This window comes from Phoenix dactylifera, unplaced genomic scaffold (assembly GCF_009389715.1).
Source record: "Phoenix dactylifera cultivar Barhee BC4 unplaced genomic scaffold, palm_55x_up_171113_PBpolish2nd_filt_p 000113F, whole genome shotgun sequence".
Lineage (NCBI taxonomy): Eukaryota > Viridiplantae > Streptophyta > Magnoliopsida > Arecales > Arecaceae > Phoenix > Phoenix dactylifera.
The window spans coordinates 1,156,492-1,228,580 of NW_024067685.1; the positions used below are offsets into that span (position 1 = coordinate 1,156,492).

The following is a 72,089-nucleotide window of genomic DNA, read 5'->3' on the forward strand; positions in this document are numbered from 1 at the left end:
TTTATGGAAGATATGAAAAAACTATTTCCCTGCCGGTTGAAAATTGAGGTCATTTTGTTTTTCAAAAAGTATCTTTAAGCCATCAAAATCAATGAATAAAGTCTTTTTCTTTATTATAAGTACATTTGTTTAACTTTCTTAAAAAATGTAGATGCTCACCCAAATATTAGCCACTTTGAAATATAATATTTTAATAATTAATTAAATATATTAAAATTAGTTTTTAAATATTAAATTTTTTTAAAAATATTTTGACGAGGAAAATTTTTTGACGCGAAGCAAAGGAATTTTGGATGATAATATTTTCGATCCACGGCCGAGGGCGTTAGGTTCGTGTCGGATACGACTGGAGCGACAGCCCTATTTTATCCTTGACATATCTCCAACCGGTTCAGGATAGAGAGGTCATTTGCTGTCAGTCCAGGTACGAACGACGCCGAACTCGACTCCGCCGCTTCTCTTTCTCCAGATCCTGCAATCCCCACCCTCTCCGCCGGCTTCCGGCGGCGGCGACGGCGTTTCTGCAGCGTCGCGCAATCAGGAACTCGTTACAGTCCTTGTTGTCGGTAATCGTTCGGTTTCTTCCATTTTTTTCAAAATCGTTGGTTATTCTTTTATGAATTTTAGCGTGTTTTATCGTTTCGTCGGACCTTAGCAATGAAGCACCGGGTCAGTCGAAAGCAGCTATTTTTCTTGAAGAGGAATTTTTGGGCTCTCCTTCGTATACTGTTTTCAAATTTTACTATATAAACAGTTGTCACTTTCGTTTGAAATTTTCAGTTCTCCTAGTTTATTTCTGATTTTTTCCCCTTTACTTTCTTTTGCTCCTTTACATTTTATCAAGTTATATCAGTATTTTTCTGAACTTTAAATGGAATTCGTGTTGTTTTTGCGTCTTTTTTGGCTTTTGTAAGAAATTCGCTATTTTTTTAGTGCAGCACGAAAAGTTGCGATTTTGCTTGATATTTTCAGTGCTCCATGTCTATTTCTTGATTTTTTTTTTTTTTGTTTCACTGCATTGTGTTAGGATGTCTAAAAGAGTTATAAAGTATTGTTTTTGTGATTCTTCTCTTGAAGCATAACCGAAGGTGCCTTTGTTCTCTGGTGCAGGAATTCTTTCGAATGCTTCTATTATGGAGGAGCAATCCGATGATGATCTCACGATAGTTTCGGTAAATGGATTAAGAGAAGGGCAGGAGCTTGCCATGGTAAATGCGCAGGAGACTGATGTGAGGAAAGAGTCCGAAGCCACTCAGGAAATGAATGGAGGTGATGAGGATGTACCGAAGTTGGGGATGACGTTCCAAACCCCAGAAGAAGCTTTCAGATTTTATGACAAATATGCTTGTCGCACTGGATTTGGCATAAAGGTGCTAAATTCAACATACTATGAAGATGGAAGATGTAGGTATCTCTGGCTTTCGTGTAACAAGGATGGTAAGGTGAAATATAAAACGGATTTCCATTCATCAAAACCAACCAAAAAAACAAACTGCATGGCGAGAATCCAACTTCGGCACAGGGCTGATGGATTGCTCCACATCAAGCAAGTAATACTTGATCACAATCATCCACTTAGTCCTGGGACAGCTAAATCCTATCATACAAGGAAGCGGAAACGATTTCTTGAGAATGATGATGGAGTGATGACGCCACTGGACTGGTCATACCCAGAAGGAGGGTTTGGGAGGGTACGGAAGCGAGGAACTGGAGAAAAGAAGTGTGAGTTGAGGCTTGAAAAAGGAGATGGTGAGGCTATACATCAATTCTTTATAGGCATGCAAACCAAGGACTCTTTCTTCTTCCACTCGATGGATCTGGATGAAGAAGGTCGTTTAAGGAATGTATTTTGGGCTGACGGCAGGTCTAGGACACAATATCAGTACTTTGGTGAAGTTATTTTATTCGATACTACCTATTTGATAGATAAATATGATGTGCCTCTGGTTTCTTTTGTTGGGGTAAACCATCATGGCCAGAAGGTGTTACTTGGATGTGGTTTGCTTTCAGATGAAAGCAATGAAACATATATTTGGCTATTCAAAACCTGGCTATCTTGTATGTTTGAATGTCCTCCAATTGCAATAATCACTGATAGATGCAATGCCTTGCAAGAAGCTGTTGCTGAGGTATTTCCAAAAGCTCACCATCGTCAATGCCTATGGCATATAATGAAAAGGATTCCAGAAAATTTACAAGGGCGTGTGGACTATAAAGAAATTAAGAAGACTTTGAAGAAAGTAACATATGACAGTTTAAGAACTGATGAATTTGAGGAAGACTGGAGAAAAATGGTTGAGAAATATAAACTTGAAAATAATGAATGGCTCGAGTTATTGTATGAAGATCGACGTTATTGGGCCCCAGTCTATGTCAAAGAAACATTTTGGGCAGGAATGTCTGTTACTAGACGTGGTGAGAGCATGAAGTCTTTCTTTGATGAGTATGTTCATTACAAGATTACTTTAAGACAATTTCTTAGAAAGTATGAGATGGTTGTGCAGAATAAATATGAAAAGGAAGTTCAAGCTGATATTGAATTGTTCCATAAGAGCCCTCAATTGATAACACAACTCTACATGGAGGAGCAGCTTGGCAAAGCCTACACATTTGATGTGTTTAAAAAATTCCAAGCTGAGATTAGGGCCTTGATATACTGTGTCTCTTCTCTAGTTAAGGTTGATGGTCAAGTATATACCTTCAAAGTAAAAGAACGTATAAGAGTGAAAAATAGTAAACATATGGAGAATAAGTTCTATGAAGTTCTTTACAATGAAAAGGAATTAGAGGTGAGCTGCATTTGTTGCTCTTTCCAATTCAGAGGTATTTTATGTAGACATGCATTATCTGTGCTTAACTTTCAAAATGTGGTTGAGATTCCATCTAAATACATTCTTGAACGTTGGAGAAAGGACTTCAAGCGCATGCATGCTTTGGCTTGTTTTCCTAATGAGGTTGTAGCTGATGGGCCATTGGATCATCATGGAAACTTTTACAAGCATTGCCTTAAACTTTCTGAGATAGGGCTGATGTCCGATGAAAAATATGAGTTTGCATTGAAAGTAGTAAATGAGGCAATACAAAAACTTCTTGCAAATGACAGCATATGTGATGTCAAACAAACAGAGAATGTTTCTCATGAAGCTCTGTCAAACTGTAATATGGTTAATGTCAATGTGAATGGAGATAGAAATAGGGGAATTGAAAGTAATGGGTTTCACAATCCTGTGCAAGTGAGGGAGACAGTGAACCATCCACATTTTGAATTTTTTCAAAATAGGGTAGGTACATGTAGTTTATAGACTTGTTTTTCTTATATATATTTGTCTATTTAATCCAAATAATTCTTATTAAGCAAATTACTTGTCATAGGGTCGCAATGATCAACAGTCAGCTGGCTATCGGTCAGGGATGGATTGGGGCTTTCAACAGTATTTTCGGGTACATAATCAAGTTTTATCTTCAGTTTATGTGTCTCCTATCAGCATCTGGTTTCTCACCTAATGGGATTTTATATTTCAATGAACATTTGCCCTGATCTATTTGTGAGAATCTTAAAAGGGGGAGATATGTCTTTGTACATCAATTCTAATTCAAAAAGCTATAACAAAAGTAAGAAGTATACAGATTCTATGTGATATCTCTTTAACAGAATACCAGACAGAAAAAGGTTCTAGTTTACCATACATGACAAAGAAACAACTGCAAATATAAAATTCATGAAGAAAATATCCAAAGTAAAGAAGATTGGAGTTGAAAATAAAAAGAAAGCGTGAGCTATCCTAGTATCCTTAAAGACATTTTCAAAGCATATGCCTATCTTCATCTCCTTCCTATTTTAGTCATGGTCATATGATACTCACAAAAAATTTGGCAAGCTTTGATTATTTTTTGTTTAACTATAAATGACTCCAACCCTTCTTCAAAATTTTATTTGCCCAAGTTCTTTCTTTTTTAGTTAGTTCACGGATTCAACATTTTCCATTGTAAGCACTGAAAAACAGAGAAGAAAAAAACTGTACAAGAGATAAATAGACAGGAATTGATATGTTCGATGCGGAAATAAATATCAAAAGTTCTAAAAAAAGATAAATGTTAATGTATTTTGAAAAAGTAAAAACATGACACTAATGACCTTCAATAGATAAGTCAAAATGGAATAGAATAGAAATGTGCATCCTTTGCAAATATGATGTCTCAGGGCCGTGCTGTAACTGTCCCTAGGACCACTATTATGGGCTTTAACTCTCAGCGTAGTGGAAGGAGTGCATTTCCACGGAAGGCAGGAGAGCCACTATCCGAGGTAAGAGGGCTCAAGTCGGCCTAGAATGGCAATCGGGTTGAATGGTTGTTTGCCCAAGCTACAGGACTTTATTTGGCACGTTGGGCAATGCGTGACCTCGGAGGTCAGCTACACAACTCGAAGATCGGTTACTTCTGTTCTTCTCAACCTAGCTTTTAGATTAGTCGGAGTTGACCTAGGCCAATTATATCAAGGGGATGCTGAGTGTACCTCAGTTACCATGTCAATTGTGAGCTGGGCTAATCCGGCCGTGCCGCATCATTAGGCTTATTTTATGCCACATCAATGACATTAATAGGAGTCAAAGAAAGCAATACTTTAAATTCAGGAAGCAAATAAAATTACTATTTTATCACTAACTACATGGTCTCGGTTTCATTACTTGGTTTTCTAGAGGTTTCTCAATGTAATATGAAGAAAAAAAAATAGTGGAAAGAGTGGTTCGCTGTACCGATCCGAACCAAGTGGTATGGGCCTTACTGTACTGTACTGGTTTGGTACTAGTACATGGTACGAAAGTGTACTGACACTCAATATGCTGAAAAGATCCGTTAGCATACCGTACCGACACAGTGCTAGTTTAGCACCAGTATAAGGTCTGGTACTGAGACGACGAACCTTGGTTGAAAGCAAAGTATGCTGAACCAGCCCATATCGGCCGGTTCAGCCCATACCGAACTGATCCGGTCTCTGACCGGTTCGGTTCGGCCTAAAAAACGGTTTCGGCCCATATGGGGCCGGAACCAAGTGGCATCGAGCTGGAACTGGCCGGTGCTAGACGCGTACTGGACGAAACCATCTCTGGTACGGCTAGAAATCGGTGCAAACCAACCGGTTCGCATTGGTTCGCTACAGTGTACGCTGTGGGCAGCGCGCTGCCCGCGCATGCTGTGCGCTGCTCGTGCTCGCTGTGGGCAGCGCTCTGGTTCCGTCCGGTACGGCTAAGAATCGGTGCAAACCGGTTGGTTCGCACCGGTTCGCCACAGCGTGCGCTGTGGGCAGCGCGCTGCCCGCGCATGCTGTGCGCTGTGGGCAGCGCGCTGCCCGCGCATGCTGTGCGCTGTGGGCAGCGCGCTGCCCGCGCATGCTGTGCGCTGTGGGCAGCGCGCTGCCCGCGCATGCTGTGCGCTGCCCACGCTCGCTGTGGGCAACGCGCCCGTGCATGCTGGGGGCAACGCGTGCGATGCACTGTGTTATGACCGGTTCGGCACCGGTCTGAATCGGTCCTGAACCGGTCCGATAGGCGACCGGTAGCGGTTCGGCATACTTTGGTTGAAAGTTTTAAGGACCATGCTTCCAGCACTCCATACTAGGACGATCACAAAAATGACCTCCCATTCTTATACAAAAACTATCAACAACTTCCGTGAAAGGTGAATGAGGGGGGAAATAAAGGGATTAGATAAAGATTTATGTACATATATGCTAAAATAGGCAAGCTGCATAATCTAATCGTCCAAAGTTTGAGCTTTGAGAGCACATTTTGATCAGAGCATTTCTGATGGGAGCCTTGCATAGGACCCTTTTAACGGCCCTCGGACGCGCATAGGATGGTAAAACATTCTCCCATCAAACAAGCAGAAATTACACTAGTCATTCTCAAATCAACGTATTAATTCCCCATATTTCTCACCAACTTTCTCCCATTTTCCATTCTGACCGTACCCAAAATCAAAGTACTCCTTGAAACAATGTCTTTCTAATACGTTCCATCAAATGCCTTTGAAGCCTTGATGCCAAAGAACCAAACCTCACATCCATGTTACTCAGAATTCTCAGTATTTGGATCTGATCCAAAAAGCATTTCTAAAACATGCCTGTGGATTCTCTGACCCATCCCATGTAACCTAAATCAGCAAGAACTCCAGTAAAGTTCAATATATCAAGGACCAATCTCATCCTTCTTGTTTGCTATAATAGTCCAAAGCTTTTGAGAACTTGCCATTACAGGTGTGACATTGTTATTCAAATGGGAGGTTGACAGAAACACCGACTGAGAAGCAGCTGGATTCCTGGGATCTAAATACTTATGAGAGAAGAAGGTGGATTGAACAAGGCTGAAGGTGAGGAAGAGAGTGGATATGATGTTGTAAGGGGTTTTGAGAAGGGGGATGGCTTCCGCCACCAACTGACAAGGCATTAGATGAAAAGGAAACGGTATACTAAGTAAAACTTTAAATTTCTTCCACTGCTGCCTGTTGGGAACCCGCCCATGCCGCTGATATTTCAAAAAATTTCAGATGGCAGCGGAATCGGCATGCACGGGTTCGACGTTCATCGCATGAACGCTTGTTTCGAGACCTTTCGTAATTAGGTAAGAATTAAAACTTTTAGAACTAATAGGAAGATCAAATCTTCACCTTGCGCGGGTAGATGATCACCGCGAATCTGAATTCGTGGTTTTGGAAGAGGGTTCGTTTGAAGCCGTTCAAACGTCCGGCCTCTACGGGTATCCACACGAAGTAGAGAACCGATCAGAGCTTTCTTGTCTTCCCGGGGTGCTAGCTCCCTTGCAAAGACTCCTTTGATGGCTGATCTCTTCTCTTTCTTTCAACTCTTGAAAGTGCTTGAGAGGAGGAAGAAGAAGAAGGAACTCAAGGAAGAAGAACACAGCTTCTGCAGCCTTCTTTCTTTTCCCTGCGTTGGAAGAAGGATTGGAGGAAGAGGAAGACGCCAACGCTTGGACCTTGCTCTTCCTTTGCTTGCGGCTGAACTAAGAGAGGAGAGGGGAGGGTGGCGGCAGCAAGAGGAGGATGGCTCCAATATCTAGGGCGCCGGCCTCATGGTGCTTCTTATAGCCATCAAGGGCTCCTCCAAAGTAGGAGCCCTAGATGGTTTTCCAAAGAAAGAAAGGGGGGGTGCGCCGGCCCCTCTCTCTCCTTCAATCCGCACCATCCAAGATGAGAGGGGCTGATGCCCCTCTTACTTGGTTAACCTAATCCTCTTCCAAAGAGGATTAGGTGCCTCTCTCATGGTTTAATCCTAATCTAATTAGGATTGGCCAAATTGGGTTCAATCTATACTAGTCCTAATCCAATTAGGACTTGAATGAACCATGACTCAATTGAACTCTTCAATCCTAATCCAATTAGGAGTCATGTTGATTCATTAGATTAATAATTAATTTGGACTTAAGGAATCCTAATCCAATTAGGATTTGTTTAATTTTAGTCCTGATCCAATTAGGACTCTACTTGAATCCGAAGTCCTAATCCAATTAGGATTTCTAGGAATCCTACTCCAAGTAGGAATCCAATTTTTAATTCAAAACTCCTAATCTCATTAGGATTGAGGAATCCTATTCCAAGTAGGAATCCCAGTCCTAATCCAATTAGAACTCTAGTTATCCTACCCAAAGTAGGATTCTTGTTTCAAGTCCAATTAATTAATTCCTTTTTCCTTCTTCAACTTCTTATCAATCAAATTGATTTCTTGTGATTCCTAATCACGATTTCAACCATCGGATCGGTCAATACTTCTAGTGTGTGTGACCCCATAGGTTCTATTCTGACTGGTAGTGAGATATATTGTGATCTCTATCACTATATCATTGAAAACTCCTTTCAATGGGTTGGAACGATTCCAACTCAACTCATTAGGGTTTATCGATCATCAAGATAATCCCTATGAGTCCCACCATCCACCAGTGACACCTAGCAGCATGTAGTGGCTACCCAGCAGAATGGAATGATGAACCTCTAGGTGCAGTTAACATGTGATACTGTCCTACTATCGTGGATCCCTACAGGACGGAGGTCATGGACAACTCGTCAAACCCCATCGTCTGTCATATGTCAAGATTTATTCGACTCGAGTTCGATAGTGAAAAACTCTTTCTCCACTGTGCATACTGCCCCGGCCGAGGTCTTACGAACTCAGTCTTATAAATCACATAGGATCTCTCCTTATCTATCAAGGTCGATAGATTCCATATAGGTGCATACCCTACTCCTACAGTGAACTTACTGCAGCCAATCTACACTGCATGGACCCATATGGCTAGAGACCATGTATGTGTGCAGTCAAACTACAATAACCTCACTGTGAGTAGCCGAAGCGCCGCAGGTCAAAGGACCAGTCACACTACTGCAACATCAAGCAAGTCACTGACGAGTGGATAGACATCCAAGTGACTTCTTGTATTGGTCACGCTCAGTACCCTTGTTCTCTAACAAGCACCTGCACTATCACTTCAGTGTCCCTACACTGTGGACTCAAGTCTCGTCCATCCAGAAGGAGAGTGATCTGTGCACTGATCGGATCGATCACCGTCCTCGTGATGATCCTTTGATCAGGAGCATTTAGAAATTAATCACCAATGATACATGGCTCAAATTCTCAACTCTTGAGAATATGTATCATCATCTTATTAATTTCTTGGACGATTCATAGACACATAAACAATATGAATGAAAAAGATGCCTTTTATTTATTCAATAATAAATAGTCAAGTACAAAATTATGTCCCTAGAATCAACAATGTGTCAGCCAAATTGGCTTCTAGGGCATACATCTAACAATCTCCCACTTGCACTAAAGCCAATTGGTCATATATCTTAGGCCCATCTTCTCAAGGTGGGCTTCAGTCTTTTGCTGACTCAGCTGCTTAGTGAAAGGGTCTGCCACGTTATCTGCGGAGTCTACTCTCTGCACCTCTACATATTTCTTCTCCACATAGTCGCGTATGAGGTGAAAGCGCCGCTCTATATGCTTAGACTTCTGATGAGACCTTGGCTCCTTAGCAAGGGCTATGGCGCCATTATTATCGCAGTAGAGTGTTATGGCATCTGATGTCATCACATCCAACTCTGCAATGAATTTCTTGAACCAGAAGCCTTCCTTAGCAGCTTCAGAGGCGGCGATGTATTCGGCTTCCATAGTCGAATCAGCAATGATCGGTTGTTTAGAACTCTTCCAATTCACCGTACCACCATTGCACAAGAACACGTATCCAGATGTTGACTTCCTGTCATCGACATCAGTCATGAAGTCTGAATCTGTGTACCCTTCTACCTTTAACTCTGATGATCCTCCAAAAACCAAGAATAAATCTTTAGTTCTTCTCAAGTACTTAAGAATATTCTTCACAGCTGTCCAGTGTTCTTCACCTGGATTCGACTGATATCTGCTTGTGACACTCACAGCAAGAGCTATATCAGGTCGTGTACATAGCATGGCATACATGAGGCTTCCTATTGCCGATGCATAAGGAATCTTGCTCATGCGTTGAATCTCCTCAGATGTGTTGGGGCACATCTTCTTGGAGAGATGAATTCCATGCCTTAGGGGTAAGAGACCCCTCTTGGAGTTTTCCATGCTGAACCTCTTCAGCACCTCCTCTATGTACATTTTCTGTGACAGGCCAAGCATCCTTTTAGATCTATCTCTATAGACCTTTATTCCCAAAATATAGGATGCTTCCCCAAGGTCTTTCATGGAGAATTCTTTTGACAACCAGACCTTGACCGAGGTTAGCATGGGAATATCATTCCCAATCAGGAGAATGTCATCTACGTACAGTACGAGAAAAACGACAGCACTCCCACTAACCTTTTTATAAACACATGGTTCCTCCTCGTTTTTGATGAAATCAAACGTTTTGATTGCATCATCGAAACGAGTGTTCCAACTCCGAGAGGCTTGCTTTAGTCCATAGATGGATCTTTGCAGCTTGCAGACCTTGTGATCTCCATCACTGGAAGTGAAACCCAAAGGCTGTTCCATATAGATATCTTCATCAAGATATCCATTCAGGAAAGCAGTTTTCACATCCATCTGCCAGATTTCATAATCATGAAATGCTGCAATGGCAAGCAATGTTCGGATGGATTTTAGCATGGCTACAGGTGAAAAGGTCTCCTGATAGTCAATGCCTTCGCGCTGACTATACCCTTTCGCCACAAGCCTTGCCTTATAGGTCTCTACCTTTCCATCCGAACCTATCTTTCTTTTGTAGATCCATTTGCATCCAATAGGTACAATACCTTCTGGTGGATCTACTAAGGTCCAGACTTGGTTGGAATGCATGGAGTCTATCTCTGACTTCATAGCTTCCAGCCATTTCTCGGAATCGATATCAGATATCGCCTCGTTGTATGTTTTGGAATCCTGTATGTGATCCCTATCTCCCACTAGGAACATTTCCTCAGTATCCTCTTCAAGTATACCTAAGTATCTATCGGGAGGATGGGAGACTCTACTAGATCTACGAGGTGGTTGAGGGACATCGTGTACTGGCTCCTTATGAATAGGTTCTATAGGATCCATGACTCGTTGCTTTTCAGAGACTTTCTCTTCAAGCTCAATTTTCCTCCCACTGCCTCTATCAAGGATAAACTGATTTTCCAAGAAGATGGCATGACGGCTCACAAACACATTGTGATCCTCTGAGACGTAAAAATTGTATCCTAATGACTCTTTAGGATATCCTATAAAACGAGCACTTATGGTCCTAGCCTCTAACTTGTCCGCCTGTAGTCGCTTGACGTGGGCCGGACATCCCCAAATCTTGAGATGACCCAGACTTGGTTTCTTACCATGCCATATCTCATACGGTGTGGTAGGAACGGATTTAGAGGGAACTCTATTCAATAAATAAATCGCTGTGAGTAAGGCATCTCCCCAAAGGAACATAGGTAAATCAGTGAAGCTCATCATGGACCTGACCATATCCAATAGGGTCCGATTTCTCCTCTCTGACACCCCGTTGAGTTGAGGTGTTCCCGGAGGTGTCCATTGTGAGACTATGCCGTTTTCTTTGAGATAGTCCCGGAATTTCCCACTAAGGTATTCTCCTCCTCGATCTGATCGAAAAGCCTTAAGAGGTTTTCCAGTTTGTTTTTCTACTTCATTCTTGAACTCTTTGAACTTTTCAAAGGATTCAGACTTGTGTCTCATAAGATACACATACCCATACCGTGAATAATCATCGGTAAAGGTAATGAAGTAAGAATAACGTCCCCTGGCTAGCACATCGAATGGGCCACATACATCTGTATGTACTAGGGTAAGTATTTCAGTGGTCCTCTCCCCATGTCCTACAAAGGGTAGTCTGGCCATCTTTCCTTGAAGACAGGACTCGCAAACTGGATATGACTCGGAAGTCAATGAGCCTAAGAGCCCATCTTTATCCATTTTGTTCATTCTATCTTCTCCAATATGGCCAAGTCTGAGGTGCCACAAATATCTTTGGTTTATCTTATCTCTGGATCTTTTGGATCCTTTGGCACTCACATCTTGCTCGGTAACATTCACAGATACATCCATATGTAAATGATAGAGACTGTCAATCATAAAACCACGTGCGACTATTTTATTTCTCAAATAAATAGAACAACAGTCTTTGTCAAATGTAAAAACATGACCTTCCTGTGCTAGACATGAAACAGAAATCAAATTTCTGCTAGCAACAGGTACATAATAGCAGTCTCTAAGTATTAAACTAAATCCAGACGGTAGTCGCAGATGGTAGGTGCCCACAGCCACAGCAGCAACTTTTGCCCCGTTGCCAACCCGAAGGGTTACCGCACCTTCTGCCAGCCTTCTACTTTCCTTTAGACCCTGCATGGTAGTGCACAAATGAGCACTAGAACCAGAATCTATAACCCAACTGGAAGTAGAAGAAACCGTTAGATTAGTTTCAATTATGAGCAAGTCTATACCTTCTGAAGGTGTGTCACCTTTCTTGTTCTTCAGGCTCTCGAGGTATGAAGGACAGTTTCTCTTCCAGTGGCCTTCGACATTGCAGTGGAAGCATTTTCCTTTGTCGTTAGCCTTTTTCTTTTGAACTTCCTTCTTTGGCTTCTTGTCTTTCTTCTGTTTCTTTGTAGGCTTCCTTTTCTTCCAAGTAGACTTTCTCTTGGAACCAGAAGTCAACTCAGCAGCGAGGACATTGCCCCTTGAACCTTTCAAGGCTCCCTCAGCAGTTACCAACATGTTGATTAGTTCAGTCTTAGTGCATTCAATCTTATTCATGTGGTAGTTTACTATAAACTGACCAAATGAATCAGGAAGTGACTGTAGGATCAAATCCACTTGCAATTCCTTGTGCATGTCCATACCGAGCTTCTCAAGCTCCTCTAGGTCCTTGATCATGGTCAGACCGTGATCATGGACAGACTGCCCTTCGCGCATCTTCGCTTTGAAAAGCCTCTTGGACACTTCAAAACGAGCTGTGCGACTCTGCTCACCATACAACTCTTGTAGGTGTGCCAGTATGTCCCTAGCAGTCTTTATATTTTCATGCTGGCATTGGAGTTCATTAGACATAGATGCCATCATATAGCATTTTACTCTAATGTCATCATCCAACCACTTTTTATGCATCTCACGCTGAACATCAGTGGGACGTGCTGGTAATGTGGGGATATCTGAATCGAGTATATAGCCTATCTTCTCACAGTCCAAAACTATTTTGAGATTTCTAAGCCAGTCCTTGTAATTGGTTCCAGTCAGTCGGTTGGTCTCAAGAATACGGGTCAAAGGGTTTGAAGCCGACATTGTATCTGCAGAGAGTAAAGATTCTAGTTAGACTCTTGTACTTGATCCTAATCTGTCCTAAGGTCTTTTAGAACAAATATGACTCCCACTATTTTTTCGAATTCCTCACACTCCCCTGGTAGGAAAACGGAAATTCCACACGACTAGGGTTTCTAGTGGGTACTGCGGTCCCACCAATTCACATGCCACCTCACCTAACAGTTATTGGTGACACATAGATGGATGAGTGTACAACTCTTGTACAATGCTTCTCAAGCATGTTGCAGTGCAACTTGGTCTCTAAGCCATGAAGACCTCACCTAACAGTTATTGGTCTCATTTCTTAGTTAAGTCAGACCCACCGTATAACCGTAGGAATAAAGTCGTCATTGGGTCTTCACCTAACAGTTATTGGTGCCCAACCCCACCTTTACCCTACAACATCTCATGTCTATAGAGAGGTCCAGCCCCCCAATGCAACTTGACCACTGTGTCCAGCCGAGACAAATCAACATCAGAAAGGCCTTAGCAGCTCTACTACAGTGGAAGACCTATTGACTTAATATTGGTTAATCAGGTCTTAGTGTTTGCAACTTGAGCCTTTCATAAGAGGTAATCGAACAATTGGCCAGGTAAGCAGGTGGGAGGCTCCCCTTACTCAGAGAGTAAGGTCCTAATTAAGTAACCACCTTTCATGCTTTCCTAGACACCAATTAGATCAATTAATCTAATATGACTTGCTCATGTCGGTTCACTCTCGACTTGATTGAGGAGGTTTTGATTTAGGTCTCAATTGGGTTTGCTACATCACATGTAGACCTATCTACCCGACTCTCATTCACATCACATGCAAACGGCGCATTGCAGGCAGTTATAATCGTGGCAATAATTAAAGCTAAACTTTAACTAGGTGATGATCATGGATTCTAATTAGGTCGTATTACAAGCACATGCACATCAATCGATCAAGTGGTCTTCAACTCTTGAATTGGATCCAAGCTTCCTTGATTCGATCCTTGATCAACTCTTGATCCCATCGCCATCAACCGCTTAGACCCCTGTTCATCTCATGCATCGTCTTCGACTTGATCGTTGATGTACATCACATCACAGAAATACAATCAGATGTAAAATAAAAATAAAAATAATTTACATCTCCTTTTAGGAGGCACGCAGGCCTCTCAAAATATCAAATAAGATGCATGCAAGCATCTGAAAAATTACATGACATCGCAGATCACATCGCAGGTCATTACATTTGATACCAAAAGGGGTTGAATCCTATGATCATCACTGTATGCTACAATTATAATTTTCAGATCTGAAACTTAACTGATTATATCATGACATAGGTCGCTGATCATGCTAATCATGATTCTAAACTTTGTAATCCCATTAACAATGCAATTAGAATCATCTTTTTATCACATAAAAATCAGCATGTAAAAATCAGCACCCCTGAAAAAATCTGCATGCAGAATTTTTCAGCATGCATGATCATTTAATTTTCAGATCTAATATGCCTTTAGATATTTAATTCTTACCTTAATCTACGAAGCCTAGGCTCTGATACCATTGTTGGGAACCCGCCCATGCCGCTGATATTTCAAAAAATTTCAGATGGCAGCGGAATCGGCATGCACGGGTTCGACGTTCATCGCATGAACGCTTGTTTCGAGACCTTTCGTAATTAGGTAAGAATTAAAACTTTTAGAACTAATAGGAAGATCAAATCTTCACCTTGCGCGGGTAGATGATCACCGCGAATCTGAATTCGTGGTTTTGGAAGAGGGTTCGTTTGAAGCCGTTCAAACGTCCGGCCTCTACGGGTATCCACACGAAGTAGAGAACCGATCAGAGCTTTCTTGTCTTCCCGGGGTGCTAGCTCCCTTGCAAAGACTCCTTTGATGGCTGATCTCTTCTCTTTCTTTCAACTCTTGAAAGTGCTTGAGAGGAGGAAGAAGAAGAAGGAACTCAAGGAAGAAGAACACAGCTTCTGCAGCCTTCTTTCTTTTCCCTGCGTTGGAAGAAGGATTGGAGGAAGAGGAAGACGCCAACGCTTGGACCTTGCTCTTCCTTTGCTTGCGGCTGAACTAAGAGAGGAGAGGGGAGGGTGGCGGCAGCAAGAGGAGGATGGCTCCAATATCTAGGGCGCCGGCCTCATGGTGCTTCTTATAGCCATCAAGGGCTCCTCCAAAGTAGGAGCCCTAGATGGTTTTCCAAAGAAAGAAAGGGGGGGTGCGCCGGCCCCTCTCTCTCCTTCAATCCGCACCATCCAAGATGAGAGGGGCTGATGCCCCTCTTACTTGGTTAACCTAATCCTCTTCCAAAGAGGATTAGGTGCCTCTCTCATGGTTTAATCCTAATCTAATTAGGATTGGCCAAATTGGGTTCAATCTATACTAGTCCTAATCCAATTAGGACTTGAATGAACCATGACTCAATTGAACTCTTCAATCCTAATCCAATTAGGAGTCATGTTGATTCATTAGATTAATAATTAATTTGGACTTAAGGAATCCTAATCCAATTAGGATTTGTTTAATTTTAGTCCTGATCCAATTAGGACTCTACTTGAATCCGAAGTCCTAATCCAATTAGGATTTCTAGGAATCCTACTCCAAGTAGGAATCCAATTTTTAATTCAAAACTCCTAATCTCATTAGGATTGAGGAATCCTATTCCAAGTAGGAATCCCAGTCCTAATCCAATTAGAACTCTAGTTATCCTACCCGAAGGAGGATTCTTGTTTCAAGTCCAATTAATTAATTCCTTTTTCCTTCTTCAACTTCTTATCAATCAAATTGATTTCTTGTGATTCCTAATCACGATTTCAACCATCGGATCGGTCAATACTTCTAGTGTGTGTGACCCCATAGGTTCTATTTTGACTGGTAGTGAGATATATTGTGATCTCTATCACTATATCATTGAAAACTCCTTTCAATGGGTTGGAACGATTCCAACTCAACTCATTAGGGTTTATCGATCATCAAGATAATCCCTATGAGTCCCACCATCCACCAGTGACACCTAGCAGCATGTAGTGGCTACCCAGCAGAATGGAATGATGAACCTCTAGGTGCAGTTAACATGTCATACAGTCCTACTATCGTGGATCCCTACAGGACGGAGGTCATGGACAACTCGTCAAACCTCATCGTCTGTCATATGTCAAGATTTATTCGACTCGAGTTCGATAGTGAAAAACTCTTTCTCCACTGTGCATACTGCCCCGGCCGAGGTCTTACGAACTCAGTCTTATAAATCACATAGGATCTCTCCTTATCTATCAAGGTCGATAGATTCCATATAGGTGCATACCCTACTCCTACAGTGAACTTACTGCAGCCAATCTACACTGCATGGACCCATATGGCTAGAGACCATGTATGTGTGCAGTCAAACTACAATAACCTCACTGTGAGTAGCCGAAGCGCCGCAGGTCAAAGGACCAGTCACACTACTGCAACATCAAGCAAGTCACTGACGAGTGGATAGACATCCAAGTGACTTCTTGTATTGGTCACGCTCAGTACCCTTGTTCTCTAACAAGCACCTGCACTATCACTTCAGTGTCCCTACACTGTGGACTCAAGTCTCGTCCATCCAGAAGGAGAGTGATCTGTGCACTGATCGGATCGATCACCGTCCTCGTGATGATCCTTTGATCAGGAGCATTTAGAAATTAATCACCAATGATACATGGCTCAAATTCTCAACTCTTGAGAATATGTATCATCATCTTATTAATTTCTTGGACGATTCATAGACACATAAACAATATGAATAAAAAAGATGCCTTTTATTTATTCAATAATAAATAGTCAAGTACAAAATTATGTCCCTAGAATCAACAATGTGTCAGCCAAATTGGCTTCTAGGGCATACATCTAACACTGCCAGCATGTTATACTAAGATAACCTAATAACATCTAAAACCAACATGTCTTAAAAATTGAAGGTTATCATGGGAAGTAAAAAATGTGCTGCCAAGTCTGAATGAATATTTGCAAGATGCTTCAACATCCTTATACCTTTAGAGATGAATGATTTTAATACCAATTGTTATTTCTGCTCTTTCTTGATGTGTTAATGTGCATTAACATGCAGGAATCTCAGATACAGGAGACAAATCCCAGCCCAAGGCCTTGGTAGATGATGGAACATCTACTTGCAGAAATGTAGCTTCAGGTATCTTTTGAATCTAGTACTATTATCTATTGCTTTTTGTTTCTTTATGCTTCAGATATCTGAGGTCAAATCTTACTAACAGAGGAGAAATAAAGGATGCTGGATGGTTTTTTTGTTGGTTGACTAGAATATTTGTCTGGTCCATATGGATTTGATTAGCTCTCATTTAGTGTATCTTCATACATTCAAGCAAGATGTGCCACAAATATTTGTTTGTCCATGTAATGTTGCTCCAAATCCTGTCATGGGAAAAGAAATGTGAGTGCATCTTGAGGGGTCCTTGTTCAGATGGCTTTGCACCACTTGGAGAGTTTTTAAGGTCAAGTATTTGCATTGACTTATCTTTCAGCAGTACTTTTTTTTGGTAAAATATTTTTTTTGAGTTTTAGAGTACTGAAGTTGATAATGCTTTCTAAAATTTATCTTATTGTTTTCGAGAGCAAATGATTATCACTTGCAATATCTACTATTATACTGGGAACTCCTAGATGATGGAGAACCAAGATTGTGCCTTGATATATCAAGTGTTGCAGCTTCGAGGTTTTTATTAGATTTAATTTTTGTTATTTGTTTTCTGTACTTTTAGTTTTTTCCTGATTATGTTTAGTATTATTGGGTTATTTTGGAAATGAGGGTTGAGAATTTGTGATTAAAAAGATCTTAGATCTTATTTGATGTCTTGATGAGCCCAATTACTATAACAATTACTGTTCATGGGCATCATTCATGCTACAGTAACTGGCCTTTTATCAAGGGTAATTTAGGGAGTTTGAAAGTTTTATTAATGTTTGTCTCTTTAAATAGAGAGTTGCGTTTGTAATCAGGTTTGTTTTGCAGAAAAAGATGAACGAAAGTTGAGAGTTTTCTTTTCTCCTATGGTGTTATGTGGTAGAACAAGTATGAGGCTTTCAACCCTAGGTGCGATTCCTAGGTTCTTAAGTGAGTCCGGTGTTATTCCCCCTCTTTCTTCTTTTTTTTCTTAATTTTTTTTCTTTTTTTTTCTAGTCACTACATGCCTTCTTCAAATCTTCTTTGATAAAACATATACTTTTATTTTCCCTAGATCTTTCATGTGGTATAGATATCAAAATTTTTCAGAAAAATTCCAGCAAGCTTTTGATTTCCATTATTTAATTGTATGAACCCTTAAAATCTCAATTTAAAGCCTAGAATTCTAAACCCTATGTTAGATTATAACCATCTATTACCTACTTTTTCAAAAAAATTACCCTTCTAGTTTAGTTTTATTGAAAACTCAGGTTTGAACCTAAAATTCTGGCAACCCATAAGGTTTAACCTTGCTTTCCTGGACCCTATTGATGCCTATCATAGATTGTCTTACATCATTATGGTATTGGTATCATTGCTTAGGTTACCCACCATGTACCCTCATCAACAATGGTCATGGTATTAAGGTGATGGTGGTCCTTGACACTTCATGTAGAACAAATTGGATGCAGTTTCGCACTACCTACAAGCCTTTGATTACCATAGTGTGGAATTGTAAAATGGACTGAATCAGGAGAATTTCTAGCCAGGAGATTTGCAGCTATACATCATATGCAAAGCATTAAAGCACCAAAAGCTTGAGGACTTCATGAAGCCCTTGAAGAAGACATGAAGGAGGAGACAGTATCAATTTCATCAAATAAATTTTCTCAATGTGAAAGTTAGGCTGTGGAAAACAAGAGAGCATTATGGTTAAAGAAGTGAAAGAAGAGCAAAAAGAGGAGATGATCCCACAATTCAAAGAAACTCACATTGAATTTGTTGCAATCAAGACCACTATAGAAAGAAATCATCAATATTCTGAAATTGTCTGGGAACATCTAACGGCCTTGGTTGACATGTCACCTGACCCATTGAAAATCTATGAGAATTTCCACTCAAGAGCGGATTTGTGAAAGTTATAAATATAATAAGATTGCTTATACTGAGTTTGTAGAATCTAAAGAATTATTTAAAGATAATGCTATTGAAAATGATCATGAAGGTTTGATGAATAGAAAATTTTCAGCAGTAAGATGTATGCTTTGTTGCTTCTAACTTCAAAAAGATCAGAAGATGCATAAGTCCAAAACTTAACAAATTTCAGATATGATTGTAATCATCGATCACCAATTATCATTGCAACGAGGAATCAACTAGATCAGTCCCAACATTGACTTAAAAGAACTCGAGGCAAGTTCTTGTGCAGCAAAACCAATGGAGAACCAAGATCATGCCATGATGCATCAAATGCTGCACTTTAGGGACTTTTATTAGATTTTATTATTATTATTATTAGTTTCTGTATTTTTATTTTATTTCTGGTTATCTTTAGTATTAGTTGGTTATTTTGGAATAGAGTGCTAATATTAAAAGATCTTAGAGATCTTATTTAATGTCTTGATGGGCCCAATTACCCTAACAATCACCCTTCACAGCACTATTCGTGATACAGTAACTGTGAACAGTAGCTGGCCCTTTATGATGGGTATTTTAAGGAGTTTGGAAGTTTTGTTAGGATTTCTTTCTCTTTAAATAGAGATGGGTTGTAATCTGGTTTTATGAGGAAAAAAAAGATGAGTCTTTTCTATTGAGGTGTAATGCCGTAGATGGGGTGTGATGCTGTAGATGAAGTGTGAGGCCTGCAACCTTTGGTGTTATTCCTAGTCTCCAGACCACATTTGGTATTATCCTTCCTCTTTCTTTTCTTTATTTTTCTTCATTAATTTTTTTAATTCTAGTTGCTACTTGTCTTTCTTCTAATCTTCTTTGATCAAAAACATTTCTTTCTTCTAATCTTCTTTGATAAAAAAACATTTACTTTCCTATATCTTTCATGTATACATACTTTTTCCAGAGAAATTCCAGCTGGCTCTTGACTTCAGTTATTTAATTGTATAAATCCTTAAAATCTCAATTTAAACTCTGGAATCCTAAACCCTTGGTTATATAATGGCCATCCTTTGCCTATTTTCTACAAAAATATTACCTTTCTTGTTTAGTTTTATTGTAAACTCAGGATTTAACCTAAAATTCCTGCAACCTACGAGTTTCAGCCTTGCTTTTCTTGTCCCTGTTGACCACCATAATAGACTGTCCTACATCACCAGAGGTGGGCTTCCTTTCCTTTTTGACTCCCTTTTTGTGATAATTACCAACTGCCACACAATTCTTCACAACAAGTGAACAGTTCCAAACATCTCACAATGCTTAACATTTTCACTAATCTCACAATGCCCAATATTTTCACTGTATTTCTTTTCCCTTCAAAGTAACATGCATTGCACGTGTCTGATACTAGTTAGACATATATGCCATCCTAATATGGGCTCTCCCTTACATGAATTTGTTACATGTGTATTTGTATTATTTCATTTTCTTTATCTTTTCTGTTGCCTTGAAATAGTAAAACTTGTCATGAATTCCTTGAAATTACGTACCTGGGCTGTTCAGCTTTATGGTTTCACTTAGATAAATGACTCTAAAATTTAAACTCTAATGACATGTTTTCAATGGTCAAACTCTCCTGATCTATGGGCACTCCAATTCCTTCTTGCTGATTCATATGAAATCACAATTTGCTATAGCTTTAGTTAGTTTGTCATTTTTAAGATTATTATTTTTACTGATATACTGCTTATTTGTTTCAGTTAAGTAGGTGGATACTTCAAGACAAACAAGTTTCTTCCTATCTACCTCAAATCAGGATTTCAAACAGCAAATTTGTCATGTTTACTGCCTTTGTGATGTGGATACTTCTATCTTGCTGAGGTATTAACTTTGGCGACCTATTTGGCACTAATTCTTCACATGATTAGTGTTTCTAAATGAAGAATCTTTTGTTCGTCCAGTAGAATTTATGAATTCTCCTGTCTTTGAAAATCTCATACCTTTTATTTTCCTTGCCCTTAACCAAATAGATATTTTGTAAATAAAAAACAAAATTTGCTCATGCAATTCTATCAATATATTTTTCGTAAAACATTTATGATCATGACTAGCAAGGTCCGCCGAACCGGTACCGAGACTCGTATCGATCGGCGGACGGATCGGTACAGTACTGGAAACACGGTTTACTTGGGCGTGCTGGTTCCGTACCGACACATCCAATTTTATGGAGTTTTTTAAGTTGATTTAATTGGAAATCAATCTTTTTGAATTTTTTCAATAATTTTAAGTCTAATTTGATGTTTTTTTGATGTTATGATCTCGATTTAATCTAATATTGCATCTTATTATTCTAAAATGATACAAATCATAAAATATTAGTGGGATGTTGCATTCTACAAGAAGCAATATGAAATCTTCAAATCAAGTAGTAAGGTAAAAAATATAAAATAATACAATCAATTATATATATTTAAAGTACAACATATATACCGATATCTAAAATCTTGTCGAGTGGCGATGCCTTTCGTAGATATCCAGATCATGAGCATAGTCAGGAGGCACATTACCCATCCTTTTAACCAAGCGGTGTTATAGTTTTGTATGTTTATCCCATAAGGAACGCGCTTCGGATTATAAGCACTCTCGAATCTCTCGCTGAAGCTCTAGTTTTGAAAGATGTCTTCTGGCTGATAAACTGGCTGTGAAAAGTCCATTCGAATAAACCGGCAGCAAAATTCGATCCATAAGATACTTCGGATTGCGTAGAGTAGTAGCCATTGAAAGATGCCTCAGACGCACTATATCCATATCCGTATCCGTATGGGTCATAAGCTGCTTGTGGTTGTGGATAATAGGATCAACTATACGACTCGGAATCTGATACGTCTATAGATCCTACTCCACATGCGAGGTCATCTGCAGCTGCATCATGGCCTTATGAATGACCTCGAGGAGCCTGTCTACTTCAAAAATTACTTTTGAATTATGTAATACGTACTACTAATTTTTTATAATTTTTGGTATTATTTATATTATTAATTATTTTTAAATTTAAAAATAATTTTTAAATATTAATATTTTTAAAAATTAATTTCAGCTCAGATCCATGTAGAATCCAACAATAGATACTACGTATATTTTTCTAGGCCTATGGGCATGCATCAAAGGCTACTTATTTCTCAAACGAAATTGTCGAATTTCGTAGCACGTCTTTCATCGCTTTTTTTTTCATAAGAGAAAGAGGCTCCTAGACAAAGCTGATAGACCAAAGGGGAAAGACGTAGGAGACAAAGGAGACCTTGTTGGTAGGTCTTTATGTCTCTCAAAGGACTGCGGACTTAGCGAGACTCATGATAAGAGTGGCTGTTCTTTTCTCCAGTTTTCATATTTTTTAAATTTAAAAATAATTTTTAAATATTAATATTTAAAAAAATTAATTTCAGCTCAGATCCATGTAGAATCCAACAATAGATGCTACGTATATTTTTTTAGGCCTGTGGGCATGCATCAAAGACTACTTATTTCTCAATTTTTCTAAATTTAGGCCTAGACCACCATACGTATGATCACATCAAAACTTGAATAAATAGACACTAAATTTTGTTGATAGCTTGCATGCTCCTAAATATATTATTAATTTTTAAAAATTATATATAATTCAAAAATTAAAATTTTTATGTCATCTTATAGATTATCTATAGATCTACAACATATAATAAAATCAAGTTCAGATCAAAAATTTTGGCATGATCTTTCTTTATTTTGCAAATTTCTAGCTATTTTTTAAGCCTCCCTAAAAAATTGAGAGAATGAGATAGGAGAGAGAAAGCATACCTTATTTAGGCTTGGATCTTTCTTCAATCGTACTGAATCGATGTGATTTTCGCCATAAGAGGAGGGAGAAAGCCGGAGAGTTTAGAAACTATGTTGGGAAGGCTCGAGAAGGCCTTCCCAACATCTTTTAATCAGCAAATAAAGAAAAGAAGAGGGGTCTGGTTTGCACCGAGTTTGAACTGAATCGACCGATTTCGATCGGCTTGAAATCGGTTTCGGCTGGTTCGGGGTCGGAACCGACCCAGTTTTCCACCGGGTCGGCTTGGTACAGGCCGAATTAGATAGTTCGGTCCTGTTCGGCCTTTCTTGATAACTAGGGTATATTTTCAATTAAATCTTGTTGGAATAAGTCCATCTATTTGACTTTACATCTATGGACTAGCTTTATTTGTTTTATCAAATCTAGTTCTAGTTTTTTTATGGACTCAATTAAAGTTTATCGTACTGTACCGAACCGGATAGTATGGGACGTAGCATACCATATCGGTTCGATATCGATACATGGTATAGGAGGCATATCGACATTCGGTATGCCGAACCGGCCCCATACCGTACTGTACCGATATAGTGATAGTTTGGCACCAGTATAGAGCCTGGTACCGAAACGGTGTACCTTGATTGCAATTGTCCTTGGAATACACTAAGAAAAGTGTGTATATTTTCATAAATCTGAAAGGTTTTATCATGTCATAATGGGCAGCTGCAGCTAGGAATTTTAAAAATTTCTTAATAAAATCCCTTAACATGAAACCCTTTTAAGCCTAGATCAGCTTAATGGTAACAATCAAATAATAAATAAATATAAATGTAGGAATAGAATAATACCTCTAACGCTAATTCAATATGAATGATCTCCACGAGGCGTCCAAGTGTCCGCCCTCCAATGGTGATCCACATGAAAACTTGATTCAAGACTTTAGCTCCAAAGACTTTGATCCTTAATGCAGAATTCTTCTAAAGAACTCTAATGGCTTGCTTTCCTTCCTTTCTAATTTTCTTCTTCTTTCTAAATTTGCTTCCAATCCTCTTGTCCTAAAGAAGAGCATCTTGTCTTGGCTTAGGACACACTAGTAGCAATGTAAGAAAGAAGGGAACCAATGTAAGAAAGAAAGGAAGAGAGAAATACGGTGGATTGGGATGATGAAACCCATGGAGCGCTAACCTATTTATAATAGGCGTGGGGATGCATCTCCAAGGGATGCATCCCATCCACACATCCTCTCATGAAAGGGCATCATCTAAAGGGCCATATCAAATAAGAGGAGGCGCAGATCAAGTGAGGAGGTGTATGAAATGATATGTCCTTTCATGTGGCCATATTTTGACCAAGTCAACATCACATGCCAATCACATGTCCATCATGCCTCACCTCTTGATCTTTCATGATGATGATCCAAGGGCTCCAATGCAAGGCGCCATTCACTTGATCCATTATGTCTTCATCCAATGGTGGAATTTAGAACCAATGGTCAATTATGATAGCCATCCTCTAACCCAATCCAATTGGGTTAAACCAACTCTCCATTATGTCTTCATCCAACGGTAGATCAAGATCTAACGGTTTAGATTGAATGATTTATCAAATCTAATCCAATTAGACTCAAACCAAGCCAATTAGGTGCCAACTCTTGGCTAACCCATATTAGAACATGATCTAATCAAATTAGATCAATTAAGAATCAGATTGGAATTCAATTCGAATCAGATTTGAATCCAATTCGAATCAGGAGCTAAGGGTTTGCAACACCTGCTAGGATGTCTATCTTGCAAACATGATTTAATCCAATTAGATCCTTGATAAGTTTCCTTGTGTGTGACCCATTGGGTTCCATACTTAGCCAGCAATATGTGTGAGTGCGAGTTAACCCAACTTGATTAGAACTCTTCTAATCGATTTAAGTCCAAACTGCACGAACCCGAACTTAACAATTAGAATTCTTTCTAATTGGTGATCGAATTAAACTCTTTAATTCGATCAAACCTATAAGACAAGATTGACGTCTAGCAACGTGTCATGTCTACTCGGAAAATATAGAATTTGGTGGAAATACCAAAAACACCCTTCAGTGGTAAGTTACCGTGCAATTCAATCCTTCAATTAAACTGCATTCCGAATATGTATATGAGTATGAATATATGTCAAACTCAATTTCATATTCATATATTTCTCAATTTTCTAATGATAATTCGAATAATGAAACATTAGAAACTCTTTCTAATTTTCATTCTGCTTTGATCAAAGGCTCCCTGAATTATCATATGATTAGAATAAATAGGATGCGATCTTCTCTTACTATAAGTGATTAATTCCTTGTTGACTTACTCATAACCTTCGCACACAATCTACCATATCCAGAAGACCTCGTACACAACTTACTGTCATGAATGAGTGTAAACCAAAATATGGATTTATGTGCACAAGATATCATGGTGATCTCAGGTCAAAGGATCAGTTGCACAACTCCCACTAAGAGAATCATCTTTTGACATGTAAGTAAGACTTCATAAGATTTCTCTTTGTAGGTCAATTCAGTGAACTCATTCTTCTAATGAGCACCCATATCTTTGTATTAGTGTCTCCACACAAGTGATTGTGAGATCAATCACCCTCTGCATCGAGCATACATAAGATGTGCCAGTCTTGCCGGTAAATATTGATCCTCGACTCAATGTACCAATGACTGGAAATATTTAATATTGGGGTTTTAGGATTTTAGGTCTCACTAGTATGATCTCATCATAGCCTCAAAACCATTGCCCTAATCTAAGGGGTTCATCACAAATATAATCAACAGCATATGATAAAACACAATGCCTTTATTCATATTTAAATGTCATGTACATGATTTGGAAAATCAAAAGAAAATCCTTTGCAATACATATTGCGATTGGCTTGTAGGGCATCTACTCTTTCAAAATCCACATCCAAGGCCTTGCTGCTGGATCTTTTTTCTCTCTCTTAGAATATGGAGAATAACATGTTTCATAATGCCCTAAACTGGTATCCTATACCACAGCTTGTGTACTATGTTAATCACTTCAACTTTTAGGATATCTAACATTAACCTGGACGTATACAGGTTGTTTATGGATCTTGATTTTTTTTCCTGTTTTTTATGGGATTTATTCCAGCTGTTTGATGCATCACTTGGTTCAGTTTTATCTTCTAATTAAAGCTGGGTGGGCCTAGGAAGCTTGTTGCCCAAGGTGACAAGCCAAAAGGGGGGGTGAATTGGTTTCTTTAAATTTTTACTATCTTAATTGAGTCAATTGATGAGTGAGTGAAGTTAAGACAATACACAATGCAAACACACAAGAAGTATAGTGGTTCGGTGCTCTCCTAAGCACCTACGTCTACTCCCCAAGCGACCTCTTGGAAATTCACTATAATCTCGCGGATTACAGTTGGATTGTTTTCCGGATTCACAATCCAAAAATCTTTACACTTTGATTTTCCGGGATCACCAAAAACCTACGTTGGTTTTACGGGCTCACCAACGAACCTTCATAATTGGTTTTACGGATTCACCAATCAACCTACACCATTGGTTTTACGGGCTCACCAACAAACCTTTACAAGGTGATTAAAAAGAAGAAAGTTGAAACTCCTAGATGAGCAAATATAACAATTATAAGCTACAAAGAAGAGTTTAGAATATAGTTATCGCTTGATGAGACTTCTCTCTTCTTTATCAAGATTGCTTCACTCTTCAAGGGTTGATGAATCTCTTAATGTTGCTTAGAATCTGCTTTTCCACTTTCTTTTGACTCTTGAGTGAAGCACTTGGATAAAGAAGATTAGGGCACTTGTCTTTCTTGTGTAAGCTTTGATATTTTGCAAAAGGATACATTCTCTAATGAATAGTGTCACTTTAAATAGTTTTCCTCATCCATTGGACACCCCCTATTGGTTAGATTTCAAAAACTAGCCGTTACTTACTGTTGGAAGGACAAAAAGTACTTCTGCAGAACTAGCTGTTATGTTTTCCGTGCTGGGGTCGATCCAAACTTTCATGGGGTCGACTCAAACCACTGTTCATCAGACTTGGGGTCGACTCAACTTTCACTGGGGTCGACCCAACTTTCACTGGGGTCGACTCATGCTACATTGGGGTCGGCCCTCTCAGGAAACACAAAACCTTATATTTCAGCCGTTTTTCACTGGGGTCGACTCAACTCTTTTTGGGTCGACTCAAGGTACAGTGGGGTCGACTCAAGTTCCATTGGGGTCGACCCTCTCAGGGATTCCAGAGATCCAGTTTTGAATGACACAACCTTGGGGTCGACTCATGTTCAGTTGGGGTCGACTCAAGGTGGGGTCGACTCAAGTTACATCGGGGTCGACCCTCTCAGAGATTCCAGAGACTTGTTTTCTTGAGGCTTGAAGATGGGGTCGACTCAAGCAAGCTTGGGGTCGACTCAACTACTGTTCATTCGTGCCATTTTTGCTGAAGTGTGCCTGATGGTTCCATGATGTGCCGGGGTCGACTCCATCAACCTTGGGGTCGACTCATTCCACACTTTGCTGCAACTTAAGGTTAGATTTATCCGTATAATCAATGAAATATACTTCAAGCAATTTTGAATGTATGCCATGATATTGCTACATACTCTTAACAATGAAAATTACTATTGTCCTCTTAAGAGTACGTTTCACTTGAAACTTTGCCGAATTAGAATTTAGAATTCACTATCTCTTTTTTATCGCAAATTCTATCTCATTATTAATCATTGAAATACATCTTGATCTCATTCTTTTAATGTACCGAGAGTGTCGAACTTAGTAATGATGTATCAGATTAACCTGTAGTATTTAATTAGATATTTTCTTAATAGTTGTGTTAATCATCAAAATACCACTATCATCCTCAATCTCTCCCTTTTTGATGATTACAAAATATTGAGTATGAGCAGATTGATACTTAACTTAAAATCAGTTTTAGAAGAGCTCAAGTTGCTGAATTTCAACTTTTCAAATTTGAGAGTGAAGTCTCCTCCTTTTTCATCCAAATATTGCCAATTTGAACTTTTGATTTTCTCCCCCTTTCTTTTATATTTGGTTAAAGATGAAACTTCAAAAATTTGAGATAAAGTAAGAGTTTCAGATTATGTATTGAGGTATGAGAGGTATGTGCCAAATTCTGAAATTTGATTGAGAGTTTAGACTTTAACATTTTCATTGTTACATATCGCTCCCCCTTAAGTGTATATTATCTCCTATTATAATTTTCAACCTTGTTTGTCAACTTATTGCAACTTCTTTCTTTCCTTGCTTCTCCCCCTTTTTGTTATCATCAAATAGGTGCATTGCAATAGATAAGTAGACGCAGTAAATAATAAATAGTCAAGTTTTACTGATCAAAATGGAACATTGTAGTACATTAACGCCAAAAATACAATGTTCTTCAATCAAAGTGCAAAGTACATGAACAACACAAAATACATATGAGAACTAGATAAATCATAGGCACTAATCATAATGCTAACATCAGCCTAGGGGGTATTTAATGGCTGTGATCTAGTCCTCATCCTCCTAGCATAAGTGGCGAGGGGAGGTCGAGCCTGATGGGACTGAGTCTGGCGTGGACCTCGCTGAGCTGGATGACTCTGTGCCGAAATCTCTGACTCAGCTGCTCGGGGCACAGATGGACCATGAGCCTCTCTCTTTCTCCGTAATGCTCCTACCTACTCTCTGAGATCGCTAATCTCAGCAGTCAAGATGTCCATCCTGCTCATCAACCCGTCAGAGATGGTCCTCGCCTGAGCTGACACAAGCTCAGTCATCCTACTCCAAAAATTCTCTGTGCACCCCGTGGGTACAGATGACGATGAAGGTCCAGCCTCTGAAGGTGCTGTAGGATGATCCGCAGGTACCTCAGCCTCAGGGATGGGGTCTCCAATCTCTGGCGCATCACCCTCTGGTGCATCACCCTCTGGTGCATGTATCCCTGCTCCTGCACGCACCCACTGCCCGTTCACCTTCTCATAACCCATGCGAATTAGGGACTGTGCAGTGTAAGTGTCAGTGAATAGTAGATGCCTGGAGATCTCTCCCTCTACTGATATGTCATGTTGTCAGAATATCAGGATAAGTATCATACCGTAGGGCAAAGAGACTCGATTTGCATATGGCCTCTCGCATCTGCCTGATCATCATAGCTGGAAGATTCAGGGGAATGCCCTGAATGACATGCTCCATAATGACCATGTCTCGCTCAGATATGTGATCGAATCTCCCGCTCTTCGGAAACAATATCCGACCTATGAAGTTGTGCAACAACCTCATCTCAGCTGATAGAGAGCTAGATACTAAATTTCTGAATAATCAAAATTCTCTCTCTCAAAAATCAGCTGTAGAGCTCTCAACTTACTTTCTGGTCTTTTCGATGTAGCTCCTTCGCAGGGGAGATGAAGCAACTCACTCAGACTTTTTTCTGAAACCTTAACCCTTACACCTCGGACCTCATATACAAGCCCTTCCATTCCAACTTTTAGAAAGGCATAGAACTCACGAACCAAGCCCGGGTAGGTCATCAAATCTAGGAAGCAAAGATACTCCCATCCCTGCCTTCGGATCCAATCCTCCAACCGAAACTCTTCTTGATCCAAAAATTCGGAGTGGATCCTTCTCCCTGTGGTTACCGATCTCCCCGCATATTTAACAAGTTGAACTGAAGGGGAGAGAGGTGGAGGAGGCTCTGCACGTGTTTCACCTTGTGGAGGTACTGTAGACGAGTCCCTAGCATGCCTATCAACAATGGTTGGCCGTGAGACTCTCCCGGATCGCTTAGCAACGGCTCGCTTGGGTCCCGTTCCTTCCAAGATCTTGATCTAACGGCTTGGGGAAGCAATCTAGCACTATTTGGAGATGATTGGAAGAGATTGGAAAGTGGAAAATGGGGTTTTAGGAAGAGGACAAGATGAAACAGTGCCCTAAAATAGCTCACGGTTCCCTCTTTAAAAACAGGGTCCCGCCGTTGGGTCGACCCCAGATTTTTCTTGGGTCGACTCAACGTGGGGTCGACCCCATTCTGGCTCGGGTCGGCCCCAGTTCAGAAAATTTTCTTTCTCTTCCTTTCCTTTTAAAAATTCTTCCTTGCCTCCAATCCTTACAAATTCTTCATGGGACACTGATACATGAGTAAGGAATCTATAGATGACTAGTTTGACTAATGTTTCATGGGTTTTTCGAAATGGAAGGAGAGTATCATGAGACAACTTGCTCCTTTTTATATCTCCTCAATCAAAAGGATCACATATGCCTAATTCCCTCCTAAGCATGCAAAATCTATCTTTACTTAAAGGTTTTGTGAATATGTCAGCTAATTGTTTCTCAGTACATACATGCTCAATACATATGTTCCCATTTTGCACATGATCTCTAATGAAATGATATCTTATTTCAATGTGTTTGGCTTTAGAGTGCTGAACCGGATTTTTAGTAAGGTTAATGGCACTAGTGTTATCACACTTTATAGGAATGTTGTCTAGTTTAATTCCATAGTCCTCTAGTTGTTGCTCGAGCCATAGTACTTGAGCACAACAACTTCCGGCAGCTATATATTCGGCCTCAGCCGTTGACAGTGCTACCGAATTCTGCTTTTTGCTAAACCATGATACTAAGTTATTTCCTAAAAATTGACATGTTCCACTAGTGCTCTTTTTATCTAATTTGCAACCAGCAAAATCTGCGTCAGAGTATGCAAGTAAATCTAGATAGGAGTCTCTAGAGTACCATAAACCTATGTTTGTGGTTGCTCTCAAATATCTAAGGATTCTTTTGATAGCACTTAGATGTGACTCCTTAGGATCTGATTGGTATCTGGCACATATTCCCACACTAAACACTATGTCTGGCCTACTAGCAGTAAGATAAAGCAAAGATCCAATTAAGCCTCTATAAAGCTTTATATCTATACTTTTTTCTTTTTCATCTTTGTCTAGCTTACTAGTGGGATTCATTGGGGTGCCTATTCCCTTGTGATTTTCATTCCCAAACCTCTTTAATATTTCCTTTGTGTACTCAGTTTGATGAATGAAGATACCTTCCTTAGTTTGCTTGATTTGTAATCCGAGAAAGAAATTTAGTTCTCCCATCATGCTCATCTTGAATTCTCCTTGCATTAATTTAGCAAACTCTTTGCATAGATTATCATTAGTGGCACCAAAAATTATGTCATCTACGTATATTTGAACTACTAGCAGATTTTTGTCTTTTCTTTTGAGAAAAAGTGTTTTATCTACATTTTCTCTACTGAAATCATTGTTCAGTAGAAATTTGCTTAGTCGATCATACCAAGCCCTAGGTGCTTGTTTCAATCCATATAATGCCTTATGTAATCTAAACACATGATTTGGCAATTCATGATTCTCAAAACCAGGAGGTTGCTCTACATATACTTCTTCCTCAATAGAATCGTTTAAGAAGGCGCTTTTTACATCCATTTGATACAATGTGAAATCCATGAAGCATGCAAAGGCTAGAAGTAATCTAATAGCTTCTAATCTGGCTACGGGAGCAAATGTTTTCTCAAAATCTATCCCTTCTTCTTGATTGTATCCTTTAGCTACAAGTCTAGCTTTATTTCTTATAACTACCTCATTTTCATCTAATTTATTTCTAAAGATCCATTTTGTTCCAATTACTGAGTTATGCTTTGGTCTCTCAGTTAATGTCCATACATTACTTCTTTTGAATTGATTTAATTCTTTCTGCATAGCATTTATCCAATTTGTGTCTTTTTCAGCTTCTTCATAAGTCTTAGGTTCTAATTGTGAAACAAAAGCAAGATAATCGTTTAAATTTCTAAAAGAGGATCGAGTTCTTACCTCTTGAGATGGATCACCAATGATTAAGTCTTTAGGGTGTCCATGTGCATACCTTCATTCCTTTAGCAAGTCTTGAGATTGTGGTGGCACGCGTTCATTTTTCTTTTCTTGATTTGGCACGTCATCAAGATTCAATTTTTCAAAGTCAATAATTCCTGCATCATCATCAATAATATTTTCTCTCCTAGGAGGCTCACTATCAGACTCATCAAATATGATATTAACTGACTCTTCAACTACAAGAGTTCTTTTGTTGAATACTCTGTATGCCCTGCTAGATGTAGAGTATCCTAAGAAGATACCTTCATCTGACTTGGCATCAAATTTACTTAGATCCTCCTTGCCATTATTTAAAATGAAACATCTACATTCAAATACTTTAAGATATTTAGCAGTTGGTTTCTTATTCTTCCAAAGTTCATAAGGAGTTTTCTTGGTTATAGGTCGTATTAAAATCCGATTTAGAATATGGCAAGCAGTACTTATAGCTTCAGCCCAAAAGTACTTTGGAAGATTTGACTCGCACAACATTGTGCGTGCCATTTCTGCCGAGGTCCTATTTTTTCTTTCAACAACCCCATTTTGTTGAGGCGTTTTAGATGCTGAAAATTGATGTGAGATACCATTTTCATTACAAAATTCTTCAAAGTGTTGATTTTCGAATTCAGTTCCATAATCACTTCGAATTGCTATTAAGGTGAGCTACTTTTCAGTTATGATGTTTTTATAGTATTTCAAGAATGCTGAAAATGCTTCATTCTTATGTGCAAGAAATGAAACCCATGTATATCTTAAAAAATCATCTACTATAACCAGTCCATACTTCTTCCCTCCTAGACTTGCGGTTCTAGTGGATCCAAATAGATCCAGGTGTATGAGTTCAAAAGGCCTAGTGGTTGATACTATATTCTTTGATTTGAAGGATGTTTTTGTTTGCTTTCCTAATGAGCATGGTCCACAGATTTTGTCATTTTCAAAGATCAATTTTGGCACATCCTTTATCAAATCCTTCTTGACTAGTTTTGATATTAAGTCCATACTAGCATGTCCTAGTCTACGATGCCAAAGCCAACTTGTTTCATTTTTTCTTTCTTCATTAGTAATTAAACATAATCCATTTTTCTTGCCTAACTCATGAAGATCTACTATGTAAATATTTCTCAGCCTTTGTCCTATAAGTACAATGCTATTATCTTTAGGATTTGTGATTATGCATACTGAAGCTTCAAATGTGACTTTAAGACCTTTATCACAAAATTGACTTATGCTAAGTAGGTTATGTTTCAGACCATTAACTAATAAAACATTTTCTATAAAGGTGGATGGAGTAATGTAAATTTTACCCTTTCCAATGATAAGTCCTTTTCCATTGTCTCCATAGGTTACCACTCCACCCTTCTTAGATTCCAAGGTGACAAATTGTTCTATGTCACCTGTCATGTGTCTTGAACAGTCGCTATCTAGATACCATCATTTATCCACCTTATTTGCTGCAAGACACTCCTGCAATCAAGATCAAGAATATACTTTAGGTACCCAAACTATGTTGGGTCCTTTAAGGGTTAGTACTTGATGTTCCTTTTGAAACCCAAATTTTCTTAGATTTTAGCTTATAATTATTACTCAATTTGTTGTAGCTAGACTTTATATAGTTATACTTATATGCTTTATATCCTAATTTATTGCAGCAATGATAAGTTATATTTTCATTTTTGGCTTTCACAAATATGTTCTTTAAATATTTTTGTTTTCTATTTGTTTTATATCCCAATCCAGCTTTATCGTATACAGCTTTTTGACTATCAAGAATCATATTTAATTTGGTTGAGCTAAGTGTAAACTTGTCCACTAAGGATTTGTATTTTTCAGCATCTTCTTTTAACTTGACATTTTCAGCAATTTGACTTTTGGTTTCATTTGTAAATCTCCTACTTAATGTTTAATAGTCATTAGATAGTTTTTGCTTTTCTTGGATAAGAGATTGATTTTAATTTTGTAAAACTTTATTTTTATTGATTAATTTCTTGTGTTTTTCTATGAGTTCTAAAAATGCATCATGTAATTCTTCAACAGTAAAATCACATTCAAGTTCAGAATCTACCTCATCGTCATTGGCCATATGACAGATTTGGGCCGTCTCTTGTTGATCTTCCTCTTCCGAACTTGACTCCTCACTTTCACTCCATTCAGCCATGAAGTTCTTCTTCTTAAGTTTTCTTGCCATCCACTTCAATTCCGGACAATCTATCTTGGAATGCCCGGGCTTGTTACACTCATAGCAAATTGGTGTTTCCTTTTTCTTTTCTTTGTCCTTACCCTTTTCTTTGCTTGAGCTACCTTTGAGGAAGGGCTTCCTTTTATAAAATTTCTTCTTTCCTCTCATGAACTTTCTGAATTTTCTTTCAAGCATAGCCATTCCTTCTTCATCATATTCCTCCTCATCATCAGATTCTTCTGATTCAGTTTTCTGTTTTGGAGTAGTAGACTTCAAAGCAATGGTCTTTCTTTTCTTGACCTCATCTTCTGAATTTTGCCTCATGGTCAACTCATAGGTCATGAGTGATCCTAGAAGTTCTTCCAATTGCAGTGTATTGAGGTCCTTTGCTTCTTGAATTGCTGTTACTTTGGCCTCCCAAACTCTTGGTAGAGATCTGAGAATTTTTCGCACTAAATCAGAGTTAGTATAAGACTTTCCTAAACTCTTTAGCCCATTTATGATTTCCGTGAATCGAGTAAACATTTCAGTTATAGACTCAGTGGACTCCATTTAAACAACTCATACTTATGAACTAATATATTTATTTTTGACTCCTTGACTTGATTAGTTCCTTCATGTGTGACCTCCAGTTTATCCCAAATTTCTTTCGCGGAGATGCATGTCGATATTCTATTGAATTCACTTACATCTAATGAACAGTAAGTACATTAATTGCTTTTGCATTTAGTTGTGTTAGTCTTCTATCACTCTCATTCCAATCCATTTCTGATTTTGGAATGATAGTGCTCTCTATACTAATTGTGGGTGTGTGTGATCCTCTAATTATAATATACCACAATTCATAGCCTAGAGTTTGAATGAATATCCTCATCCTAGCTTTCCAGTATGTGTAATTAGTGCCATTAAACAGAGGAGGTCTATTTGTGGATTGCCCCTCGCTCATAGAACATCCTACTTGGGTTGTCATGATCTTTGTCTCTTGATTGTGAGATCAACAAATACTATGTGAGCACCTTGCTTTGATACTACTTGTTGTCCAAGGTGACAAGCCAAGAGGAGGGGTGAATTGGTTTCTCTAAATTTTTACTATCTTAATTGAGTCAATTGATGAGTAGTGAAGTTAAGACAATATACAATGCAAACACACAAGAAGTATAGTGGTTCGGTGCTCTCTTAAGCACCTACGTCCACTCTCCAAGCGACCCGTTGGGAATTCACTATAATCTCGTGGATTACAGTTGGATTGTTTTCCGGGCTCACAATCCAAAAACCTTTACACTTTGGTTTTCCGGGATCACCAAAAACCTACGTTGGTTTTACGGGCTCACCAACGAACCTTCACAATTGGTTTTACGGGTTCATCAATAAACCTACACCGTTGGTTTTACGGGCTCACCAACAAACCTTTACAAGGTGATTAAAAAGAAGAAAAAAGTTGAAACTCTTAGATGAGCAAATATAACAATTATAAGCTACAAAGAAGAGTTTAGAATATAGTTATCGCTTGATGAGACTTCTCTCTTCTTTATCAAGATTGCTTCACTCTTCAAGGGTTGATGGATCTCTTAATGTTGCTTAGAATCTGCTTTTTCATTTCCTTTTGACTCTTGAGTGAAGCACTTGGATGAAGAAGATTAGGGCACTTGTCTTTCTTGTGTAAGCTCTGATATTTTGCAAAAGGATACATTCTCTGATGAATAGTGTCACTTTAAATAGTTTCCCTCATCCATTGGACACCCCCCATTGGTTAGATTTCAAAAACTAGCCGTTACTTACTGTTGGAAGGACAAAAAGTACTTCTGCAGAACTAGCCGTTATAGTTCTGCCCGTGCTGGGGTCGATCCAAACTTTCCTGGGGTCGACTCAAACCACTGTTCATCAGACTTAGGGTCGATCCAACTTTCACTGGGGTCGACCCAACTTTCACTGGGGTCGACTCATGCTACATTAGGGTCGGCCCTCTCAGGAAACACAGAACCTTATATTTCAGCCGTTTTTCACTGGGGTCGACTCAACTCTTTTTGGGTCGACTCAAGGTACAGTGGGGTCGACTCAAGTTCCATTGGGGTCGACCCTCTCAGGGATTTCAGAGACCCAGTTTTGAATGACACAACCTTGGGGTCGACTCATGTTCAGTTGGGGTCGACTCAAGGTGGGGTCGACTCAAGTTACATTGGGGTCGACCCTCTCAGAGATTACAGAGACTTATTTTCTTGAGGCTTGAAGATGGGGTCGACTCAAGCAAGCTTGGGGTCGACTCAACTACTGTTCATTCGTGCCATTTTTGCAGAAGTGTGCCTGATGGTTCCATGATGTGCCGGGGTCGACTCCATCAACCTTGGGGTCGACTCATTCCACACTTTGTTGCAACTTAAGGTTAGATTTATCCGTATAATCAATGAAATATACTTCAAGCAATTTTGAATGTATGCCATGATATTGCTACATACTCTTAACCAGGAAAATTACTATTGTCCTCTTAAGAGTACGTTTCACTTGAAACTTTGCCGAATTAGAATTTAGAATTCACTATCTCTTTTTTATCACAAATTCTATCTCATTATTAATCATTGAAATACATCTTGATCTCATTCTTTTAATGTATCGAGAGTGTCGAACTCAGTAATGATGTATCAAATTAACCTGTAGTATTTAATTAGATATTCCCTTAATGGTTGTGTTAATCATCAAAATACCACTATCATCCTCAAAGCTGTTCTGATTGGCAGTTTTGTGAAAGATTTTTCTTAACATCTGAATTTTATGAAAAAGGTAAGGTTCAGGAAGTGATGTGTGGGAAAAGAAGTGTAGTTGTTTGTTGTTTGGCATGACATAATGAAAACAAGCTTTATAGAACAGGTCACTGTAAGCAGATTCTATTGATCTGCTTCTGATTCGGAACCAGCCTAAAATTAATACTATCCAATCCAAACCTATGTATTTGAAGTAAGCTTGGATTATGGCTTGTTTGATATATGGGTAGCATACAGATCATTAAGTACGTCGATCTGGATCTGAGCTAACCCAAGCTGACCCCAGACCAATTTCACAATCCTCCTTGAATTTAAGAAATTAATTTGATTTTAGAATTAACTTTGATGTAGTTAATCATCAATTTGTGTTCATGATGATAATTTATATGTCAAATTTCATTTAGCACAGTTGTTGACAATGTCTTCATATTGTTAAATTGTATTTCTTGCATTGTCCAATTTGTGCATGTTTTTTGTGGTTTAGCTTGGATTATTCTTGATCTGTTTGGAGTTGAAAATCCTGATGGATCAATAAATAAATCTCAAATCCAACCCAATCTGACCTGAATGGACATGGATTAGGCTTACGTTCAAGTTCTTGAGCCAATTCAAATATGGATTGGATTTTGGGGGTGCCAGGCCCTGACACGTTTACCTGCTTGCAGCCTACTTGGGAGTAGACTTTCTGATATTGGACATAGCCCATCAGAATGAGCTTTCTTCGAATTTATATGGCAATCTGGGTCAAACAATTTGCTTAATCTTGTGAAATCAGTTGGCTAACTCAATAGTTCAAGTTCATCAACCTAGTTAACCATCTTAGAGTGGTAAACATTGTAATGTATTGAAACAGATCATCATTTTTGGAAACCTTTTCAATTTCAGAAGCAATTTTGGGGACATGTCAATAGAAACACTTTTGAATATTCAATTATCATTTCTTAAAGTCATAACTAAAAATCCTGTTGAAATATGTTGCTTGATAATATAATTGAATATCTTGCGTGAGAGTAACTGACCTATTGCAAAGATCACCATTTTTCTTGGAAAAAGATATTGATTGGTTGTTAGACAGGTGCATTTGGTGTTCTGGGTTGTGAGATATGTTGTGCATAAATGGATCATACTTTTGTAATCAAAAGCTGGCTATGGCATTCCTATGGCAATTTAGTGGGATAAGTTCTTGACTACATCTATACGTCTAAGCAGTTTCTGCGATCGTCCATTATATTGAGGTAATAAATTTTGTAAGTAGTGCAGGAAGGACTCATAGTCAGGCTGCTGATGCCAATTCCTAGTGACTTCATCAACTGGTCCAGTTGGCACCTACAATATTCTTTGATTGTTTAGCCTGTGAACTACACCTGGTATATAAACAGATGATATACTTGAAATTATATGTTGGCCAGGTTACATCAGATCCCTTTACTTCTTCCTTCCTCATTTCTCTCTTTAGATGAATAGAACATTGAAGGTAATTCTAGTAATATATCCTCTAATGCACTAGATATTGTAAGCAGGGATCAACAGTGGCCATAACTCAATAATTTGATCCAAGCTGACCTCAAAACCTAAGTTCGGGACCTGGCAATTGTTGGGTTGTGTTTGGGCTCTAAATTTAAACATAAAACATTTGTTGGGTCAGGATTGGATTTTAAGCTGATCCATACCTGAATCTTTACAACTCAACCAGATTTCGTACATTTATGCATGTATGCTTACATATGTAAGCAAGGAGCAGGGACATATATGCATACATGCATATATACATACATTGAGTGCATGTGTATGTATGTATATACATGTACATTATATATATACACATATATTTACATATACATATATGCTTATACATATACATACATACATACACATATATATACATATACATGTACATATATCTATACACATATGCATGTATATACATGCATATATATATATATGTGTGTATATGTATATGTATATGTATATGTATATGTATATGTATATATGTGTGTACACACACACACACACACATATACTGAGAAGGGAATCTGTTAAAACCAATAATATTCTGGGTGCATTAATTTGAAAAAAATAGTTTAAATTTATGTTGAAGTAGATAACAAATATCCAACTATGACCTGGTTGTTGATTAATTTTGGGTCCATTATTAGGTATCAGTATAGGACTTAAACTAGGTCTAGGCTAGGTAATGTATGTTATCCATGTGTGTGTGTATGTATTAAACCAGGTCATTAAACCAGCAATATCCTGGTTGCATTAATTTGTAAAAAAAAGATAGGTTAAATATATGTCAAAATAAATAACATATATCCAACTATGACCTGGTTGTTGATTAATTTGGGTCCATTATTAGGTATCAGTATAGGACATAAACTAGGTCTAGATTAAGTATCGGGTGATCAGGTCTAACAAATATATCGAGTTTGGGCATGGATATATCTACATCTGACCCAAACCTGACCCAGTGATGCACTAATTGTGAATGATTGGATAGCAGCCAAACTGCTTTTATATTTTCCATCTATACATGTGATGTCATAGAAATAAAATTCAGGAATCAGTCTCCCTTTACATGGCTAAGCCTTCCCAACACTGTCGTTGCCTTATTTGGGTTGATCCATATGGATGGGCTGGATCATTGGTTGAAGCTTTGTCTGGTGTAGACCAATCAAGAAATGCACGTTCTTATTCACGTCATTTCTTTGGTCTAAGCTCAGAACCGGTAAGCAGCTTAACCATGCAAACTGTGTCCACTAGAATGCAGGCTACATTGCATCTTGTTGGCTGTGGGATCTCTTAAGCCCACCACCTACTAGTTTCATGTGACCACAGCATATGCCTATGTGATGTTAGATGCAGTTTTCCTTGTGGCATCAGCTTCAACTATGCTGCCAGTTTAGTGCAAAAATTATTGCCACTGCAAATTCAACTGTCCCTATTTTACCTTTGTCTTGTGATCAAGAATGTCTTTTTATGGAATATTTTTTTATCTTTGGAGGTTATGTTAGAAGTAGTATTGTCAAAGGTGCGACTAGGTGCAAGGTGCAAGCAAAGCCCAACTGCAATGCCTCGCATACCTCAAGACGATGCCCCTTTGGCGCCAAAAAGGTGCACCCTTTTAGCACTTTGAAAAAGCCTAGGTGCGAAACAAGCATGTTTCGATACTTCTGAATCTCAACCATTGATCGCGGTCAAGATTTGGGGTTGCAGCCAAAAGGGAGAAAGATTTGAAGGGGAAGATAGGTGGACATCAAGAGGAAAGAGGTAGATTAGGGTTCTGATTGCCTGATTGAGAGAAAGTGTGTATCCAGGGCTCCGACCAGCTGACCAGAACTTATACACATTCGGATCTTCCATTTGGTAAATTCTCATCCTTCTTGTGGAGAGAAGGTGCCATAGATCATGGACTAGTGGTTAGGATTGCTTTTCAAGGAACACAAATAGATCCTTTGGCTCAATTTGAATTTAGGCACATGTCTTTTTTAGATAAGTTGGTAACTTTCGTGGTCCTAAAGCGGGTAAAAATAAGTTTAAGTGGTGCAAGATGGGAAGCCCATGTATGAGAGCATGGTGTAGCAACTAGTTAACTGGCTTTCTAATATAATGGGTAATTGGGGGGTGTATAGAGCTGGCTTCGAGCTGAAAATTTAGGGTTGGTTCCTAGTATAGAGAGAGATATTTGATACAAATTTTTGGGTATTTTAACCATGGTCAAACAAAAGTCAAATCATGTCACATGGTCAACATGAAGGGAATTTCAGTTAACTTCCTGACACCAAAATAATGATGAAATTAGATAATTAATGTGCAATTGAGTTTTAGATAGTTGATTGGGACTAGGGAAAGAATTTGGATAGGATTTATAGGCTTGGGCAAGGGTTTGACCTATGGTTCACTCTGGACTTTTGGATTCCATATAGGTCATCTTGGGGTTCTGGCTGATCCTATAGGTTGGCTTGAAGCCTTTGAGAACACATTTATTACAGAGACCAGGAGGGGTGCTAGTACCAGATCTTAAATCCTTGCGTCATTCATTTATATGTCATATAACTTATATATGCAAGTATATGCACAATATACATATACATACATACATATATACATTCATACGCGCACAAAAACGCAAGCATGTGCACGTATGACGCACTTGGACTTTGCTATGATGAACAAGAAGCATCACACCTGTCTGTGTGCATGTATATGTGTGTTAGACTTTGCTCTGATGAACGAGAAGCCACTCTATCGAGATTATCTTGACATGTGATAAAGAGTGGGAGATTCAAACCTTGAACTTGAGCATGTGTCATGTCTATAGACTTAATGAATATTTATATATATGCATAACGATGAATAGATTTTTGGTTTATTTTTTTGATGATATTAGAAAATTGATAAAACCTTTTCTAAATTTTAAGTTATATTGGAAAACTTCTTTGTAGAAGTGCCAGAGTTTGATCTGTAAATATGAAGATATCATGTTTTGTTCAGTAAAAGTGTCGAATTGTGTTATGAAGTGTCCAGTGTCCAGCATGAAAAAAACCCACAACTTGAAGTGTCTAGGTAATCTTGCTCTCCATTCAAATCATAAGACATCATCATAAATCTTTGGATACTGCATATGATAATTTATAAATATTGTTTAGTTACTAACAAAATCATCTTCTCTAGAAAGTAATTGGCTGAGATAAACTAGCATTGAATTTAAATTGAAGAAAGCTCATGATATATATGAAAGCTTGTTAAAATTTTAGTTTATGTTGTTAATTGTCTGAACTATCATTTCTTCTTTTGTAAGTGCCGTGGATCTAAAATATAAAACAAATGATTCATAATTACAAAAATGTTTCACTCTCCATGTTAAGTGTGCCGATTAGTAAAAACACAATGAGTTGGAATTGAATATTACCAAACTCAAATAAAAGTTAATAAAATAATAAAAACAAATGTGATTTTATAAAAGAAGGAAAAATGATAATAGAATGGATCGTTGCTCATTTGGCCTTTTAATTGTTGAATGAAGAGGATGTCACCCATCTTGCATTAAGATGTGCTGAATGGCAAAGTAACCATTGCCCGTTTCAGACATTTAGGAAGCAACATAGAAGGCTAAAGCTACAAAAAACCAAATAAATTAATATCATATCAAACATGCTTTTAAGGCTAGAAATGGGTAGCCGGTAGATTGGGCAACCACCTACCCGAGCTTGGCCTAAATGCTATTAATTAGGGTGTGGGTTGGGCCTAAGCTTGAAGGTTCTTATGTATGCTAGGCTCAAGCCCAACCTTCAATTTTGACGTGAAGTGCAAATGAGCCTAGATGCTTCCTCTTCTGCTCCTTTCCCTTCTCTTTTCTTCTTTTCACACCAGTCCTTGTCCTTCCTCCTCTCTTTTACTTTGATCTTTCTTGGCTTGCTGAGATCCAAGTATAGAAGCCGGCCCAAGCACCCAACAAGCCTCAACAACAATGGGGAAAGCAAAGAGGATGCTTGGTCTAGATAAGAAAATTACAAGGTGGAGGATCGCTAATGTGGTGGTCAGATCATCTTCATGAGGAAAAGAGGGAAGTAGATGCGGATTAACAAGGTCCTGAAGGGTGTAGGTGTAATACAAGCATATGTTCGTAATACCTCAATCTTGCAACATCTTAGCTATGACTATTGATGTAACTGAGTTAGATAAATGATAACTTTTGGCAATGCATGTGCATATGACCTATTTGGAGATAACTGATTGATGCGATTTATCTTAGAGATAAGTGCAAGGACTAGGCTATATTTATCTAAAAACTGCCATCTCACGCATTTTGGTGAGTTGCCACATTGTGCTTTCTTTAATGAGCTGTCATCTCATGTTTACCTTAGACTACCACCTTCTGCTTGTATTACCTCATGCTTGAACTTCCACCTCATCTTTTTTAGGAATGGCCACCTTGTATTAATTTGCTTTAAATTATCATCTCATGTTTGTTATACCTCTTGGTAAAGCAGCCACCTCATGCTCGAAATTCAACCATGTATTTGAACCTGAACTTGGCACCAAGCTGCTAAATTGGGATGGCTAGATACCTCATACTTAGAAGTTATCTATAAATAGGAGGGTTCTGTCCTCGTTCTGTCGTTTTGCAACTCTAGAAATCCCAGCCACCTATAAAAAGTAGCTAGCGAAGAAAAGAAATAGAAAATAACAGTAAAGAGGAAGTATAGTGTGAAGCTTCGGAATTCTTCTAAGTGTAAATGTCCTTACATAGTAGATTTTTCTACTTTACAAAAGGATTTCTAAGCCATTGATTCATGATTTCTGTTTCTTCCTTTTCATGTTCAACATCAGTTTGATATCCTTATATATGGATGTTCGAATCATCTTAAATACATTGAATTTCAGAAATTTTTTGTTGTGGGAAGAACTCAAAAATCTAATTTTATTATAAATGATTATAACTTGTATGATCTTCTGAAGTCACTTCTAGACATATTTGTATGAACATACTGCGAAAACTTGGTCCCTTTGAATTATTAGTAACATTTGCATTTATTAAACTCCAGCTATATTGCCTTAGTAAGATCTTACACGGTATCAATAAAGTATGCTATGGAGCATTTAGATCTTACTTGGTATCAGCAAAGTATGTTATGGAATAACTACATCTTACATGGTATTAGTAAAGTATGTTATGGAATTATATGTTATAATCAGAAATGTTTTTAGCAATGATGTTTCGTAATATTGAAAATATCGTATTCTATGAATTGATATAAACTTCTGATGAGCCAGTGAACCCTAATCAATAGGTATAATGGTTGGTTCCTGTGAACCCCTAATCAGCAATTGTAAAAGTTATTAGTAAATCCTAGCTTGCGGGTATTGTTAAGTTGGCATTAACGAATCCTTGACCAAGGGGCATAAAAGTTAGTCTTAGTGAACCTTTAGCTAATGTGCCTATTTGATCGGTGAACCAATGACCAATAGGTATAATAGTTGGTTACTGACAAGTTAGTATTGAAATGATTGTAATCAGTTTTTTAAAATTTTCGGTGTGTTCAAGTGTTTCAAGTGTCCTAATGCCATAAAATGTTTCTATTGTATCTTAATGTTCTGCAAATTTTTGTTTTCAATATTTTTGGATGAAAAGTTATGTACTTTAATGATACTAATTGTTCAAAAGCATTCAAGTGTACTAAGAACAAAATTATATTAGTAAATGCATTTATTCTTATAAGATATTTTCTATGAGTTTTACTAGTATGGATCCTTATTGCTTTCATCATTCCTTTTTTTTCCTTTCTTTTTGATGTTATATCATTCGCTATATTTTGTCACTTACTGAGTTGTAGCTCATCCACTCACCATATTTTAGAGTGAAGGACTCGTTAGCTTCTTACTAGAAGCTGGAAAGTGTTTTGGGTATGCATATCAAAGCCTACTTCAGAAAGAGCCTTAATGTCATATTGGAGGTTGTATTACAAGGTAAGATATGTTATAGATTGTTGTTGTATTGGGAGTAAAGAGAGAATTTGTAATGTATCTATAATAAAGGATGTAAAGTGTGTGTATAATGAACTAGTTTGGGCATTACGTGGAATGAAGTAGATCTTGGTTTGGCTTCATGGTTATACATTGTAAAAAAAATTAAATTTTGAATGAGATTTAGCTTTTTTCTGTTTCAGCAAATGGCCATCTGTTGTATAATTTCTCCCAAGGTTTGCAATATTAAATCAAATTGAATTTCAATTATTAATTCATCGAAAATGTTATCGGACTTGGATTGGCAAAGCTGGGTTCCTCCCACAATGGGATGAAGTAGGTGGTGGGGAACAACCTGCATGAGGCCTGTCATGGGGCTCCAAAATCGGATGGAGGTAGAACTGGGGATAAGGGAGTTAAAGTTCAGTACTAAAATATATTTGATCTTAACCTGCCATTTGGATGGATAGTTAAAATTTGCTATAAAATATGTAACTAATGCATGTATGATATATAGAACATATATTAATATGTATTATTATCATTTCAGCTTTGGGCAAAGGCTGCCAAACTTGTCCCTGATTCATTTTGGGTTGTAGCCTTTAAGCCAGACTGAAGCTTCAAAAGCATACTTCTAAATCCAAAGCCCAAGCCGGTTCATTCCAACAAGCCTCAAGGGAGCCCAAACGTGGTATATCTAGGAACCTCAATGGGAGAACTTTAGAACAACAGAAGTAGGCTTATGGATATTGTTCTCCTGCACCTTATTGGTTCCTTTTTGAGCTAGTAGCAATTGAAGACTAAATCACTCATAAATTGAGTAGCTATCTATTTAACCTACAATGTAAAATATAAAGTACTAGTTTCCTTGGTCATTATTAGAATTTGGTTCAAATTGATCTAAAATGATGGGGCCAATTTGAGCAAGAAAAATGAATGATCTTGTTTGATCAAGTCAATCCTTCACATTTGTAGGGTTCAAATTATTCATAAATCCCCCAATGTTGATAAATTTCAAAATTTACGATGAAGCGTGGATTTAGGCCGGCTCACCAATTCAATAGGGTGATTGTGACTTTCAACTTGATGTCTTAGTTTTAACCTATCGCACTTGGTTGTTTTCTCTTGTAACTCCTGCAAATGTTGTAACACTAATTATTATTCTTCATTGGATCAAATATCTATTTTCCATCTATTTCTCCATCTTAAATCAGGAGATCACTGTATCTATGACAATTGCCAAAGCTTTGCTGCTGTATTGGTTATCGAAAATAGTGTTATTTGACTTGATCTGGATTTTTTTTGGTAAAATGGCTTTATCTGGATTGACTGGTTACATGGTAAATTATTGACTTGGCACAAAGGCAGTCTAGTTTGTGATCAAACTAGGAACATGAAATACTTGCCTCTTATTGTTCAACCTAGTGGAACTTCATTGAATCAAATAGACAATGTGCTAATTTTTCAAGACGGATTCATACAGGCTTTTACAATTTATTTAAAGTATTTGTGCCTCTTTCCATTCTCTGGTTTTAGGAAAAATGATAACACTCAACTTAACTCAACTAAGCCTTAATCTAGAATTAGTTGTGATCCACTGCATAAGGGCCACATTTTTTCCTCCATTCCACCCTACTAAGGGCCATATTTTTTTAAAGATGTAGTGATATCAAGTCCTTTCTTGGTATTTTATTCTATGTGATTTCTGGTCTACCTCTATTCTCCTTTCTTAGGTAAGGTTGAGTATTACTTAATTTGCACGGATAATGAGCAGACAAATTCAGCTAATTCTAAGATTCTCCTTTAGAACCTAATATCCAAAATTATATTTTTATTAAAATTTAATTTTGATTAATTAAAAAATAAAAATTTTAAATCCCGATATTCTCGTAGAGCTGGTCAAGTGGGAGTGCTCAATGCTCGGGTCGGTTTGACCCAAATAAATCTATATGATCAAAGTCAGTCTAGGCTCCATAGAGTCGAGGTTGACTAAATAAAGGCCAAGATGGCGGTTGATACGTCGTTCGACGTTTAGCGGCCTGTTCGATCAAATAACACTATCTAATTAGAGTCTCGTAAGATACAATGACTCTATAAAGACCGTTGCGGTTGAAATCTGGCCTAAGAGTGACCACACTAGATGAAGGCGAGGAGACGCCAGCCGGGACGGAGAAAAGGGCCGCCTCCGGTGCTTCGGGGTACCTTCGAGAAGATACCGGCCGGGACGAAGAAGAAGGGCCGCCTCTTGCACTCCGGGGTACCTGCACAAGGCCTTGGCCAGAGATTCCGGCGAAGGCCCTCCGATGGCTAAGTTAGCCGAGCCTTTTTTTTTTTGAGAGAGGAGAGTTTTCTGAGTGTCTTTAATGGCCTCTTGTAGCCCAAAATAGCTTGTAATGGCTTATCAAAGCTTATAATAGCTTGTAACCGTTTACCAAGGGCCTTTTCCTATCCCTTTTTTAGGGTGAGGGTGACAACCGTTACCTGAAATTTCGAATTGAGATGTGATCAGCTGGTCAATAGCTAGAGATGGCATGTGTTGGCAGGTGCGGCGGGGCATGGCCTTTGGCAGGTGTGGCCGGGTACGACCCTTGATTGGCGCTCCATAGCATGGCTAGCAAGCAATGGTTCGTAGAAGGGGGCTGGTTAGGCTGAGATGTTCGGCCACATGTGCGGGCGTGGGCATGCGCGCAGGTTCGGCTGTGGGCAAGGTCGGGCAGGCTTTTAGGCTGCAACATGTGCTGGGCGAGGTCGGCTCGGCCTTCGGCGGACCGAGGTCGGTCTGGCCTCTGGGCGAGGTCGGCTCGCCTTCGGTGGACTGAGGTCGGCCTGGCCTCTGGTCGAGGTCGGCTTGGCTTCTGGTCGAGATCGGCTTAGCCTTTAGCAGACTGAGGTCGGCTCGGCCTTTGGCGGGACCGAGGTCTGCCTAGATCTTGACAGGGCCAAGGTCTGCCTGGCCTTTGGCGGGCCGAGGTCGGCCTAGTTCTTGGTGGGGCCGAGGTCCGCCTGGCTCTTGGCGGGCCCGAAGTCCGCCTGGATCTTGGCGGGGCGTTGTTGCATGCAGTCGAGGGAGCCTCTTTGGCTCGCGGTCGACATTGCAGGGTGCCCCGGAGCTCGGATCGAGACGTTATTGTACATGCCGTCAAGGAAGCCTCTTCGATGGATTTAGGTGACTCCATGCCAGAGTAGGACGATCCATTTTGCCTTCCATCATTTGCCCCCCGACTTCTGAGTTCGAGTCGTTCTTTGGCTCGAGCGAAGGAAGTAGTCGAGCTGTGGATCGTCCTGTGCTACACCCACATATTCGTGAAGATATGTATGCTGAGTAGGGTACTCCTCTCTGATCTTGGGGTTAATGGCCTCAGGCCGAGCTTAGGTGGTCTACGCTGCACGTCATTCCAAGCGGCAATGGTTGAGGGGGCTCTTTAATGCATTGCGTGCGCGCTCCATTTCGAGGCGTTACCTGGTGGAACGCGAGGGGCCAATCATCAATGCCCCATCTTCCAAGGCGGCCACCATGATGACCTTTGCCTTTAATGCCGCGATCCAGGAAGATTTGCTGAGGAATTTGCCTCTATTGTCGAATCTCGCTTCTAGTCTCACTCCCATAGTAGGACCATGTCCGAAACTAAGCATCTGAATTTGTAAAGAAAGGAAAGAATAATGCGCTCGACAGCCGAGTAATAAATATTTTAACTAGATAATTTATGTAATTGTGGAGTGATTGATTAAAACCCCATTTGATTTTGATGAGCTCAAAGCATTGGAGTATATCTTTTGATTACTAATGAATTCAATTGAGTGTTTCAGTGAAAATCCTGTCTAAGTGTCCCAAGACTTGGTTCATAATTTTTGGATAAGTTAAGGAGTCTGTTTGAACCAATGTCTGAGACTCGAGTCGACTCCCGAGTATCACGAGTCGACTCCAAGCGTATCAAGTTCACTGGCACGAGCTCGAGTCGACTCCAGATAAGTACGAGTCGACTCCGACTGAGAACAGACAGAAGGACAGAAAGCTTCAACTCAGAACCTGTCAGCGAGTCGACTCCCGAAGTGCGCGAGTCGACTCCGATGTTCACCGAGTCGACTCCAAGGAAGTAAGAGTCGACTCCAAGCAGTCACAGGCAGAAAAGTCAGAGAACAGTTTTCGGTCTGAGATTCGAGTCGACTCCAGTGGAACGCGAGTCGACTCCGATAGGTGGCAAGTCGACTCCAGAGAAAGCAAGAGTCGACTCTCAGCGGTACACAAAGAAAAAGTCAGAGAGCATTTTATGGACTCTGAGATTCGAGTCGACTTCCGCAATACGCGAGTCGACTCCAAGACACCGCGACCCCAAGACAGACAGAAAACCAAGTTACTGCCTCTGAGATTCGAGTCGACTCCCAGACAGCTCGAGTCGACTCCAAGACAGCTTCACGTCAAAAGGCAGAAGACCATCTTTCGGAAACTGAGAGCCGAGTCGACTCCAAGGAAGTTCGAGTCGACTCCAAGACTGGACGAGCCAAAAGACAGAGGATCGGGAGTTCGGGCTCTGAGATTCGAGTCGACTCCCAGGACAGTCGAGTCGACTCGAGTGGACAAAATTCAAAATTGGATCCACGGACTTCAGTGGATGAGCCGACTCCAAAATTGCCAAGTCAGCTCCAGAAGTTGACGAGTCGACTCCAGGTCAAGACGAGTCGACTCCCAGTCGTGAAGACAACTTTAATTCAAATTTGGAACAGTTGCCGAGTCGACTCCGGAAAAGCTTGAGTCGACTCCCGCTACAGCCGAGTCGACTCCTGATCGCGCGAGTCGACTCCAACCCACCAACGGTCATATTGTCAGGCTGCGCAGAGTGTTCAGAACGGGCAGAAAAAGCACTCTAACGGCTAGTTTCTGTGGGGGTTGGCTTAAATAGCCACAGAGGACTGTAGCAAGGCAGAGAACAACCATTCCACTCCAACTAATCAAGCATTCAAGCTCTGCAACGTGCTCTTCAACGAAAAAAGAGGAAGATCTGCATTTACTGCTTCCAACTATATCTTCCCAGCAATTAAAGCCTCCTTCTCCTGCATTCAAGTCGACTACTCTTTCAAGAGGAGACCAGAAGTTTAAGAAGCCATTCCTCATCTCCAATCTAAAAGCGTTTGAGGCTTCTTAACTTCATTTATTGTTCATATTGTTTTCATCTGCTTTTTGAGAAGCTCATTTTCTGTTTTCTTTCTACAACTTGTATTTACTTAGTTCAATCGGGGATTGAATCAAGGGGATTGAGGTTGGTTGGTGAGCCGAGTTAAAACCAACGTGTGTAAGGATTTGATTGTGATCCCGGGAAAACAATCGGGGCGGTTCTAGTCGGTGAGCCTGGAAAAACCGACCGAGTTCGTTGTGAGCTCGTAAAACAACAAGTTTGGTTGTGAGCTTGGAAAACAACCGGCTGTAATCCAAGGGGGTTATAGTGAATTCCCAAGTGAGACTTGGGGAGTGGACGTAGGAGCAAGGGTTAGCTCCGAACCACTATAAAACCTTGTTTTTGTGTTGGATTGTCTCTCTTCTTCTTCCCCTCACATCACTCACAGCACTTAGCATTAATTAAATAACTTGCAATAGTTTTTAATTAGTCAATCACATCGTTTTAATTATTCAAATTATTTTAAAACCCAATTCACCCCCCCTCTTGGGTTGTCTATCTGGGCAACAAGTGGTATCAGAGCCTAAACTCTTCCACCCAAGAGTTAAAAGATCAAAATGACAACCCCATTTGGATCTTCCCACATTGAGGGTCAGTCCACCCAAAGACCCCCTTTCTTTAATGGATCCGACTACTCATACTGGAAGGCTAGGATGAGAATATTCATCCAAGCCCAAGACTATGAGATGTGGACCATTGTAGTAAATGGCCCATACATCCCATCCATATATGTAGAGGGTATCAAGGTACCCAAACTAGAAAAGGATTGGGATGAACATGACATGAGGAAGGCACAACTAAACTCTAAAGCTATGAATGTATTTTATTGTGCCTTGGATAGAAATGAATTCAATAGGGTCTCTACTTGCAACTCTGCAAAAGAGATTTGGGATAGACTTGAAGTGACCCATGAGGGCACGAATCAAGTTAAAGAATCCAAAATTAATATATTGGTTCATAAGTATGAACTATTTAAAATGGATTCTAATGAGACAATCACTAGCATGTTCACTAGGTTTACTGACATTGTCAATGGCCTAAAAAGCCTTGGCAAGAGCTATACTAACAGTGATCTTGTCAGGAAAATACTTCGCTGCCTACCAAGGTCATGGGAAGCCAAGGTGACGGCAATCCAAGAAGCTAAAGACTTGAACAAGCTTCCACTTGAAGAGCTCCTTGGATCCCTAATGACTCACGAGCTAACCATGAAGCAACACAGCGAAGAGAAGTCCTCCCACAAGAAAAAGGTAATAGCTCTTAAGTCTACTTCATCTAACAAGGACTTGTCTTGCAGTAGCAGCAGTGACGAAGAAGAGAATGAGGAAGATGATGGTGAGGCTCTTCTTGTGCGCAAGTTCAAGAAATTCATCAACCACAAGAAGTCCTATCATCAAAGGAGAGGCCCCTCAAATTTCTACCGCAAGGACAAAGGTAAGGAAAGGGAAAATGAGGGGATTGGGTGTTACGAGTGCAAGAAGCCGGGTCACATAAGAGCTGAGTGCCCCTTACTGAAGAAGGGGAGTAAGTACAAGAAGAAGAAGGCTCTTGTCACAACACTATCCGACTCCGACTCATCATCCTCCTCATCAGATGATGAACAAGAAGAGAAGGCCAATTTCTGCTTCATGGCCAATGAAAACGAGGTAACTTCCGATACGCATCCTGATTTTTCTTTTGATGAACTTTATGATGCATTTAATGAATTAATGGTAGAATATAAGGCCATAAATCTTAAGAATAAAGAACTAAAAATAGCTAATCAATCATACCTACATAAATACGATAAATTAGTTAAGGATAAGGATTTAATCATCAAAGAAAATATAGAACTTAAGACAAGCAACCAACTTTTAACTCAAAAGACTAGTACCTTAACTAAAGATAATGAAAAATTAACTAAGGAACTTTCAGAACTTAAAAATCATAAACAAATCTTAAATAAGGATCTCACAAAAGAACTTAATGACCTAAAAGCAGAAAATCAAACTCTAACTAAAGAACTTAACAAATACAAACCCTTAGTTGAAAAATTTACATATAGTTCTGAAAAATTAAACATGATACTTAATAGTCAACGAGCCGTATTTAATAAAGCGGGTTTAGGGTATAAACCAAGAAATAAACAAAAACTTCTTAGTAACTTCTTTGTTAAAGCTGGGGAAACTAAAACTAAGAAAATAACTTGCTTTTGCTGTGGTACTATAGGTCATAAAGCGAATGTGTATAATTTTAGGAAAAATAAAACAAAAAGAAAAATTAAAAGGGTATGGGTTCCAAAAGGAACCAACTTGACTAACCATGAAGGACCCAAGAAAACTTGGGTACCTAAGATGACATGATTTGCTTGTGTAGGAGTGTCTTGCAGCCAAGGTCAACAAAAACTGCTGGTACTTGGATAGTGGCTGCTCAAGGCACATGACGGGTGACAAAGATCAATTTTTCACCCTTGAAGCTAAGAAGGGAGGTGCTGTGACTTTTGGAGACAACAACCAAGGTCACATCATTGGTATTGGTAAAGTTCAAATCACCCCTTCTACTTTTATTGATAATATTAGATATGTTGATGGTCTTAAGCATAACTTATTAAGCATTAGTCAATTATGTGATAAAGGGTATGATGTTATGTTTAAGCCATCACTATGCATTATAACAAACCCTAATGATAATAGTTTAGTTTTTAAAGGGATTAGACGTGGAAATGTATATGTTGTAGACCTAGAAGATCTTGCAAAACATAACCAATGTTTAGTTGTAAATGAAACTAAAGATAATGATGCTAGTTGGTTATGGCACCGTAAGTTAGGTCATGCAAGTATGGACACAATAACTAAACTAGTTAAAAGAGACTCCGTGATAGGTTTGCTAAAATTAAAATTTGAAAAGAACAAAATATGTGAAGCATGTCAATTTGGCAAACAATCTAGGAACTCTTTTAAATCCATAAAATGTGTCTCTACCTCTAGGCCTCTAGAATTATTACACATGGACCTATTTGGTCCAACTAGAACAACAAGCCTAGGTGGAAATAAATATGGTCTAGTTATAGTAGATGATTACTCTAGGTACACATGGGTCATGTTCCTAGTGCATAAGGATCAAGCATTTTCTATGTTTAAGAAGTTCCATAAGGAAGTAACAAATGCTAGAGAGTCTTCAGTCATAGCCATTAGAAGTGACCATGGTACCGAATTCGAAAATCAGTCATTTAATGAATTTTGTAGTAAGAAGGGGATAACCCATAATTTCTCAGCACCTAGGACACCACAACAAAATGGAGTGGTGGAAAGGAAGAATAGAACACTAGAGGAAATGGCTAGAACTATGTTATGTGAAAGTAACCTCCCTAAGTACTTTTGGGGAGAAGCCATTAATACCTCTTGTCACATACTAAATAGAGTTCTATTGAGACCCATTATAAAGAAAACACCTTATGAACTGTGGAAAAACAGAAAACCAAAGGTTAATTATTTTCATGTGTTTGGATGTAGGTGTTTTGTGCATAATAATGGGAAAGATAATCTAGGGAAATTTGACCCTAAATCTGATGAAGAATATTCTTAGGTTATTCTACAACTAGTAAAGCCTATAGAGTCTTTAATAAAAGAACCTTAGTTATAGAAGAATCTATACATGTTGTTTTTGATGACTCTAGTGACATCTCGTCTAGTAAGAAGGTTAATTTTGATGATGATATGGAAATACTTGAAGAAAAGATAGATGAGATGGGATTACAAGATGATAATCAAAAGTTGATTGAAGGAGAATCATCAAGCCAAGAGGTTATTATGGATCATGGGCTAACTGAAGCTTGGAGGTATGCTCATGGGCATCCTAAGGAACTAATTCTAGATGATCCATCTCAACCCGTTAGGACTAGAGCATCCCTTAGGAATTTGAATAACCATCTAGCTTTTGTTTCACACTTTGAGCCCAAACATATAGAAGAAGCCGAAAATGATGTAAATTGGATAAATGCAATGCAAGAAGAACTAAACCAATTTACTAGAAACAAAGTGTGGAATCTAGTAGAGAGACCTTCTGAATATCCAATTATTGGTACTAAATGGATTTATAAAAATAAACTTGATGAAAATGGAATTGTTATAAGGAATAAGGCTAGACTAGTAGCAAAGGGGTATAATCAAGAAGAAGGTATAGATTTTGATGAAACCTTTGCTCCCGTAGCTAGACTTGAGGCGATTAGACTACTATTAGCATATGCATGCTCTAAGGACTTTAAACTATTTCAAATGGATGTAAAAAGTGCATTTTTAAATGGGTATATTAATGAGGAGGTATATGTAGAACAACCTCCTGGTTTTGAAAATCATCAATACCCCAATCATGTATATAAGCTAAATAAAGCACTTTATGGTTTAAAACAAGCACCTAGAGCATGGTATGAGAGGCTTAGCAAATTCCTATTAGAACATGAATTCTCTAGGGGAAATGTAGATACAACACTATTTCTGAAAAAGCAAAATAAGGATATGTTATTAGTACAGATTTATGTTGATGATATCATTTTCGGTGCTACTAACAATCGCCTCTGCGAGGAATTTGCTGATTTGATGCAGAGTGAGTTTGAGATGAGCATGATGGGAGAGCTGAACTACTTTCTCGGACTTCAAATCAAACAGTTTGAAGGAGGCATCTTCATCAATCAAGCCAAATATATCAAGGAGATGCTCAAGAAGTTTGACATGGAGGGAAACAAGTCAATCAGCACCCCCATGAGCTCATCATGCAAGTTAGACCAAGATGAATCAGGTAAATCTGTAGATCAAAAACTTTATAGAGGTATGATAGGATCTTTACTGTATCTTACTGCAAGTAGACCTGATATTATGTTTAGTGTGTGCATGTGTGCTAGATATCAGGCTAATCCTAAAGAATCACATCTAGTTGCAGTTAAGAGAATTTTTAAATACTTAATAGGAACTAAGAACATAGGGCTATGGTACTCTAAAGAATCTAGCCTAAACTTAATAGGGTACACAGATTCAGACTTCGCTGGATGTAAGCTTGATAGAAAAAGTACCAGCAGGTCGTGTCAATTTCTAGGAGAAAACCTTATCTCATGGTTTAGCAAGAAACAAAACTCGGTTGCATTATCCACTGCAGAAGCTGAATATGTTGCAGCCGGGAGTTGTTGTGCTCAAATCTTATGGATTAAACAACAATTAGAAGATTATGGCATTAAACAAGATAAAATTCCCATTAATTGTGATAATACAAGTGCCATAAACCTAACTAAAAATCCAATTCAACGTTCAAGAACTAAACACATTGAGATAAGACATCACTTCATAAGAGATCATGTATTGAATGGTGATGTGACACTCCAATTTGTTTGTACTGATAATCAATTAGCAGATATTTTTACAAAATCCCTAAGTGAAGAGAGGTTTAGTGTGCTTAGGAGGGGATTAGGAGTGATTGATCCATCCTAGTGGTTCCACTAGATACATTGATTTTGATGATTGCAATGTGGTTAAAAATAGAGTTTCTTTCCAATGATCATCAAATCAGATCTTAATTAAGTGATTTTCCGTCATTCGGCACGATTATAGCATGAGTTTTAGGTGCGTGCCAAAGTTAGAGACGACTCGAGTAAGTTTCAGAGCCGGCTCCTAAGGAGGAGTCGACTCGCGCATTGGCGGGAGTCGACTCGCAAAGATGGCAGCAGAGGGGGAGTCGACTCGCATACTGTCGGGAGTCGACTCGAGGTCCACAGGCGCATAAGGAGAGTCGACTCGCGCATATTCTGGAGTCGACTCGAGGTCGAGTCGACTCGCGACTCAGTGGAGTCGACTCGCAGTCGGGATCCGACTTTTTAACCCTAGATTTGTCGTTTCGAAAACACTTTTCTTTCAAGCCGCCACTGTTCAAAAAGCCCTAGAGCCGACTCCTAGGTCGTCACCGATCGTCTCCAAGCCATTTTCCCGTCGATTCTTCGCCGGACATTGAGTTCTCCTCCCTTCCTAGGTCATTCCTGGTCGGTTCCGAGTCTTTTCCGTCGGTCCTTCACCGTCCTCTAGGTTTTTCCTCTCAGTTTAGGTCAAAATGCCGCGTAAGACCGTAGTTAGGAAGAGGTCCCGACCCGAGGCCGGTCCCGAGCGGCGCTCCAAGGCGCGACACGATCCCGCGAGGCAACCACCTCCGGCTCGTTCCCCGCCTAGGGCGGTTCCCGCGAGGCCATTGGCCGGGAAGGTCGTCTCCACCGGGAGGTATGTCGATTTCGACTTCCTCTCCCGGGAAGGGTTCACCATAGGTGATAGACTTAGGGCCCAGGGTCTAGAGTACTTCCTTACACTGGACCTCCCCACATACCCGGGCCTTATTAGAGAGTTCTATGGTACCGTCCATCGGGGAGATGGAGGTATCGAGGGCACAGTAGCCGGTGTCCCTTTGCGTGTCACGGAGGATCTTATTGCCCACATCCTCCACCTTCCATTAGCAGGGGTGGCTCCCGCACACCCTGAGGATAGGGTTGAGGCCCTTACGGCCGTTCTAGGACATCCACCCCAGTCACCTCTAGACGAGGTATCCGCGAGCTCACTACCGATTGAGGTGCGGATCCTCTTGAGTATTTTGTCTAGATCCATCTTCCCTAAGACAGGGAGATTTGATTTTGTAAATGAGAGAGACCTAGCTCTTATGTTCTATATCCTTCAGGACACCCCAATCAACTTCCCTAAGCTCATCTATAGGTATATGTGTGAGCCCCTAGATAGACCTAGGCTCACCCTCCCATACGGCATGATTTTCACCCTTCTTTTTAGGGAGTACGAGGTTCCCATTCCTGAGGGAGAGCCCTTTCGCGCTTTGCGATGGACTGATCGCACGCGTGCGGGGACCCTACACAGGATGGGGTTTCGGAAGAGAGAGGGGGTATGGGTTAGGAAGTCTACCCTCACCGCTCAGACCACCAGACCTTCACCCAGTCCTGAGCCCGATTCAGACTACCCAGACCTTCCAGACCATCCAGACCTTCCATCCACTCCTCCTGCTCCTACCACCTCCGCCGGACCTTCCTCCTCGGCTCCACCATCCATGGAGGTCCGGATTGATCCTGAGCAGCTCCAGGAGCTGCGACAGGAGATAGTCAGAGATGTGAGGGATGAGCTGCTTCGGGAGCTCCGAGGTGCGGTGCCTGCTCCCACTCCTGCACCCGTATCTTCTCAGTTGGTCCCTTCCTTGACAGCCGTGACTGACATGACGGCTAATGTACGGGAAGAGATCTACAATGTCCGGAGTTTGGTCCAGGCCCAGTTCCACAGCATGAGTGAGGTCACGAGCACCACTCGACAGATGCGAGAGGACATAGGTCGTGACATGCACACCACCACCGAGGGGGCCGAGCGCTTGTCGAATGTACTCATCGACAAGCTGGACGCACTTCAGACGTCGGTGACTGGGCTTCAGACGTCGGTGACTGAGCTCTCCACTACACATAGCAGAGCCACTACGTCTATTATCACGCAGCTTGGCCATGTTACAGATGCAGTCACCCTCCTTATGGAGCAGAGCCGATTGAGAGGAGGAGCCACATCCACGAGAGGAGGACCCACATCCTCGAGAGGAGGTGCCTCATCCTCGAGGAGGCCATAGATGTTTTTGTGTTTTGTCTTGTTTTACTTTACTTATTGTATTCTCACATGTATTCACATTCATATCAATACAATGAGTAGACATTTTATCTTCAATTATGTGCCATTTGATGATTGGTTGTGCCATTGATTGTGTGTGATTGCCTCCTTTTTGATATGATGACAAAAGGGGGAGAAATAAAATATGTAAAAAAAAAGGGGAGAAATATGTATAAAGTATGTAAAAGGGGCGAAATATGTAAAAGAAATCAATGGAAATCAATAAAAACATAAAACTCTTAAAAACACACAAATTTGTTCTAAGTGGATTCGGTACCTCGAGGCTCATTATCTCTCTTTTGGGGCTCCTAATGGAGTAATCTCCAGAATCTATTCAAGGGATATTCGGAGATTAGCTGAATCCTACACAAGAATAAATTGACAGATTTTCCCTCTAAATACAAAAAATTCAGTTCAAAAACTTCAAAGCATTAAAAGGAAATTCAGAGAATCAAAACATAGTTGAATGCATATGTTGAGGGAGAAAATCTGAATTTTAATCAAACTAAATCATTAATGACATATAAGCCAAACAATTGATTGCATAATATGAAGGCTTATATAATTCCAAATGAAAGGGGGAGCTTTAACTCCGAAATTTATTGTTTCACTCCTTTCAAGCTTGGATAAATTGAATTACCAGACATTTGAATTCATTTATGGATTTTATTTCATTATTTATTGAGCAATTCATTTTACATATACTCAAAGTTTTGTCATCATCAAAAAGGGAGAGATTGTGGAGTGATTGATTAAAACCCTATTTGATTTTGATGAGCTCAAAGCATTTGAGTATATCTTTTGATTACTAATGAATTCAATTGAGTGTTTCAGTGAAAATCCTGTCTAAGTGTCCCAAGACTTGGTTCATAATTTTTGGATAAGTTAAGGAGTCTGTTTGAACCAATGTCTGAGACTCGAGTCGACTCCCGAGTATCACGAGTCGACTCCAAGCGTATCAAGTTCACTGGCACGAGCTCGAGTCGACTCCAGATAAGTACGAGTCGACTCCGACTGAGAACAGACAGAAGGACAGAAAGCTTCAACTCAGAACCTGTCAGCGAGTCGACTCCCGAAGTGCGCGAGTCGACTCTGATGTTCACCGAGTCGACTCCAAGGAAGTAAGAGTCGACTCCAAGCAGTCACAGGCAGAAAAGTCAGAGAACAGTTTTCGGTCTGAGATTCGAGTCGACTCCAGTGGAACGCGAGTCGACTCCGATAGGTGGCAAGTCGACTCCAGAGAAAGCAAGAGTCGACTCTCAGCGGTACACAAAGAAAAAGTCAGAGAGCATTTTATGGACTCTGAGATTCGAGTCGACTCCCGCAATACGCGAGTCGACTCCAAGACACCGCGACCCCAAGACAGACAGAAAACCAAGTTACTGCCTCTGAGATTCGAGTCGACTCCCAGACAGCTCGAGTCGACTCCAAGACAGCTTCACATCAAAAGGCAGAAGACCATCTTTCGGAAACTGAGAGCCGAGTCGACTCCAAGGAAGTTCGAGTCGACTCCAAGACTGGACGAGCCAAAAGACAGAGGATCGGGAGTTCGGGCTCTGAGATTCGAGTCGACTCCCAAGACAGTCGAGTCGACTCGAGTGGACAAAATTCAAAATTGGATCCACGGACTTCAGTGGATGAGCCGACTCCAAAATTGCCAAGTCAGCTCCAGAAGTTGACGAGTCGACTCCAGGTCAAGACGAGTCGACTCCCAGTCGTGAAGGCAACTTTAATTCAAATTTGGAACAGTTGCCGAGTCGACTCCGGAAAAGCTTGAGTCGACTCCCGCTACAGCCGAGTCGACTCCTGATCGCGCGAGTCGACTCCAACCCACCAACGGTCATATTGTCAGGCTGCGCAGAGTGTTCAGAACGGGCAGAAAAAGCACTCTAACGGCTAGTTTCCGTGGGGGTTGGCTTAAATAGCCACGGAGGACTGTAGCAAGGCAGAGAACAACCATTCCATTCCAACTAATCAAGCATTCAAGCTCTGCAACGTGCTCTTCAACGAAAAAGAGGAAGATCTGCATTTACTGCTTCCAACTACATCTTCCCAGCAATTAAAGCCTCCTTCTCCTGCATTCAAGTCGACTACTCTTTCAAGAGGAGACCAGAAGTTTAAGAAGTCATTCCTCATCTCCAATCTAAAAGCGTTTGAGGCTTCTTAACTTCATTTATTGTTCATATTGTTTTCATCTGCTTTTTGAGAAGCTCATTTTCTGTTTTCTTTCTACAACTTGTATTTACTTAGTTCAATCGGGGATTGAATCAAGGGGATTGAGGTTGGTTGGTGAGCCGAGTTAAAACCAACGTGTGTAAGGGTTTGATTGTGATCCCGGGAAAACAATCGGGGCGGTTCTAGTCGGTGAGCCTGGGAAAACCGACCGAGTTCGTTGTGAGCTCGTAAAACAACAAGTTTGGTTGTGAGCTTGGAAAACAACCGGCTGTAATCCAAGGGGGTTATAGTGAATTCCCAAGTGAGACTTGGGGAGTGGACGTAGGAGCAAGGGTTAGCTCCGAACCACTATAAAACCTTGTGTTTGTGTTGGATTGTCTCTCTTCTTCTTCCCCTCACATCACTCACAGCACTTAGCATTAATTAAATAACTTGCAATAGTTTTTAATTAGTCAACCACATCGTTTTAATTATTCAAATTATTTTAAAACCCAATTCACCCCCCCTCTTGGGTTGTCTATCTGGGCAACAGTAATAACATAAAATATAATGATCAAAGATAAATTACAACAAATTGATATAAAGACAATAAATTCGTTTCAAGCACAAATCCATTTAAACCAATATCTTTCAAATATTTATATACATAATTATAATTTCGATTTGAAACAAATCATATTCAACTTCACAACCTTTAACTATGACCACACTTGTATCATATAGCTAGGCTAAAAAATAGGAATAGAACCACACTTATACATTGCGAAGTGGGCCATAATATCGCATTTATACTCTGCGGAGTGGGTCAGAATACTATATTTATACCTTATGGTAGAGCTAGAAACAGAAACAAAAAGCTCAATAATTGTTAGATTCCAAGAGATACTTTTAGCCGGATCTTGTTTCGCCGGCCCCATTTCACAGTGGAGTCCAGTTTTGCTAGACACACCTAAATCAATTGGACAACCTAATCTAGACTCAGAATCCTAGTTCCAAATACTAGACATAGTTTAGCTCCAAATCAGATATATGTTCAGATGCAGATCTACTCAATTCATTTTCACTCCTAAATCTGTAGCATCAGGGTGAATGAGGTCAAAGGCTTATGAAGTTTTAAGAGGTCAAGAGCTAGGATTTGAAAAGATATTATTGGGATTCTTCATAAATACTTGCTGCTTGACCTTTAGTGTAAGGCAAAAGATCCTTCATGCGACCAGTAGCGATAGCAATTTCAATGATGCTAGAGACCAACGCTGCAATAGATCATGTCATGAGATTATGTCTCGAACTCCTAGCTTAGTATGATAGGAAGTCTTCCTATCTGATCATCATAACATCTTCTACTTTTTTAGAAGGCTTTTGCATCATATGCCTTGTCCTTTGTAGCAAGAAATTTTCGCACAAGGTGCCGCAACCCAGTTCAGACTCTCACACCTGCTTCCTTGGAACTTCATGCTCTTTTTTTATTCTTCTTCTTCTTTTTTTTTTTTCTGAAAAGTTTGTTTCCTGTACTCTTAACCTAATCTTATTGTGCACCCGCTCCCGCTCCAACTAAGGTTTTGTCTGTCACTAATAAAAGCACAAACGAATACTAATGTTGTTTCTGTTTGTGTATAAACGAAAATACATGTGGGAATCCAAATGTTTAGGCAAAGTAAAATATTTTTTGACCTATTAACTATTAACTACAGTTCTGCTACTTCGAAGAAAAGTCCAGACTTCAAAATTTGTGTTACTCTTGAGCCTCACCATACGTTTTTCATGTTTGGTCGTGTACTGCAGAATCTGTGTCAAGTGAACTGAAAGCTAGGATTAACATAAAGTGCTCGAATGCCCGTTAAGGTCCGGAAAAATTGAAAAATCTATATGGATGCCTCCTTAAGCATTGCATACAGAATTTTAAAGATCAAGTGAGGATATAATTATGGTGGAAAATTTCACAGTTATTTTCTACATAGCTGAGAGACCAGAAATTCGAAATTCTAAATCTTTTCATCCACAAAACATTCTCTCATCTATTTTCCGTCTTTTCCTTGCATTGTCTATGTTTCATAATGTACCAGATGCAACCCATTCAGCCAAGTATGATTTGATGAATTGTTTTAACATATTTTTTATGCAAACTACTCCATTGCGTCCAGAGTTACACAGGCACCAAACACTATTTGGTTCCCAGCAATTAGGAATGCTGCATAGATGCAGCTGTCTTCTAATTTCAGCATTTCCAATTACGAGTTGATTACTTGATTGTCTGGAAGTACACTTTACTAAGAACAAAAACACTGCTTGGCTAGATGTGACAGTGAGATACAATTTTATATACAATAATTTAATAATACAATCACATAGTATATATAGCAAAATATAGTAACATACTATAACTTTAGATCATTACTGTTATACTATTATTGGTGTTACTTAGAATTAACATGAGGTCATCATGATATCATAATTAACATATTAATGCACAAGTAAAATTATAATAAGATTATGCTATGAGTTGGACTACTTAGTAAATGTTAAATCTTTGATAAACAAAATTGAACCAATCTTACTTGGGATTGCAAATCTCAAGTTTGACTATAAAGAGCTGATCAAATTGTATTAGTTTCTACAGTGAATTTCTCCTATATAATAATAACTGATAGGGTCTCATTAATAAGTGCTACAAGATTTCGTGCATTGTAACCCATGGTTATGGATCCAAATACATTAGTATAAAATATATTTTTTTCAAGTGAAATCTCCTAATATATTAAAGAATGAAAAAGTGCCTCCGTTCTGAAATAAGAAGCCTTTGTATCTTAATGCATATGTTTAATTTATTTGGAGCCGTTAGAGCAGGCATCCAAATTCAAAATCCACATCATTGCTCTTGATTTACACCACTTAAAATACCTCAAAACCAAAAATAATATGTTTTGTAGATTAATGAAATCTGCATCAAGTGAGTGCAAATATAATGACCAATGACATGATACACAACAGTCATCTATGATATGCTGTAGTGAATTGCTTGAGAAGGTTTCATAGACAGGTCATCCATGCATGCAGCAAAAAAAAGTTTAGATGATCGAAAGGACATGTCTTAGCTGTTGCCCTAAATCTCAGAGAGTACATAAGTTATTGATGCAGTATTACAGATTTTAGGATGTCGTCTACCTTCAAGTTGCCTTGAGCATACAAAAGTTGAACAAATTGCAGAGAGAAGTTAGTCATAGATTCAAGCTACTGACCCAACATTTGTTGCAATAGAACACTCATGCATCATGGAGCTGACACACTAAATGGATCTCAGGTAGTCCAGGAAACCAAGTTATTGACTAATGCTGGCTCGACAGCAGAATCTTGCTTCTGGAAATAGTAAAGAAAGCTGGCCACATTGGCAAAAGTTTACAAATATCAAAGTTTTTCTGCTAAACATTCAGCTAGTCATAAGAATCAACAACTAACCTGATTTTCAGAGTTCACTGATCTATCGTAACATACATAAATGACAGATCCATTTGCATTATATTCCTATTAATAGATGGTTTAAATACTAAAAGAAATTTAAAGACAAGATGCAAAGTGAAGATGAAAAAGGGGCAGAGAATGTTTTAACTTGAATTTGGGATGCTCCCACATTCCCATCAATGACATATGTAATCTAGTGAATCTGTCTAGACTCCTAGTAGGATCACTCAAATCGACACACAGCTTCTGTAGCCCATTTAGCATAACCTGTTCACATCCATGGAATCAAGAACTGCACGTACCGAACCAAGCTGAACTTGTACCCAAAAAAAAAAAAATCTGAAGCTGAACCAAGGGCATCTTGGTATGCAGAGAGTCAGTTCAGGGGGGATCCAAGCAAATCGCACCCCAAACTGACCAAAGCACTCAAGGATTGAGTGATTCGGGTGTATCGGGCTTGTTATCCCCGACCCACCCAGTTCATGGGCAGGACCTACAGTACTGCTCAAGACCCTTAAAAAACCTTCTTTCCCCTTTGTTCTCCATTCCTTTCTCTACAAACACAAGTGAGGGTGAGAGAGCGAGGTGATAGGCTTGGGATCTAGGTGTTTTAAACCCTAAATCAAGGAATTTTAACTCTCAAAATGAAGGAACTAAAAGTACATTTTGGAGAAAAAATGTCAAGGCAGGATATGAAATTCAAATTCATTATAGAATCAGACTGTAGCACCAGCAATGAATATATAATTTTGAAAAAAAATATAAATAAAACATCTAAAAAATAAAAATTTATAATTATATAAATATATATCCAGCCCATAACCAGCATAAGGTAAAAACATAAACAGCACAATTATAAATTATAGAGATAAAAAATTCATTATAGAGATTAAAAATTCATTATAGAGATAATTTGTATAATTTTTATAATTACATAAATTATAATTTTAGGTGTTTTTGTTAAATTATTCCTTTGTAGATATGGTATATGTATCCAGCCCTTACTAGCATCTGCTTGAATTTTGAAATTTTCATTATTAATAAAAAATTTGACTCATTGCTTGATTTAGGGATATAATAATTTGGTCAACTTGATTTGTGATTTATAATTTCTAGTGATCTAATTGCTTTTCAAATACTAATTTGAAATTTGGGCATCTCTATGCATACTAATTAATACCCTTAATTTGTATGATCCTTGGTTCGTCCTCTCTTGCTTACCACGGATTTGACCCTCAATATTTTGATCCTTGCTCATATTTTCAACCAGGCTGCTTCACCTTCGATATAAACAGGTAAACCAGTGAAGGTGAAAGCGTTGAGTAATCAAATCATGTGAATTTAATGAGAATCCAGATATAAAAAGTGTTTTGTTAACATTATTACCAGCTAAAATGCAGGAAGAAAGATGAAAGAAAATTCACATAAGGAAATTTCACACTATCCATAATAGTAGTCATCTTAAAGAATCATTGGGTATTATCAGCATTACCTGGAATCCGGCATCCAGCTCAAAGAAAACGATGATGACATGTATTGGCATGTCAATTGTGTGTTGAACACTTTAGACACTTATTGAATTCTTGGTACAGTTGGACCTATGGAATAGTGGTCACCACATAAAATCTACCAAAACATCTCTAGTTTACTATCTTGCTCCGCCTCTATTTCTCTTCAACTTCTCAATCTTTTGAATATTCACTCTGCCTTCCTCTGAAACCTTTCCTTTTCTCTGCTTCTTTCCCCTTCATCTCTTTTCCTTTCCCTAACCTATTCGCCTTCAACCACATCAACACATAAACAGCTCTTATCCAATCTCCTATCAACCAGTTCTTTTAGGCCTAATTAGCTCCTCACTACATTTCCATACCAACCACCTGAGCTATTTTCAGAGCCCAAAAGTATATGGTCACTGAGTAATTTGATCTTAGATAGGAGTCCTTCAGACAGCCTCACACTTCCCAGGAGTCATGCGTTTTTTAAATCTTTAGCAACAAAATTGTTATAATTGTTAGAATATTTTCATTCTCCCATCAGGGTTAAAAAACCAGTCAGTTTGGCACAAACCATGTGGGTCATGCCAAACCGACAAGAGAACAGCATATACAGGATTGATTGGAGAAGGAAACCAAGTGACTGACCATGAACAGCTCGAACTGCTCACACATACCGAGCAGTTTGCGGCACGCTTGCCTCAATTCCAAGCAGTTCTAACAATTTTTGGGCTTTTGCCCAGCCTATTTTTGCTTTTGCCACCTGAAAACATAGTCCCAACAAAATGATGTAGATTGGTTATATTTTGTGAAATGCATCGAAGAACAGAGGCCAGAATAGGCCCTCTTGTTCCTTCTTATTCTCTCTCTTTCAAATATTTCTTTCCCAAAACTCTTTCCTTTTTTAAATAATTTCTGGACTATATTTGCTCCTTTGCAGTTGTATTATTCTCTTGTGGTTCAGCTAAATCACATGCTGCAGTCTGTCTTTTTACTAATTTACACAATCAACCTGATGTAGCACATTCTAGGTGATGGAATCCATTATGGTTTAGATTAGGGACAGGGGTTGTATCATTCGCATGAAGAAGGATTCACCTTCCTTTGCACGAATCCACTGTTGGATTGTGCAAAGCTGCTTTGAGATCTGTGAGGAACATGATCCAACAGTCTACATCGTGAAAGAAGATCAATCATTCTTTCCCGTGAAAGATACAACCCGAACCCTTAGATTAGGGCTGATATGTATAGCATGCTCGAAAATTGTGGTTCTGGCCCAAGGTTTACTCAAAATTTATTACAATAAATAGAATTTGGTAGCACGATTGACAATATAAATGAGCACAATTCTGGGGAATATGTATTGAACAATGAATTGATCACGAATGTCAAAGTTTTTTTAATTGCTTCAAATTAAATTAAATATCTTATTGTCCTTTCAGATCAGATATGGATTTTCATATCTAGTGAACTAACAAGGTGAATTTTCTGTAGGTTTGAGAAATTGAGTAACTGGAATCTAGCCTAAGGTCTTGGAATTTAGAGGTTGTTTGATGCACTAAGTTCTGAAATATACGAAACCAACAGATTGAAGGGGAAGGTTGAACAAGAGATTTGTGCAGAAGGGGTTAAGGCTCAACTGAAGGCTGGTTAGAGATAATGAGATGAACATTTGAGCTCCCAGACAGGAAATAAATCAAAAAGAGAGAAGTACAAACTCAAAAATAGAAAGTTTAAGTTGAAGAGTTAAAGGAAGAAGAAGATAATATTGGACTAACTATGGAGACCTAGGAATCACACCCAGGGGCAAGTCTAAAACCATATTTATGCTTCACAAAGAGAACCATCTTCAACACAAAGTAATTTGTCCAACTATTCATCTATTAGAGGGTGCGCCTTAGTGCAATGGTAAAGTTGCTCCATTGTTATCTGAGTGTCACTAGTTTGAAACATAGAGACAACCTCTCTATACACAACGGTGAGGTTTCCTACATCTGACTCTCCCTAACCCCGCAATGGCAGGAGCCTCATGCAATAGGTTACCCTTTTTAAATAGTCATCTGTTTAATCATTAAAATGTATCGCTCCTACACCATAGAACTCAATAAATAGAAGAATGCTAGAACAACTTTATTTCAGAATCCCAAAACTACCAACTATTAAGGCATGGTTACTGTTCAGAGTAGTGTGGCATAAATAGTATACATGAAAAGTATGCTACAGTATTGATGGTTGATGCGGCACTTTAGCCCATAACTTAATATAATCATAAAAATTAATACACAAATAAAGGCATAAAAACTGAAAATAAATCTAATATATGCAATCAAATGTGCTGATGTGTTGGTCATCCTTTTGTCCATTTCTTCCTCTTCTTCTTTATTATTCTATCAATCATCATGGTTGTTGTCCATATAATAGAATTGCTCCAGCATCAAAATATATTTTCTTACCTATTGCAACATTTAGTATAATAGCCTTAATTGTCCTTTTTGCTTTCATATTCCTCTAAAACTGACTCCACTGGGTGCACCTTTGTTGCTGATTAAGTCGTCGGCTGTTGAAAACACTCAATTGATTATAGTGTTGATCATTCCTTCATATTATTTGAAAATCAGCATAGCGTGCACTCCACTATTACATAGTTTCATATTAGCAACTTGAAGATCTCTTACAGCACTCAATTGACTAATGTTTTGATAATTCCTTCAGATTTAACTGCACTAATTATTTAAAATCAACATAATGCCCACCCAAATTTTGCATAGTTTCATGTTAGTAACTTGAAATTCTCTTATGGATCAGCTTCAAGTGATCTTCATGCTAGGATTCATACATCCACAACCACAGTAATTTATAGGTCAGGTTCAAGTGATCTTTTGATTGCTCAAAATCCTTAAATTTAGCATTTTCTATCCTCTTTTCTTGGACCACACAACAAGCATTTTGATTGAGCAAAACCCTTGATGAGTTCATTAGGTACATCCTTTTGTACACTGACCATACCGAACAGATCCTGCATGAACTACTCACTTGCCCCAACTATATGATATCATATGAAGACTATCCGATATCATATGAAGACTGTCGTATCAATCCTATGCACACAAATATGTTGAAAGAACAGTAAGATTCTTCCCCAAGTATTGTTGCAGAATGAGACGAAAAGGAGATAAAATATGAAAACACCAACACCGATTTTATTCTATTAAGGACTAGAACATACTTGCAATGCTTTGATAAAACATGCTCCAGATCATTTTGCAATAACTGTAATAGTTCATGCCGATTATCAAGGTATCAAGAAGGCAGCCAAGAATTCATCTAAATGTTAAAAAGAGAAAAAAAAAAGGGCTGGGGAAAGAGAGGTGTTCACAGCAGATGCAAAGTCAGAGGATAAGGAAAGCAAAAGAATTTCCAAGAAGCATGCTGGAACTCTCCATGGCCAAAACCAAAGAGCAAACAAAAACCTGAATTGCCTCTAACATAAGCATTTATTTACATATATGAGCTGCACCACTTCACACTCCTTGCTGTTCAATGCTAAGTCTGCTTTGGCATCCAGATTTCTTTAGGTTCTAAAATCAATGACTAACAATTGAATGCCACATATAATGAATAGAATGCAGAGAAACTTTTGTGTACTTTGAAGTTATTTCATTTAAAAAATCTAGTTCTAAAAGACAGAAAAGCTTTCTGATACTTGGCCCCCTTTCTTAGTTCAGTGCTCCTCCATGATGTTCTTACCAAGATATCCAATATCCACCTTTTAACCAAATGCTGACATCAAGGAAATTTAAAGATCTGTCATCAATTGTAAACATGTTTTTGATACAATTTTCAAGATATTATTTAGGAATCACTTGCTATCACTACTAAGAGCTTTTGAGCCATTCAAATGGGTTCCATTATCAAAAATGAAAACAGAAAAGGCATCTCAAACTTACATCTCATATCCAATAAATGGAATCCAAGATACATCACAGATCATGACAGAAGAGAGTTAAGGCAACAAGAACACACAAATCTATGGACCAATACATTATGATGACAGAAACAATGAACGTGAAACAAAATACAACAAACAGATACAGATTGAAATTTCTCAGCTTTCCAATTACAGAATCAAATGAACAGCACATAAACTTCAGTTTAATACCTCATCAAGCTTACAGTGGGATGACCAAGAATCCCTACATTGTCCTCGTTTCCCTTCCCTCCATGCTCTCCTTATGCACCGGTCAACACGTATTGATCCCATCCTTACAATCCCTGGTCAGGTTATTGAATGTCTCGACCCTCGTCTTTCCCCTGTACAGCACCTCTGTATCCACTGCCACCCTCATATACCCATCAAACTCCACCGGCCGTCCACCATTGAGTGCCATTGTCTCATTATACCACTCGCTCTTGTTCCCCCACATCTCCTTGTAATCATCGAGCAAATGCACCTTGAAGTGCGACCTCAGCTTATCGAAGTAGTTATAGAACAGCTCATTGGTAGCTATGTATAAGTTCCTCATAGGTTTAATTACATTCACCAGCTTCTTCACAAGCACATCCGGGGATGTGTCAGCATCCAAATTAGGCCACAGCAGCTTATTCTGAGCCTTCTCCCCGCGGACCACATGGACGGCATCATAATCCCAGTCCATCTTTCCGGCGATCTCCGTGACAATGTTCATCAGCCGCTTTGACTTCCAGATGGCATGCCATGGCCGCTGCACATACTTGGCAGCCCGGCCCTCGCACACACGGTACCAGTAGTTCTCAGGCTCCGGCCCATCGAACTGCCTCCAGATGATCGTGCTCCTGTCCTTCTTGAGCTGCATTGGGGTGACCTTGTAGGTGGGCACCTTGCGAACCCCGATCCGGCCGCCCCCCTTCTTCTGGGCAGCCGTGCGGTCCCACCACCGCCATTGCCGTAAGAAATTTCCCTCTTCCACCACCGACGCCGACTCCTTGAGGTGCTCGAAATCAAAGTAAAACCGGAAATCCTTGCCCTCCTCATCTCGGCCACTAGGATTATAAGTGGCAGCCAGGCAAATGCTCAGATCCATGACGAAGGTCCGGTTCAAGAACTGCGCTTCCCCGAGGCCGCACAAGAAGCTCCAGAGATAGTGATTCATCCCCTTGCAGTAGTCTCCTCCGCGAGTGTAGTAGAGATAACGCCCCTTCCGGAAGTCTGATTCGGATCCGAGTGTCGGGATCGTGTCGTTGATCTCGGCGTCGGAGATCTGGACGGCCGGGGCGGTGGCGGAAGAGGACGACGATGGGCGGGTGCGGCGTCGGGCGGCGTTGGTGCCGGAGCGAAATTTGCCAGCGAAGACGACCTCGAATGTGCAGTTGTCGGCGGGGGCGAGCCGGAAGCGACGGTAGTCCCTGTAGCGGCGCCAGGATTTCTCCTTCCGGTTGCGAAAGCGCCAGGCGCCGTCGCACTCGTCGGGCTTGGATCCGGCGACGGGGGTCTCGTAGCCGAGGAAGATGATGGAGCGGCGGAAAGAGACCCGGGCGTTGAAGCGCCGGATCGCGACGAGGACGCGGGGATCGGAGCAGTTGAGCGGCGCGTCGGGGTCGCAGGAGGCGACCGCAGCGTCAGGGGCGGAGGCAACAGGCGGCGCGGCGGCGGAGGGGGAGAGGAGGGAGGCGTTGGGGGGGAGGGAGACGAGGTCTTCGCCGGTGGGGAGGAGGGATTCGTCGGTGGCGAAGGTGGCGTTGGGGAGTGTGGCGGCGAGGTTCTTGGTGAGGGCGGCGGTGGACTGGAGCCAGGGGTCGGGGGGCTGGTAGGTGACGGCGATGACGGTGAAGACTAGCACGGAGAACACGAAGGCGGTGAAGCATACGTTGCTAATCACCTTGATCAGCTTCTGCCCCACCGGCAGCTCCGCCGCCACGGCAGCGCCGCCCGTCTCCTTCATTTCGGCGGCGAGTCGATGGACCCCGGGGTTAGACTGCTTCACGGAGGCCGGGAACTGGGAATTGGAAGGAGGAACGGCGCTTTCTGGTGACGCTGGGCGATGCGTGTGTCGTCGATCCGGTCTCCGTCTGGAGAGTGGGAACAAGGGCGAAGACACAGAAGGTAGGAAAATGCTCTGTACACTGTACCTACCCCGTTAACGTATCCCGATCCGGATTTCCTGAAGAGTTGAGGGGTTTTTACTTCGGGGTCCAGGCGGGGTCGTAGTTGAAAGGAAGTAAAACGTAAACGTCAGAGCGATATCAGCGAGAGCGACTCCTCACCTTTCCGGTTTATGTGGCTCATTGAACGGTTGCGGTTTATTTAAGGGATAAACAAAGCACGAGGATATTTCTCTGAATCCATCTTGAGATGCCAAGGCCAAATTCTCAGACCATCCAGCCAAAGTAATTCAATCCAAACGTCACTTCTCGAGGAACAAATAGGGTTTTTTTTTATTATTATTATTACAATATGGTGGTCGTATATCACCATCCAGTGATTGTAAAATCTGGGCCGAGGCTCAGGCCTTCTTTTTTTTTTTTTTTTTTTTTTCTCTTCCTATTGCGGGTTCTTGCGTGTACGAATACGTTTAATAAATTCAGAAAACACAAGCTCACAGAGTGCCCAAGGTAACTTTTTCTCTCCTGACCACAAAGTATACCCTGAATGGTTAGTCACTAAGCAGCTACCTAGTCGGCAGTCCCACTAGCCTCTCTAAATACATGCTTGGCCTGAATGACCCCTCCATCCCTCGTCATCATTCGGATGTCCTGAAACAAAGGATGGTCCAAGCTCACATCCCTCGGACCCCCCTAAATCCAACTGATCACCGTGGCTGAGTCGTCCTCCAAGATGACCGAACTGGCCTGCAACACCCGCCTCGCATGTCGAAGGCAGCCCTCAACTCTGTCTCGGGAACCGAAGTGTTGAATAATTGGCAGCTGCTCGCTGCCACCACCCAGTAGTATGGATCTCATATGACAAAACCCACACCTCCTCTCGTGCCGCCATCCAAAACAAACCCATTGAAGTTGACCTTGAGGAAACTCAAAGATGGGGGCTCTCAGGTAAGAACACTATCTAAAGGGCTGCCTAAGCAGAAAGAGAACTTTATATATCTCGAGCTATCAAAGGTCCGTTAGAAGAGGAAGCGTGATTGATCTCCACCACCTGCACTTGGACGTACTCCGCCACAAACCTTGGTGACATCCTGTGCTCACCAAAGGTACGAGCATTTCCTGCCTACTAAATCTGATACATTGTGCAAGTCGCTCTAACGGCCTCCTGACGTGTCTGTGGACTACCCAACCACTAGCGAATCACCTGTAAGAACTGCACCCTCTAACTCCATGCCTCCCGCGGAGTCCCTGCCCACTGCCATATCAACCTTGCCCATGTGCCCTGAAATAGTACGTGGTCCACCGTCTCATCTAATAGAAATGTCAAAAGTAGTTGATAGAAATAATCTCCTTGTCATCGAATTGGATCTCCAAGTGATCTTGACATCTAGCTTTTCCAAATCTGCCTAGATTTTGATGATATCGATCTTATTTGATCAAATCTCTAGGGTTTTTCTTGATTTGTATTGGCTTCCCAAAACTAACCTAGGTTCAAGCCTAGTGTCGATCCCCTTTACTCTTCTAGTCAGCCTTAGACACACTACAAAAAAATAATCTTTTTCGACGCTTTTTAGAGCAAATACCAACATTTATAAGCATCGGTAATTTTGGTGCCGATGCTTTTGAAAGCATTGCAAAAGCGTCGGTAGGAGAGCCGATTTTTTTTTTTTTTGCCGACGCTTTTTGAAAGTGTCAGCAAAAATGGAAGTTTTACCGATGCATATAAGCGTTGAGATATCTTGGCTTCCAACGACGTTTATAAACGTCGGCCTCTGCCGAGCAACTTCATATATATAATACTCTTTCAAGAATTGAGAGTCTATTGTTGATGAAGAAGCATGATCATGCTCAGAAAATTCAAGCCTGAAAATATGTTTTTTTTACAAACTCCATCAATGAGATGCTGCAACAAAAGAACATATAATTTCATATGGGTTCTAATGATATATTTTTTTTAAACAAATTACAATAAATTACGTATAATCTCATCAATGATGTTTCTTTCATAAATTATAATAAACTGCAAAAGATCCTCTAACCCCATCCCCAACCCCATCTGGGGTTCCATTTACAAATTACATCACCTAACCCCATCCCCAACCACAAACAT

The 72,089-nt window shown here is 39.7% G+C and overlaps 2 protein-coding genes across 4 annotated transcripts; one reads left to right on the top strand and one right to left on the bottom strand.

Moving 5' to 3' along the window:
* Positions 1 to 379: 379 nt before the first annotated feature.
* On the top strand, positions 380 to 44,161 carry LOC103698259 (protein FAR1-RELATED SEQUENCE 6-like). Of its 3 annotated transcripts, XR_005507173.1 has the most exons (7): positions 380 to 566; positions 1,111 to 3,281; positions 3,373 to 3,441; positions 16,895 to 16,975; positions 17,813 to 17,914; positions 20,614 to 20,734; positions 43,848 to 44,161. XR_005507173.1 is itself a non-coding variant. In XM_039116613.1 (5 exons), the coding sequence occupies exons 2-4, from the start codon at positions 1,134 to 1,136 to the stop codon at positions 16,937 to 16,939; spliced, it is 2,262 nt and encodes a 753-aa protein (XP_038972541.1). In that variant the 5' UTR covers positions 380 to 566; positions 1,111 to 1,133; the 3' UTR covers positions 16,940 to 16,975; positions 43,848 to 44,161. The 3 variants fall into 3 exon arrangements, 1 of the variants encoding a protein (XP_038972541.1); XR_005507172.1 differs by lacking the exon at positions 17,813 to 17,914; XM_039116613.1 differs by lacking the exons at positions 17,813 to 17,914; positions 20,614 to 20,734.
* A 23,658-nt stretch (positions 44,162 to 67,819) lies between these two features.
* On the bottom strand, positions 67,820 to 70,051 carry LOC103698611. Its single transcript, XM_008780642.4, has one exon. It carries the CDS (start codon positions 69,817 to 69,819, stop codon positions 68,143 to 68,145), a length of 1,677 nt encoding a protein of 558 aa, XP_008778864.1. The 5' UTR covers positions 69,820 to 70,051; the 3' UTR covers positions 67,820 to 68,142.
* Positions 70,052 to 72,089: the final 2,038 nt, after the last annotated feature.

What these genes read in the sequence shown, in the direction of transcription:
- LOC103698259 (XM_039116613.1), top strand. Translation starts at nt 1,134, where the DNA reads ATGGAGGAGCAATCCGATGATGATCTCACGATAGTTTCGGTAAATGGA. An exon ending in TTGAATTTTTTCAAAATAGG is followed by an intron (nt 3,282 to 3,372) that starts GTAGGTACATGT and finishes TACTTGTCATAG; the next exon opens with GGTCGCAATGATCAACAGTC. An exon ending in GCTTTCAACAGTATTTTCGG is followed by an intron (nt 3,442 to 16,894) that starts GTACATAATCAA and finishes ATTAACATGCAG; the next exon opens with GAATCTCAGATACAGGAGAC.
- LOC103698611 (XM_008780642.4), bottom strand. Translation starts at nt 69,819, where the DNA reads ATGAAGGAGACGGGCGGCGCTGCCGTGGCGGCGGAGCTGCCGGTGGGG.